The sequence below is a fragment of the Uloborus diversus genome, chromosome 8 (assembly GCF_026930045.1).
Source record: "Uloborus diversus isolate 005 chromosome 8, Udiv.v.3.1, whole genome shotgun sequence".
In the NCBI taxonomy this organism is placed as follows: Eukaryota; Metazoa; Arthropoda; class Arachnida; order Araneae; family Uloboridae; genus Uloborus; species Uloborus diversus.
Window position 1 is genome coordinate 135800289 of NC_072738.1, and position 72089 is coordinate 135872377.

Genomic DNA, 72089 nt, shown 5'->3' on the forward strand with positions numbered 1-72089 from the left:
TAACGCTTTATCATCAGTTAAGCTTTCAAATGACAGAAATGTTGCGATCTAGCAAATTTTTGTTACAATGTGCTATCGAAAAATGAAGAGACGGCCTTAATAGTCTTCATGGCCTTATTTAACGTACACACCTTATTCATATTTGTTGTTAATTAAACATTTATTTTCGAATTACTCACTTGAACGATCCCATTTTTCCTCACTATAGGATAAACTGGTGAGGTTACAAACACGCTCCTTTAAATATAACACCGAGATTAAACATTCCAACAAATTTAAATAGATCAAATTAATATCTAATCTATATGAAGCCAAAGTGAAAAAAAGCATCAAATGCTTCATCATCATACGATTTTACAGTCTGATTTTTGAATCTTCTCTAAAAACAGTTTTGAATTCACTAATTTATCCCTATCCAACCCTGCTAAAAAAGAAATAGTTTAACGAAACTAAATCCTTTAAATGTCTTAAGGTTTTTTATAGAACAGCTGTAGTTGAAATAACTGAAACAAACAGGATTTAAATCAATGAAAAGAAACGCAGTTGAAAACAAAGGATTTATTTAAATATTTTTTTTTAATGCAATTGTTTTTTAATCATAATGGTTTAAATACTACTACGATTTTATGGTTTTCATATTTTGTTCGAAATTCTGACTAAAATTACCCTTTCCTTTACGCAAGCGGAAACTAAATTGCTATTGGTGTCAATAAATCTTTGAATAAAGTGCAGGAAGCAACGTTCCTAAACTTCTTGAACCTTGATTTTAATTGACAGCAATACTGATACATCACTCTTTTAGAAAAGATAAAAAGTATCAAGTTGTCAATTAAAAACTTTAAAACACTTCTTCATTTGTTTTTGACTTATTCAATTCTTAGTAAATTGACAGAAGTGAATCCAACGGGGTTTTTTTTTAATTTTTGTTTGCATCAAAGATTTCCTTATTACTGTGACGCTGAACAGGGAAATTGAAAAATGCTGTCTTGTTCATCCAAAAAAGAGCAGGGTATTCTGAAAGAAATAAGTAGTTTACAGATGATTTATGAAATAATTATAGAGCGATATAGCGTGGTATTCTTGTGGTTGTCATGTCACTCATGTCAAAGTGACGCTTTGAATAGAACTTGCCAAAGCGGGAACCCCTGAAAGAATAAACATTCAATCAAGTGTCAAAAAAAAAAAAAAAAAAAAAAAAAACCCCTTATTGAATCAATATTAAAGGTGAAAAAAAGAATTCGGACAGATACAGTAGGAAGAAAGATTTTTTGAACATAACGTTCATACTACTGATAAGCTACAAGTTACCTATAACTTGTATAACCTGGGTCGCTTGCTACAAGCAGGGTCGTCGAGAGGCCCTGTCAGCCAAGTCGGAAACTCAGGGATGCTCACCCCTTCTAAGAGCAAGGTCACTCTTCCCCCTAAATAACGAAATGACACCTCAAAAGCAGGAGCCCCTCCAAATGAGAAAAATAGCCCTCAAAACAACCCTCCTAAAAATATCAATGGCGCAGTCTGCGCCATGACCCCCCCCCCCCCAGCTGGACACCCCTGGAAAACTAGGGGGCCGGCTCTTGAAACGGAACGGTTCGGAATCGAGTAGTTTAAATTTTATAAGTTTTATGGGAAGAGAGGGGCCCGGTGACCGATCTGACAAGGGGTCTCTTTTGGTCACTCTCGGCGGCCCTGGCCACATGTAATGTTCTAAATAAATTTAACAACTAATGTGAAAGTATCCTCAGCTTCAATGAGAGATTCCCTGATTTCAAATATGTTACGGCTTTTTTAGATTGAACAGCAACTCAGCTTATCATCAGGAAGTTCCTTCTGAAAACTTGAAAAGACATTTTTTCAAAGCATTTTTTGTCTTCTTTTCCCATTTGCTTTTGTAAAATAAAGATAAAACTACCAGTTGTTGACACCCTCCCTAGTACGAGATACCCACTCCAGTAGTTGACGCTGCACTAGTAGTTAGCACTTGTGAAGAAAAAATAAATTAGCAAGAGAAACACAGTTACCAAGAGATAAACTAAGAAAGTGTTGAAAATTAATCATTGTAAATTAACACACCATTTCATAAATTTGCATTTATTGTTCAATTTTATAAATTTTCTTGTCATTTTTTTTCTTTTCAAGTGTAAACAAGTTTTCTAGTGAAAGTAGTGCAGTGTGAACTACTAAGGTGGGTCTCAACTGCTTTCGGTTTTACGATATACAATTTTATGGATTTTTTGGGGGGGTTTTTTGGTGCAATTTTTAATGTTCATAAACTTGAAATAAGCACAATTTTTTAAACATAAACGCGAAAATTATTTTTTAAGTATATATATTTGAGAAAATTAATTTTAAATGTGCTATTCAGGGCTTAAACTTCGTAGTTTCCTGTTTCTTTTTACTTTAGTTTATGATCATACAACTAACATACATTCTTTTCTTATCGATAGGATGTCCGTCCTTGGTAACGAAAAACGTTTTTAGAGGTCATAAGTTTTGGTTACTTTATTGGCTATTTGAAACAAAGCGTACGGTGAAAAACGATCAAAGTGAACAAAAACTTAAAATATCGGTGCTTTGTATTTTCTGTTTAAAAAGTTCACATATCATACACTATAAAAACGATTCAGAAACGTTCCTGGAAAATAATAGGCAGCTGATGTGCCCAATTTCTCCCAGTAACATATCTTGGAAAAACCAGGAACGCTTTCCGCTAAAAGTCAGTAACCTTTCTGAAATTAACCTTGAACTTTATGAAGTTCAAGGTTAACTTTATGAAGTTAACTTTATGAAGACGTGCGAAATCCGCCCTGTTAAAGCCAGCCATGTCTCTGGACCCTTCCAGAAAAATTAGGTAGGTTTAGTGTAATTGATTAGAACCTTCCTAATTTACCAAGAAGGCTCCATGAAAATCACAGCGACCAGGGCCAAAGCTATGCCTGCAATTCCAAACTTGCAAAGCTGTAGCTTTCCCTTGACATTTTCGCTATCATTGGGAGCTTAGTCAATCTGGACAAGCCGTAAGCAACCTTAGGCCGATACACTTAATAAACACGCTCATTCAATCTTTAAACTGGTTGCTAAAAATGTTTTTATCTACTTCCTGGAAAAATCAAGTACCTGTCGAAAAGTTTCCTGAATTTGCTACAAATTGCACGAATGGAGACTTCTCACTGTAGTGAAAATTATTTTTAGCTCCCTGTTTAAAGATTAACTGAGCGTATTTAAAAAGTGTATCGGTTGCAGTTCGATTAAGGCTCGTCCATACTGATTAAAATTCCAAGGGAAGCGTATAATTCCATGGACTACGCAGGTTTGCAAGAATTGCAGGAGAGTAAAATTCTTGATACTTTCTTGCTATTCTGTCTTAACTTTGGTTATTTTTCCAATACTGATTTAGGAAATTTAATGATGAAACAGGAAGATGCCAAGCTGTTATATTATACCTACCTGAGTTACACTAAAGTTCCATTGACTCGACTGGCCTTAAACGGGGAGATTTTTGAATTTTTCAGGAAAAATCTAGGATAATTTCAGGAAGATTACTGGATTTTAGCGGAAATTATTCCTGGGTTTTTCAAGATATGTTACTGGCAGAAATTAGGTTCATCAGCTGCCCATTATTTTACAGGAGCGCTTCTGAATCGTTTTTACAGTGTAAGGTACATTGCTGAATAAAAAATGCCGTAAGGAAAAACTTCTCATTTACTGAAGTACTAAACCAAGTTTTCTCTTATTTATGTTGTTTGTCAGATCTTGCGTTACATTTTCTGAAGACCGTTTAAATGAAAAATTATAGATTAAAAAATAAATAAAAAATCATTATTTAGTAAACGAATAATGCAGTAAAATTTATTTAGTAACGTGAACTGCTTTTAAATTATGTTTTAATTTCTTATCTATTGTATTAATGTAAGATTTGGTGATATCTGCGTAAGACAAGATTAAAAATCAGGGGAAAAAACTGCGAAACATAATCCATACATTTGCATGTTTTTATACTTCCGCCCCACCCCTCGCCACTTAATTTTAAATTATGAGTCATTTTAGAGCGGTTCTTTTTTCTTTCTGGCACTTAAAAAAGCCACGAAAACATCGATTATGTAAAAAACTAACTGTGCGAAGTTCAAACAAGATTAAAAAAATAGTACGCTTCAATATTAAACATAACTAAATTTCAGCCAATAGGCAGTCAGAATTTAACTAATTATTATTGGACAAATAAGAAAGAGCGCTCAGAATAACTCTGTAACTTCTGAAAAAATGACTGTCAAGTAGACTGGGGTTAAAGTTTAAAACTTAATGTTAAAAATCTGTCTTCAGACATAGCACTTGTATCGACTTCGACCACTTCTGTGATCCACTGAAACAATGTTTTTTTTTTAAATAAATTTTTATGATAAACAAAAGACTTCAGAGACAAACGAATTAATCTTAACTTTCTGAGTTCGGTTTTCAAAATATAACATACAAAGGAATCACTTATGGTAAATAAGCTTAAATTTGTCATCTTTATAACAATGCATATGTAAACATTTCGTAATTCACGATGTGAACAAAATAAAAATAATGAAGCTTGTTGTGAAAAGCAAACAGCAAATACTCTTTTTGTCAAAGCTTAGGTATGTTTACTTACCTGATAAATTTTTCATTATTATTGTCTCGACACCTTTTAGTTAACAATATAATAAGTACAAAGTTGATACGTATTTAATTGTAATTACAACAGCTTGAGGGTAAGGTTTTGTATAGAAGCAAGTAAATATTTAGAATGTTAATCAAAGTTTTAAGCATCAGACTTGTATACGAAAATTCAGGTTACAGAGTCGTGGCGCATTTTAACCATAGAATGCGCACAAAGCAGTAAGATAACATTCACTATATTACTTGCCGCTACAACCACTTGACCTGTAGTATTTTGATTTTTTGAGAATTATGCACCCTCTATTTCATTTGCAATCGTTTTAGAATGTGAATAGAGAAAATATTTTTACTGCTTGGCATTTGTTTCTAAAGAAATCTTTGTAAAGGAGTCGTGGCACACTGTCAAAACGATTCAGAAACGTTCCTGGAAAATAATAGGCAGCTGATGTGCCCAATCTATGGCATTAACATGCCTTGCAAAACCCAGGAACGTTTTCCGTTAAAACTCAGTAACTTTCCTGAAAAACCCAGAATCTTCCCGTTTAAAGCCAGTCGTGCCATTGGAACTTTAGAGTAATCTTAAGTAGGAATAATATAAAAGCTTGGAACCTTCCTGATTTACTTAGAAATGGCCAAAGCTAAGCCAGAATTGCTTATAAGTATCAAGCATCTCACCTGATTGCAATTCTTGCAAAGCAACGTAATCCATACTTATTAGCTCCCTTTGGGAGTTTAGTCAGTATAGACGAGCCGTATTCGCAGTGAAGCCGGTACACCTTATAAATACTCTCAGTGATTCTTTAAACTGGGAGCTAAAAATATTTTTTACAACAGAGAAAAGTCTGCATTCGGACAACTTGTAGCAATTCAGGAAACTTTTTGACAATGATACTTGATATTTCCAGGAAGTGGGTAAAAACCGTTGAAATCCCGAAACGTAACACGGAAATAGTCAGTAATGTCTCGGAATTTTTTTTCAGTGCATTACAGTTTTACAACCGAGCTCTTTGTTTGAAATTTAGAAACACAGTTGGGTATCCGTTTCAAGTAAATATTTTTTTAATCAAAAGGTTGTTTTGCTTCAGATATTTTTTAAATTCCTTGACAATAAGCAGCAGTTACAATGAAATCCTCATCGTCTACTTCTTAGCTTCTGGAAGCTGAAAACCTGTTTTTCATAAAAAAAATGGTTTCTTTGTAACTCAACACAAATACATGCAATATATTTTCAAAATGTATGCTCTAATATGTAGATTTCTCTTATTAATTGAGGAACTTGGTAAGTCTCAATACAAAATCTTAGGCCCTAATAGAAAGTTTTCCTGCGTATTTGAAATCGATGGAAATGCTCGGATAGAACAGTTGCGTTTTCCCTAGAGTAATCACAAATAAACAGCATGTGTTGCATCGATACCTAATAGTGGACTGTATTATTCGAAAGAAGAAATGAAGTCGTTTGATTTGCGCATGAAATTTTTATGCCATATTTATAAAATTTACTCGCAGGATGATTCCAAAATACATCACAAGTTAACCTATGTAGTCGAAGTACTAAACCAGGAACCAATGACTAAAGGGAATTAAAACTAAAAACTTATTATTAATATTAAAAGCGTGATGCCCCTGTTGGAAGCTCAACTACTGAAAATACACAGGAAATTTTCAGTCACACATTAGAAACATTTTTATCCAGAAAAAGTTTATTAAGTTGAGTAAATGAGGACTAAAATGTGTTTCGAACTTGCAACCAGTGAATGTTATAAAATATTTATAAACACTAGAAACAAGGTTGGCTCCAAAGCTTGCTTGGAACCAAAATGTCAGATAGGTCGGTCTGTCTTTTTCAAGGAATTCTAACTAGCCGAAACTCGGCAAATGCTCAGCGGTTGTTACTATTTTCTCCACTAGACTACTCATATAAATAGAAGGGTCTGTAAAAAAGGTCCCAGAAAAGTACATCGTTAAGTGTTCTAAGAGAAGGGATATGTGTCAGTGTTAAAAACAGTTCTTAAAAGTGTTAAAAAAGTTTGCTGAACCAAATAAGTGTGCAAAAGGTGTGCTATTGAAGCCTCCAACTTGCGATGCGGTTAGTTGTATCGGCATGTCGGAAAACCTGCCTGCCAACTAGTTGACTGAGGAATTTTTCGTTGTGTATTCCCGAGGCAATTAAGTTGAATCAACTGTTCTTCTGAGGATCCGTATTTATTCTAGCAGCTACTCCACAACGCTGTAAAAACTGAACTGAGGTGACTCAACTAGTTTACTAGCGTGTAGAGCGAACGCTTGGCAATACCACGGTGAGTTGAATCAACTAAAAACAACTCATATGGAGAAGAATAGTAGCTGCGCATGGGTCCTGGCGTGCCTGAAGAGTTGATTGTCGTGAGAAGGATGCCGGGCGATTCCTTCACTTTTCTACTAGGTTACGCGTTACCTTTCCTGATAACCGTTCCTTCGAAAGTTGATTCAACCTAGTTGCCTCGCGTGAAAGAGGTCTTAATATCTTCGAAATGTTGCCTGGTGTTACTGAGGAATAGTTTAAGTTCACAAATTACCACAAGGGGTAATGCTGTTTCTATTTTTCCTGTTATCCCATCAGAGACTGCATCCGGTAAAAAATTTGGCAATGAAATTTAAATAAGAGAACACTGTTCTTTTTCTAGGAATTGGGTGGTAAGCAATACTGTCTGGCACATGATTATCTGATCATTTAGAACTAGCGGTACCCGTACGGCTTTGCCCGTAACAGGAAATTTAAAGGTTATTTGGTTCGCCTGCACAAATAATGCATGATGAATTTCTTGCCAATTTACTATGTACATTTGCTCGCCCATGTTATGGAAGTTTGCTCGTCCACGTTATGATATTTATCTCGTTCAATTTATAGGTAATTTGCACGTCTATGTTATGATAATTTGCTCGGTAAAATGTTCTTAAAATTGGAATAGAAAAAGAACTAACTTGAATTTTCGAAAAATCGTTTCGAGGTGCTACAAAGTAATTTTGCACCAAATTCCATGAAAATCCGTCGAACGATTTAGGCGCTATGCGCGTCACAGAGATCCAGACAGAGATCCGGACAGATATCCCGACAAAGATCCAGACATCCAGACAAACTTTGAGCTTTATTATTAGTAAAGAATATATTCATTCTATTTATTCATTTCAATTGATAAGCGTTAATTTTAAGCCTTTTTTAAATTCGTATAAATTTTTCACACTAGAGTAAGCGATAACAGGATAAAATTGGAAAAGGTCAGTTTTAGGGGTGCAAGGACGTAGCCAAGGGGTGGGTCCATGGGGTCCGGACCCCCCCCCCCTTTCCCGAAAGACCCCTCTCCTTTTTTCTCAGTTGTTGCATCTCGCATCAACAAAATTTTTCCGAAAGATAATGATTTTATAAAACTCAGCATTCTCTCCCCTTAAATATTCCCACTAATCGGCAATTTTCTCAGCGCTTGAGTCAATTCAGAACACGAGAACCTCGTGCAACAACTGCAGCTTCCAATTTTCGTCTGCTTTTTGCTGTGTCACCTACTCCGTCCGAAACGGGGGAAATGTCCCTTTCGACTTTCAAACTAGCTGGGTCCTGTGACCTTGAAATTCAGCCCCTCTCCTTGGTCCATCAAATTGCCATTGGCCAATTAAAAACAAGCATTTATTGCCACTTCCGCCGTATCCCACAGTATCGTTGGCGTGGTTTTCTTTATTTCTATCTCTTTTCTTTTTGGATTTTCGTGGATTTCGTAGACGCATGTTGTACGAAAGACAGCCAGAGTGAGGTTCCTGGTGAATCAGTAATTGAATTCCGATTCTTTTCCGTTTTAACACGCAGTTTTTATCTATGTTATACTTATAGGAAACATATCTTGAACAAAATTGTATGCAAAAGAAAATTAAGTTTACCCAAACTAGGTAAGTCGCAGTGCTCCCTTTTAAAGTTTTCTTGATAATACGAGCAATTTTACGTGTTAATGTGTTTTTCCATTTAAAAACTAATTTTAGAATCTAAGCCAGCAGCGAAAAAAGAAATTCAACACATTTCGTGTGTTTGAGGATGAGAAAAATAATTATTGATTTTTTTTTTCATTTTAACTCTATATTTTTGGCATGGTTCATTTCAGATTCATTTTATATTTTGATAAAAATTTTATTTGAACTTTTAGATTACTTTTAACATCTCTCTCCTTTCTGAGTAACAAATTACGTAGATTTTTTACTGATGTTTTCCCCCCAATATTTAAGCTTGATCATGGAACATATTAAATGCCCATAAATAAATTCGTGTTTGAAGGTAAAATAAATAAAATAAATGAATAAATAAAACTTGAAGTTGATGTAACAAACTTTTTACGGTATCAAAATTTTATAGAAAAGCTAAATTGAAAATTACTTGAATATTTTACTGTGATCAGTTTATGAAATTACAAGTTCGGCCATATTAACGCATGTAATAAGGAATTTATTAGAAATTATTACTTTTAAATCTTACTGAATTGTGATTCTATGATCCCAACAGTTAGTTTTTAATTGACGAAAAAAAAAATCTTATTCGATGTTGTTCCATAAAACATATTTGTATTTGCATCATTGGAATACATTTTCTGGTTGTTATTCACTGGCTTTGTACTAAGGAGTTATTTAATTAGCATCTATGCATCCATCTTTAGTAAATTGTGAAGGTAGCATTAAACGTAACAAAAAACAGGCATGTACATTTAACTATAGATTACTAGGTGAAAATTACGGCTATTTACTGCGTTACAAGCAAAGAAACAAAAAAGGTGAATACGAGGTAAATGTTTTTGAGATTTTCTTTTATATATTGCCTTTTTTTTAAACATTTATTTTCTCCAAGCTAAAGATATTTACTATTTTTGCAATAGAGTGTTTTGCAAACATCGTATTGAAGAAAAAAAATCATTACCTGCGTCGTAAAATATGATATGTATTATTGTTAAAATTAACAACATGTTGTTAAAATAAAATTACGCAGATGCTTAATTTATTTCATTAGGTATACATTCCATTAATTGGCATGTAAAATATCCCTTAGGTCGTTTGACTGTAAATACTCTTGACAAAATTAAATTCATTTTGCAGTTTCACATCGAAAAGTGTTTAGGTGTCTCTATCTGGTGGAAACTGGGCATCAATTTTTCCTCTGACATTCACATCCACGCCTTAATGGTGGCATATGAAGGACTGGATGCCATATCGTTGGTTCACACTTGTTTCGCAAAAGGCTAAAGCTTCTAACACAGCCCCATTAGAAAGAAAAAAAATAATGATAAAAAACAGCATTACGCCTTTTCCAATATTTAAAATTTTTTTTGAACAGCTTTCACCCTTTGAGGAAAAGTGACTTCACTTGAGAACTCCATTCATTTCTTGCTTCTCTTTTTTTTCAGCTAACTGAAATCACTGTCAGTTGGCTGAAGAAAGAAAAAATATATATATATAAAAAATGGTTGCATCAAAGGAAGCCTCCGTCCCTCAAAGAGTTAATAGTTTGTTCAAGCTTTTAATTGATGATTAGGAATGATAATTAGAAAACGGATAAGATTGGAAATATCATTCTATTTCGTATTATCAAAAGAATATTGTAAATGTAAATAAATAAAACTAATTCAAGCTTTTTAAATGAAACCTTGTTAATATTTTCGTTGAGAGAGTTGTGGGATTTTGCCTGAAATGTTGTTCAAATCGGACAGGGTTACGTTATATAACATTCATATAGTTATACATTCGACTCCATAGATATAGATTTATTTATCCTCATAATAAATAATGCCGATGATCGAGTAACCCGCGTGTTTCAACAATGAATTCGCGCCACGGCATAATATGTATTTTGATAATATGTTTTGGTAATGTTTAACATGCAGGGAACGGCTTTATTGTGACAAGGCTGAACTCGATCCGGTAACTTAACAGTTTTATTGGTAAGACTGTGTCATCTCAGAGGAATGAAGAAACAAAAACAATGAGAGCTATCTACTGGAGTTTAAGGTTAATCCACTGGTGTTAGAGTTAAAAAATTTCAACTATCAAAATATCACCAAACAGGGAATTGCTTCGTTCAAATGTAGAAGAGTTGAAGCAATTTACACCCGTCATACCTTGACGGGTGACTTTCTATAGTTTTCAAATAAAATGGCATAAGTACTAATGTACGTGTTTTGTTGAAATATATTACAAAGCTTTAATATTTGATTAAATTATCGCATGCATTTTCCAAGTAATTCCTAGAACAGTTTTAGTTTTCCGTTTTTCTTTTATTGTGCCCTTTTTATTAATAGAAAATATATCACTCATTTTCAGGAGGACAGAGGTTCATCCATATTTGGAAACTTTGTATTTGATAACTTTCAGTTTAATGTTAATTTACAAACTTTCAATAATTTACCACTTAATTTAAAATTTTTGTTAACTAATTTTAACTAATGGCTCTATTAATTTCAATTATTTAATTAATTTTAGATAATTATCATATTTTAGTAATCAGTTTTAATTGGATTTATCTCATCTTGTGTAACTATCACCTACTAATTCTGCTTTAGCATGCCTCCTCTTCTGAAGTTCGTGCAACCTTGGACCCCCCCCCCCCCTTACCAAAGTTCTAGCTACGTGCCTGAGGGGTGTTACGAAAAGTTGAAATGATTCTTTAAGTAACCTCAATGCATTTGTGCCGTCTTTCTTTATTTGTAACACATTGACTTTGTCTTATCTTACTGTAAGTGCTAAGTACATTAAGGGCATAATGATTTGTACGTGACGATTTTCAATGCTTTTACAAGCTATCATACAACTTAATTACTTTGTTTTTAATTCATTAAACGAGTTGTTATATGTAACAGAGTAATTATTGTCTTTCGCCTTAACGATCTCGAGGTGCAGTACAATGCAAATAATGTTCTGGAAAACACACGTTGCATTAAGATATATCTAAGTAAAGAAAATTAGCTCCGTTCTAGGATTAAACTGCTTCATTCTTAATAGTACTGTAGTAGTATTTTAGAAGTTGATGACAAGATTGAGACTTGCGTTGTATTCTAAAATGCGTAGATAAATTTTAAATGGCTTCTGTTATTATCAGATATATTTTAATGTTTTTATGAAAAGAAAACAAACGTAAAACCATAAAGAATCTTTTATTTATTTATTCTTTAACACTGAAGGTAAGCGTTGGGATATTCTGCATATATTTTTTTACAATTATTTTCTTCTTTCAAAAATGTTATTTCTCTACTAGCACTAACAATTTAAATGTAGAAAACATGTTCTTTAACAACATTATTAATATTGCATTATCAGTGTAGTTAACTAAAAAGTGTTATAAAGTGTTAATATCTCAGTAAAAATGCTATAATTAATTCCTGACAGTTTTAAATTTGCATGACTGGGTAATTTTAATTTTTAGACACATTAATTGTTGCAAAAAAAAAAAAAAAAAAAAAAAAAAAAAAAAAACCCTACAGAGACTCCAAGTATGTTACATCCTTAATTTCAGTAAGGATGTAACATACCCTGCCTTGCCTTCAATCTTCGAGTTGAACCGAACCATTGCTTCAGTCACTCGTCTGGGGCTGTGCTGATTCTGTATTAGCTACCAGTTTGTTTGGCACTCTTGGCTTCCTTTAGAGGTTTTCCACCTCCGACTTAGACATTCCTCTAGCAGGCTTATGAGTGCTAATAAGCACGAAACTGCTGTCCTCGGTGGAATGATTGAGCTGGCGGTGTATTTCATGTATGTTACATCCTTGTTTTCCGCCGTAAATTTGAGAACAAGATGGACTATCCTTCTTTATAATACAGTAAGATTTTGAAAATTTCCAGAAAAAAATATTATTTTTAAAAATCTTCAAAATTTTAACGTCCTTCCGAAAATATATGCAAAGAAACAAAAGTCTAACATATTTGGAGTCTTTGTAGTGTGTTGTGTTAAAGAATTGATACGTCTGTGACTGTAGAATCGCCCTCGTATCAAATTCTATATGGTTAGCATTTCTAAGCTTGATCTAGGGAGCGTTTAGATAAAAATAATTTTGATTCGATCCTTTTCTGAAAGAAAATCTCCTACTTTTATGTGTATAAGTTTAAAACAGTGCCTGTGCGATAATGAAACAATTCTGATCAAAATTTATTTCTTTCGGTAGCTGATATTAAAATCTGGCTTGCATTGCTAGAATTATTTTAGCTGGATAGTTAATTATTCATTGAACAGGAATAACTTTTTATGCTTCCAGTTCCTATCATTTTTAAGGGGGTATTCTAGTCTAGAGGATTAATTTTAAGGTGATTTTACAGGCGTAATAGAAAAACAAAGCAGCTAATTTCTCTATCCATTTTCATCAGTTTTTTTATTAATACTTTAAAAGTATAAAAATGCATAATAGTTGAAAACAAATTCAAAATTGTAGTTGGAGGAGGCTTGCAAAGTGAGAAAAAAAGGGGGGGGGGTCTCCTGGTTGACTTGATTCCAATCCTCCAGGTGATCTGAAACATGAAGTTAAGGTTAATTCTTATCAAACAAGGATGTAGAATTGTCTGGACGTAGCCGATTTGAAAAAAAAATCACAAAATAGCGTCTTTTTTTTAAAAAAAAAGTTCATTTTTTGGCTTTTTTTAAAATTTTGGTATTTTTCAAAAAATAATAAAAATCAAAAATTTCAAAAACTCTTAAGTGGGGACAATTTTGATAGTGCTAAGAAAGTCTGTACCAAATTTCAAGTAAATCGGTGAATTTAGAACTTAAGATAGCTTGTCAACCGTTTCGAAAAAAACTATTTTCAAGAAAAACGCTTTTCAAGTTTGCAGTTTCATTTCAGCAAAAGAGTTTTTTTTCAACAAAATTAATTGTAACTCCAAAAATAATTTGAATTTCTATAAATCCTCTTAGAAACTTATTTTTAAAGGTCTAAACTCTTAGAATATGAAGGGGGAAAAAATCGATTTTTTTTGAATTTCTGGACTAGAATACACTCCTAAATGCACGCATTTAGACCTAATATACTTTTAATATTTTAGTTGAACATTGGAAATCTATGGAAAAACAAATTGATGTCAAAAGGGAAATCCATTTCTTTCACGTACGTCTATAAGATTGAGAGCAGAATAAACATAGCTAAATTTTAATGAAATGCTGTGCAAGCATGCTAATTTTGCGTAATCAAATCATTAAAAAAAAAAGCCCAAATTACGTCTTAACTCTGGAACTAAAATCAAATTATGAATAACATGTTATATGAGTTGCTTGGTTTGAAAGTGGCTCAAGTTTATTTTTGGGAAAAAGTAAAGATGATGGAAATCTCTGTATTGTATAAAATGAAGTTTCCAAAAAGCGTCTGTTTGTTTAAACTCTCAGAACATGAAAGCTATCCATCCGCGTTCACTGAAAATTTCAAATATTGTTTGTTTTAGACCTGCATAGGTTTGTAAACCAGTTCAAAGAAAAAAAAAAACGATAAACTGTTTTTTAATTCCAATTTAAGACACAATTTTCACTTAAATTCCCAAATTTGGGGGTGAATAATTGCAAGCACATATTAATATTGTATGTCATCAAAAGAGCAGATTTTCCTGCGTTTGATGCAATTTGTCTGTTTTTCACGCTATTTTTGTATGGCTTCGCTCGATTCCATTCATTAGTTTCTTCCTTAAAACCATCAATAAAAAGTGAACAAACTTTTTTTGTACACAATTGGAAATATTTTTTTTACCCCAAATCTATCCTGACCTACGGTCGAAAATCCAAACTTTGGTCTTAATTAGAAAAAAAAAGTAAGAAGCGTTTGAACAAGAGTTTAAAAATCTCTTCGAAGTTTAAGTTTTTAACGTTTTATTTTGGTGCTATAGTTACTAGGGTATGTCTTTTTTTTTAAATTGGCTTACGCATTTTGGGTATAATGTAGTTGCGCCCGTGGAATTTTTTTCTGGTATTATTTTTGAAAAATATTTAGGTTTACCTGCAGAGAAAATAGCTTCAAAGCTTGGAAAAACGTAAAAAATGGGCAATTTCCAAAAAAAAAAAAAAAAAAAAAATGAAAATACAAATGTATAAAATTATTGTTCCGATACCATTCAAATGCTCCCTTTCAACACTCTTTTCGATTAACCACATTCCTTTACAGTTTTTAGTTTGCAAATAAAACGTAAATTTTGTGAAATTAACCAGAAATTGATTTCTTTTACCACTTTTTCTACATTGCAATTATTCCTTTCTATATTTCAGTAATATTATTTTCGCAGTAAATATGCACTATACAACTCTCTTTGTTGGATATGAAAATATATTTTATTGCATTAAAACAACCGAGTATCCACCACAAGGAGGTGGCTGCTTTTCATGCTCCACTCTGCCTTTCCCATCTACCCAACCAAGAAGGATATTCATTATAGGACTTATATTTACCTTTACTATACGAATTTGAACGAATTTCAATGTTTGTACCAGGGTTTGAAGTTGGACTTATGACTCAGTTTTGGTATTATGACCGTAAGTATGAAGTTGTTCTTATAAATCCATCTCTTGCGTCATCCCGATTTTTTGCCTCGTATGCCTTTCTGTAATTCAACTCCTTTTCATTTTGACTGTCGTTGACGGCCATGACATTACCAATAGAGTAAATCATAAAAATGCATGTTTTATTTTCGATTCGTAACGTCCATTTTCCTATATATTTACCAATTTTGAGCATGTTTTTTTATTATGATCCTTTTATTTGTTTAATTTAGGACTAACTAAGAAAAAAACCCATCAGAATCCTCATCTTTACTAATAATAAAGCTCAAAGTTTGTCTAGATATCTGTCGGGATGTCTTTCTGTGACGCGCATAGCGCCTAAACCGTTCGGCCAATTTTTACGAAATTCGGCACAGAATTAGTTTGTAGAGTCACCTCGAAGCAATTTTTCGAAAATTCATTTTTTTTTTCTATTCCAATCTTAAGAAAATTTTACCGAGCACATTATCATAACGTGGACGAGTAAATTACCAAATTATCATAACGTGGAACAATAACATGGGTTAGCAAGAGAACATAGCAAAGTGGCGAGAAATTCATCATCCATTATTTGTAAATATACAGGCGAACCAAATGACCTTTTAATTTTCTACTACGGGCAAAGTCGTGCGGGTACCACTAGTGATTAATAAAGTTCATTATTGAAACGACTTACCTTAAATATTTCGCAGTAACAAGGAAAAAAAAGGACTTGCCCCATTTTTAAAATAAACGGCTCTTACAATCTTTTACAACTTGTGAAATTAATCAACGATACTTCTTAGTACAAGAACTTGAAGAAAATAAGTAAGCAGCATGATTAATAAACGATTACCGAATTATAACAAAATAATCAGCACCATGTTGCTGAAACTAAAAAAGGATGACAGATAACCCATTTTTAAAAGCTTAAGTGCTATTTTTGCTTAGAATAACAAGTGGGGAAGAATATGTGTCATGGACCAAATTTTTCAACGAAAATGACAAGCGGCTGTTCAGAGGCCTTCAAAAGGCTCCAGAAAAGTAGAAAGGACCACGGCTTCAAAGCAAATATTTGTAGTTAATTGAGAAATAATTCTATTAGCGCATCTTCTGTTTGTCCTAATCATGGAACTCTTTTGCAAACATGATCTCTCATTTCATTTTTCAAATAAACTTGTACAGACTTTTTTTTATTTAGGTCGTTTTGGTATTTAATTTTTAGCTAGAGTATGATTTAGAAACCAAGAAGTTCTGAAGCTTTCAAATTGAAATAAGAATGCATGCATTATGTGTTAAATACACTCAGATGCTTATATGATAGATGGGGCATTTAAAAATTAAAATTTTACTTTAAAAATCGAAATAAATCAATTGAAGGTTCAAAATAAATGGATTATTTAGAACGGATCACTACCCGTCCTTTGTTGGCAATAGAACTGGAAGAAGCTCTTGATTGATCTTCTGCAGTGTTTCTCAAAGTAGGGCACTCGTTCTAATGGGGGTAATTTAGACTTGTAAGGGGACGCTCCAAGAATGACTTATTATCTGATTTGAGGTTGAATGAATTTCTTTTTACATTACTAAGGGTCTCTGTGGTTCCGCCCCTGCTCTTTGGTGCTCGCCAACACCAAAAACTATTTCTGAAATCTTATTCGGTCCGCAAAGCTATATTCCGTCTGTAAAAAAGAATTTGATTAAAATAAACGTTATGCTAAAACAAAATGAAAATCGTGATCTCTCTCTCTCGTACAAAAAATACTTTAACTAAAATACGCTTTATTATTAGAAAAACACGAAAATGTCTCTTTCACTCGAAAAAAAAAGCAGTTGATTAAAACACCCATTTTCAATGATAATAAAATAAAAATTATCTATTTCTCTCTCCAAGCTGAAACAATATATACATAAATATATTTTAAATTCGTATTACTGTTCGAGCGAAATAAAAGCCCCTCTTCAACCCCGCAGAAAAAAATAGTTAAATTTAAATTCTCATAAATATTACAGTCAATGAAAATATACGTTACTGTTCGAACAAAATAAAGCTTTAAAATTTGCTTTTGTTTTTTAATAGAAAACAGCCCGTCAAGGTATGATGGGTGAAAACTGCTTTTACATTTGAACGGAGCAATTGCCTGTTTGGTGATATTTTGATAGTTGAAATTGTAACCCTAACTCCAGTGGATTAACCCTAAACTCCTGTAGATAACGTTAATTTTTTTCGTTTCTTTATTCCCCTGAAATGACACAGTCTTGCGAGTAAAACAGTTAAGTTAACGGATCGACGGAATAACGGATTAACAATTATAAAGTAACTAGAAAATCGCCCGTCAAGGTATGACGCGTGAAAATTGCTTCAGTATTTGAACGAAGCAATTGCTTGTTTATTGATCTTTTGAAAGTTGAAATTGCAACCCTAACACCAGTGGATTAACCCTAAACTCCAGTAGATGATGTTCATTGTTGACCACTTTTTCGTTTTTTATCCTCCGAAAATTACAGTACGACCAGTAAAGCAGTTATAATACCGGATTCAGTTTAGCCTTGTTAAAATAAAACATTTCCCTGCATGTCAAAAATTTCCAGAAAATATTATCAAATTTCCACGCTATGTCACGAGTTTCATCGTTGGTGACGTCAGCGTTACTTGTTCAGTGAATTGGCTATTATATATACATGAGGATTATCATCGATTTTATTCTGAAAACGAAAACAATATCGATGTAGATTAGGGGAAGGTCGGGTAGTATCGAACACCTAAGCCATTTCAATCATAACACTTTTTGTTTTATTTGTAAATAATTTGTTTTTACACTAAATTATGCTGTACTAAGTTACCTAACATAAATTTTAACGTTGGTTAAAAAAACATGAAGTAGTATTTTTTAAACAAATTTTTGTCAAACTCTATTTTTGGTCAATTTTAAATTTTGGAGGGTTGTATCGGACAAAACATTAAAATGTTGAAATAAAAACAAGTAGCTCAGAAATAACATTTTAATGTGCAAAAAAATGAAACGAACAAAGTAGTTGGTTGCTTAGAATAGTACACAAGTCTAAAAATGAAAATAAGTAATATTTTTTTATAAAAGTTGAAAAATATAGCCTATGGTTGGTTTACCTTTCACTAGCTTCTCTAACTGTCATTTTTTTAAGTCCAACATTTTTAATGGCTTCATTCATATTTGTTTCATCCCATTTATGTCGTGATTTTTCCATTTCAACCTGTTGGACAAAGAAAAACACCGTCAGTATTTTATTTTGGTGCCAGTAACTTTGTCCGATACAACCCGAAGTTGGTATGTCCGATACAACCCGACTGTAAAGCTACAGTTGTTTAACCACCACTAGGTTATTACTTAAGCTAGACACTTTTATAGCTCATAATACTTAGATTGATATACTATCAGTCTAAAGGTATAAAAATAAATTAATACAACTTACTCTATGTGTAAATATATGCCCCAGTAGTTAAGTTCTTGCACTGCAATTCTCTCAACAAACAAACAACTAGCTTTGCACACCAGAACGAACGTTTTATTTGAACTAATATGGCGTGTGTGGCTTTCTTCCCTAATACGGCACACTATGTTGACCAGTACGTGCTGCCGCTGGCGGCGGAATTAAGAAGCAGCCCTTGTCCGATACTACCCGCTGTCCGATACTAAACGACCTTCCCCTATAGTTTAAATTAAGACCTAGATGAAAGTTTTAACTTCTAAATCGTATAATTGTACTTGTTTGAGTCAGTGTCGGATCATGCAGGAAGCTTTGCTCTAGTCGGCAACTTCTGGGGGCGGTAAATTCACCCTATTTCTGATTTCTTTTCGTTGACACTCTATATCAAAACGAAATTAATATCGATAAGTGCTGCAGCTCCAAGTTTTTGCCCAGACCTCGGAAAATCGAAGATCTGGCACTGTTTGAGTACACTTTGTGTTCAGTGAGTAAAGATAAGATTCAAACCAAAATGTCAAATTCTTTGTTAAGCTCTACACTACTGCTGTTTTGAGTTACTCGTTCACATTAGGTCGCTTTTCCTAGTTTATTAATTCACATGTGCTCATCACATGTGTGAGTGTGTGTCATCAAAGCTAATAGAAATTTAAGGAAAAAAAACCCCTTGAAGTATGATTAACGAGTAAATTTTAAAGCTATATTTCCGAACAGCAAGTATATGTTTATCTTTACTAATAATAAAGCTGACAGTATCTCTGTCCAGATCTCTCTCTACCTGTCAGGATCTCTGTGACGCGCATAGCGCCTAGACCGTTCGGCCGATTTTCATGAAATTTGGCACAGAATTAGTTTGTATCATGGCGGTGTGCACCTCGAAGCGATTTTTCAAAAATTTGATTTTGTTCTTTTTCTATTCCAATTTTAAGAAATTTTCACCAAGCAAAATTATCATCAGATGGACTAGTAAACTACCAAGTTATCCTAACGTGGAACCGTAACATGGAAAAGCCAATTAGCGAGAAATTCATCATCTATTATTTGTAAATTTACAGGCGAACCAAAAGACCTCTTAATTTTCTACTACGGGCAAAGCCGTGCGGGTGCCACTAGTGTGTTATAAGTTAGTGTGTGATTGGAGGACGAGAGGAGGCGGTGGGATGAAGTATAACATATTGAGATAAAAAAGGGGATAGGGTATACATATTTAAAGAAAGTGTGACATTATTTAAGGGTAGCTCGCTAACTATTTTGCGAAGAAAATCCTAGAAAGCAAAGATATTATTTCCCATGAATAGACCAACTTTCAAAATAAATGTATATATATATGTCTTACATGAAAGTTTCATCGAGCATAGATGTATGACTGTCATTTCTAACCATGCCTAATGTTTCCCACAACCTTAACTAAATGCCATTCTTAGTTTCAATTGAAAAGAATTCGGCTTTGGGAAAAAATACTCTTCCTTTTGGACATTGGCCAAAAATAGTTTGAGAGGAAATTCTTCTCTTGATTAGATTTGTCGGTAAAAATAAGAGATATTCCTTCACAATAATGTGGCTTTAATGTGGACTATATCCGTAGACATAATTTATTTCTAGAACTTCGTTAGTTCTTGATGATTTTGATATGAAATCGTCGGATGAACATTCTTTTTTTCGTTCTGTATTTGAATAGACACATGTCATTGAAATGATGCAATGAGGAATCTTAAAACATTTATTTTACTCTATTGTGAGTATCACTAGTCTCCAGCCTTTTTTTAAAAAACTCAATGACTACTTTGTAAGTTTTGGAGGCGAGGGGCTCAAAAATCCAATTTGTGAGTTAGTCCAACCTGACTGACGTTACAATTTGACTCAATTTTTAACTTATAAATTCAGCAGTCTTGAAATTAAACTGTGTTTCTTCTGAAATTTATCTAAAATATCATGATACGGTACATCACTGCCCCATCACTTGTTTTCATACATGAGGAATTTTTTTGTATGAAATTAAGGGGAATAAAAAAAGTGACTGATGTTACGCAGAAGAGACATTGAAAAATGTGACTTAGATATAATTTGAAATTATCTTCAAACTAATAACGTGAAATCTAAACAGATTTCTTCCTCTTAAAATTGATATTTTAAACTTGATGAAAACCCTTTCTTTTACTGAAAAAGCTTAAAAACTGAAAGCATAATCATCATTTAACACCCGTGCCTGATGATACAAAGATTTTGTGACTCTTGTTACATTCACAATAAATTCCTGCAATTAGAAATTATTTCTTCTTGAAAATAAAATTAGCATATGTATTGTTTAAAATTGTAAAATTGTATTTAAATTACAAGAAAGTACATTTATAAAGCTTTAAAAGTTATATTTTTGATGTAGTTCATAAAAACAGTCCTCTTGCATTTACTACATCATTGCGCTAAATATTTCATTCCTTTCTCATGTGAATAATAAATTTCATCCGCATTTACAGGCTATTTCCAATGTTTTACTGCTTGAATCTTGACAGTTACTAAATACTCCTAGTTTTCAATTTCATTGCATCTAACTTCTCGTGATACAATTGTTTGTCATATTCATCAAGAACCCATTCTCCAGTTGCAGTCAACAATTTTGGAACATGTTCTGCTGGAAATGATTCCCTCCTTTATACTGTAGAAAAAAAAAGGGTTGTTGCTAAACACCTGCTACAGCTTCTGAATTTAAGAAAAAGAAGAATTACGCGAATATAGCTTTTTATAACATGACTGCAATTCGGATGATGATAGCTTTGAAATTTGCATGAAACTATGTCATTTAGAAATATTTCTGTACCGATGATGAAGCACTTTTATTCAAATGTAATGCATAAAGAACTAGTAGTATCTGTTTGTCAAATTTCATGCTAGAATTTTTTTTTACAGCTGCAGTTTTCTTTTGTGAAGATATAACAAAGAGCGCTTTGAATGTATAACATATTTTATTAAGGTTTCATTCACTTTAAAGAGGGATAATGCAGCTGCTAATTATAATTTAAACCTGGGACTTCAATACCTTAAAATTGCTCTACTCTTGTTCTATTGCTTCAGCTAATTTCTTTTTTTAATTTTATTCTGAAATAGCTTTCTTTATTACTAGTCGACCCGTGCGGAACTCCGCACTGTGCTTCAAATCGTTTCATAAGGCATTTCGCTCTTTAAGAATTTCAAAGGAATAACATTATGAAGAAGAACCGAAAAAAAAGTAAGCGCAGAAGAGAAGGCACGTAATTTAAAGACATCAGTAACAAAACTTCGTTAAATACAACGTTGTGATAATTTGATCATAGCTCCCCTTTTAATCGTACATATTTTCAATGCAAACATAAATGTCATTAAAAGTGTGGCTGAGTGGTGACTCGTGAAAAAGCAATTGTGCATGTGAAAAAACAGGTTGTGGCAAATACAGTCCTGCACATGTCAGCATATGACGGGAAAAAAAAGAAACACTAAAGAGATATTTATTGGCACGTATTCGAATTGGCGCCATTCTGACTAACAGCCCGACATTCCAACAAACCTAGCAATTGCGCCTTCCTTTTCGAAAGCTATTCATTGAAGGAATGCGTAGTAAAAAACAGCAAAAAAGCTTTTTGCCAAAAAAAAAAAAAATAATAATAATAATAAGATTATGCAATTGTGTTTTGTCATTAACCAGCATAATACGATTTAAAATTATTCGCAAAGCATGGAATTTGATTAAAGAATGACGAAGATCTCACGTAGCGATTGAAACAAACATTCTAGAGAAGTAACAAATTTGATTGAAAATAAGTCTTTTTATCTTTGAATATTGAACTATTTCACAGAGAAGGTTGCTTTAACCGTTACGGCTTAAATGCCCTGACATGTTTCTCTTTTAATCGAACACTTAAAATTCAAAACCAAAACCAGTTGAACTGAGTCCGCTCTTAAGTGTAATTTTTCGAACGTAGACAAAATGTATTTTTTTTTTTTCAGCAGAAAGCAGAGGAGTAGAAAATAATTTCTTGCTAATGAAGTTGATAATACTTTTAATGCTTTATATCATATTCGCGCGAATAAAAAATTAAAGGTTTACTGAGTGAAACTCGTAGTTTTAATCGGGCGTAGTATTTTTTCATTTGTACAAAAGGTCGAACACTGCTATTAGAAACATCTACATTTTAGCATACAATAAAAATGTTTTTCTGCACAAAAAGGATTTCCTTTTGGTAAATCTAATACTTTTTTATGCTTACATTATGCTGAGAGATCTGGATGTAGTCAAAGCTTAAAAAAAGGAAGAACACTCTTCGATTAACAGTCAACTTATCGGAATGATAACTGTAGCCTGCATAAAGGAGTCGAAACACCAAGTAGCAATCCCACTGCATTTATTTTATTACGTTTGTATGTTATGAGCACATGTAATGCGTAATACTAATATAAATTCGATATTCTTTCGGACAGCCCAAACTTGCCCGAAGTTCGAATAGTTTATAGCCGAACGCTCTACCGAAAAAAACTTATCAATTTACCCGAACAACTAAGTCCAGTGCTTTTAAGCTTTATCAAAATATGAACACACACACAGGCTATTTTTTTTTGCAGAAAGCGACGTAAAAAATGGAAAACTGCATTAGAACTTTTGAAACGGCAAGAGGCGATTTCGAAAACTTGAATTTTTCGACCGTAAGTCTTTTTTTCGTCATTGGCCAGCCTGATAAGTTTTAAAATGAGAGGGGATTAATATATAAGATAAGATATTGAAGAAAAATGTTTTTATTTTTGAAAATTTTTACAATTTGTTATCGCAGGCTGCTTAAACCGTTATAACTTAGATGGCAGCACGTGTTCATCATTTAACAGCACGGTTAAAATACAAAATAAATTGAACTATGCTCTTTTTTAAGCGTAGCTTTTCGAATGTAGTAAAAATGTGATAAGCTATTTGTTTTTTAGCAAAAAGAAGAAAAAATATATATTTTACCCTTGAAATTGAGGTAGTATTTTTTTTATTTGTACAAAGAGTCAAAAACTCATTAGAAGAATTCATATTTCAATATACGATTTTTTTTTTTTTCTGAACAAAAAACAATTCTATTGTAGTCTGAAATCTTTAACCTGTTACTTATATTTTCGCTTACATTATGCTTTAATTTTCTTTCCAGAGCCAAAGCTTCAAAAAAAAAAAAAAAACAAAACAAAACAAAACACGTGCAATTTCGAAGTAATTTAGCACAGAATCACTGAATGTTTTCATATCAGCAAGGAGCATTTCCTTCTCATTTATTCTATTCCCTCATAGTAGTTATTCATTTAATTCAGTGTAATGCGCGATATTTCTCTAATTTTTTTGGTGCAGATTGTCGGACGTGGGTCCGAACACGTAATCTCCTGGTTACGAAGAGAACGCTCTGCCGATCAAGCTACTCAGCTCTGTCGGTCATGGCGCAAATTAAAGTTATAAGTTTGACCGAAAACCTTATTCTGGTTCTTTAAAACAGGTTTTTCGGTTAAAAGAAACAATTTTTAGACCTTGGGTCTATTTTTCGTCAGTAGCCAGCACCATAAGCTATAAAATTAGCCGTAAATCAAAGAAATCGATCAAGAATTGAGGGAAATTTGGCGTAGAAACCAAAAACAGGCTACAGAAATAATATATAAGGATGCTAGGTGTTTTAAAATTATTTTATTTAATTTTTTTCATCCGCTCTTTTTAGCTTCTACTTTGTTTTACTTTTTCTAATTTCCGTGCTTTCCTTTATTTTTAAATTTATCTTACCTCCTGTTTTGCCTTTCTGCAGCAATCAATACAATTTGTGCAATTTGTTTGAGGTTTATTAACGAAAAGAGAAATGTGACCGATGTTACATACTTTAAATAAGTTTTAAATAACTAAATTCAACTATTTATAAATATTTAAGTTATTAATATTAAAGATATCATCATAAATGAAGAGAATGTGACTTTTTATAAACTTGAATTTGTTTTCGTTTAAGCAATGCATACTTTTATGCAATTTTGTGACTGATGTTACATTAGAGAGAGTATGAGGCCTAGTTTAAAAACAATTTTTTTTACTGTGATGTCCCTAGTTTCATGGACATGCCCTGGTCTAGTTAGTGCTAGTTCCACCTTACACTCACGAACTGCTTTCTTAATTAAGCACTCAGTGGAAATACTATTTGAGATTTTCTGAGCTTATTTTTTTTTTTTTTAAATGCTTGCACAGAAAATATCATTTTTCTTTAAAAGTCCTTTGGTTAGCTTCCCATGGGTTGAACATAACATTTCGCTGGCCATATCTGGCCCACTGGCCGTACGTAGGATACCCCCTGATGCATAATATTTTATCTTTTCTCCCACTCCACACGAAACCAAATAGACATTCACAGAGGGTACTTAACTGACGGTTTTGAATGAGCTACGAGTACCATGTTCTTCAGAACGAATTTAAAGTGGCTATGAATATAAAATAGCGTTTACAATCATTTGACTTTGTTATTGAGAAATACGATGCAACATGAAAGAAAATAACATTGTATTCATAATCGTTTGAATGTTCTAATGGAAAATGAGACGTTACATAAATGGTGCTTTCGTTGATAATTGTTTGAATTTGATACCGGTAAATGATGATCTACACCAATGGTCTGAACGTAACAATAATAATTGCTTTAATTTGATTCCTGAAAGTAACAAACTTCACGAATGATCATTATGTAAGATTCATATCGATTGAATTTAGCACTTTAAAATTGAGAAACAACACAAGTGATCATAATAAAATATTCATAACTGTGTGACTTAGATGCCGGAAAAGGACAAACTACATGAATCATCGTAATATAACATTCATAATTGTTTGAATTTTACACAAGAAAATGAGTAGTTACACGAATGTGTGATCATCATATAATTGAAAATAATTGAATTTGATGGCAAATAATAAGAACCTGCAAGAATTACCATACCATGATATTTCGAATAGGTTGAATTATGCACATACTCCATATATTATTAAGAACATAAATTCGCCCCCTTCCCTCACTCCTAAATGTTCACTCAGAGGGAAAATATTACACAAATTTTCTTTTTTACAAAATATATGCCCACTTTCTATTAAGTATTGAGACATTTTCATGTAAGTTTTAAATTGACTAGAGAAGTCAAACGTCTTTAGAAATTTACGTGTTCAGAAACTGTATTCAACAAAGCGTAGTTATTTTTACAACAAAATAACAAGAAAATGTCTGCTAAAATATGGTAATAGAGTTTTGTGAAAGCGTTGGTTTAGATTATTTCTTTCTTAAAAGTTTTTAAAAGATCACTGGAATAAAAGCCTAACATAAATGTTTAAATTGTTTCAAGTACCGTGGAGGACAATTACTTTCGTACGGATCAATAGTTCTTTAAACGGATGAAATCGCACAGCAGTATATAAACAAGACACATCGTTACTCTTTTGAAGCCGAAAGAACTTTTTAAGAAGGTAAAACTGTTCGAGTTGTTGACAAGTGTATCGTCAACTTAACTGCAGACGAAAGCTAATGACAGAAGTTGTTAAAAAGTACTAGAAAAGCAAAAAAAGAAAAAAAAAACAGTGGTAGAAGAAAAATGAAAGTTATAAAAATGGAAGAAAAATTATCTAACCGGCAATCTAGTTACACTTGCATGTATCTTTCAAAATACTTACACGACTCGTAACTTTTAAACTTCTCATGGAAATTTCTCGCTGTTGAAATGATATTATACTGTGACGTCAAGCATTTTGGATGAAAATTAAGATTAAGATTAAATAATATAAAAATTCTCTTTTAAGATGAACCAAATCTTCTACTCATACAACAACGCTTACGTTAATTGTGCAATGTTGGGTAAAATATATTTAAAAAATACACATTTCACTAAATTAAGAATTGTTGCATTTATAATATAGTAACGTTTCAAGTTTTGTCTTCGTACGTATTAAATTACACATTTTTAATTTCTCGTGTTTTTTGCATAGACTGACTTGCAGTTTATTCTAAGGGGCATCCCAGACTAATTTTTGGGAGAGAGGAAATTCCCAATTTGCCGAATGGAACTTTAAATTCTGCCGAAGGATAATAACTTTGCCGAATGAAGTTCCGAATTTCACGAATGAAGATAATTTTGCCGAATGGTACTCCAATTTTTCTGAATGAAACTCCAAATTTCGCCGAATGAAGATAATTTTGCCAAATAGAATTCCAAATTTTGCCAAATGATGATTATTTTGCCGAATCGTCAAGCAAAAATTGCCGAATAAGAGATTTTTTTGAGGTCACAAAGCCCTCTGACCTCCCATCGGAACGGCCATACTCAACCTGAATGAAATGTACATTTTAAATAATGTGGTTTTGATTTTTATATTTTTAAGCGATTTTTTTTTAAAGTTATCATTACTTTATCTTTTCAAAATAATTTTCTAAATAAATGCATTTTGTCAAAAAAAAAAAAAAAAAAAAAAAATATAGCAATAAACTCAAAATTCTTTCATAAAAAAACCTCACTTTCTTCTGTTTTAAGAGCTGGCAGTTTTATTCGAGAGATTTAATCACTAAACGGTAAAAAATATCTTAACTCTTGGAGAATACTTTAGTTCTTCTTCTTCAATCCATCTTTCTTTATGTTCTTAACCATTAGTACATGTACGAGTTGCAAAATATTAATGATTTCTCATATACAGCCAGAATTTCTTCCGTTTCTCCTTTTATCACAGAAAAATGAATGCTCCAGCCCCACTGCAATAACATTTCGGTCACAATAAATCAAAATTTTTGCATTGTACCCTGGATGGTTTATCTCGATAAAGTCTAAATGTACTTCATTTATTACATCTCTGCAAACTGACATTCTAACAACGATAAGCTTTGTATAAAGGGTAATGATAAGTCATATATGATTTGAAAACTGACACTAAGAATAAATGTATTTGCTCATTGTGTAATTCAAATAAAACAGATTTGTTTTTAAAATTTGTTTTGCACAATTTGTAATTGTTGAAGTAAAATGCTTCTCTTAGACAAAAATACGTTTTGTAAAAGACTTACGGGTAAAGTTTCAAATAACACAAGAATTTATTGATTGAGGTTAACAATCTTAGTTTCATAATAAACTTTCTTGTTTTGCAAATTTCAGAAAGTATTTCGATATTGAGAGCTTAATGCAGACGAAAAGAATATTAGTACATATTCTTTTCGTCTGCATTAATGCAACACGGGAAAACCTCAGCGACAATTGGAAAAATTGCTAATAGTCTCATTAACTTAAACCTTCTCGAAAGTGTTTCAAAATTTAGGGTTCGCCGAGCAATATGTAAGGCCCAAAAAGTAAAAGGTGTTAATATACGTATATGTGTATACATGTATTATTTTTAAGTTTTAAGTTACTTAGCATCTCCCCTTCTTTAAAATGCTGAAACGACAGGTCTGTTCTGGTCTAAAAGAGAAATTCCAGTCTGTTATTAATCTGGTGCAAGACAAACCTGTGCAGCTTTTTTTTTTTTTTGACGATTTATAGTTTACACAATGATTGCTATTCAATTTTAAATTATATTGCTTTTATTGCCTGCAAGGCAGTGAAATAATTGTTTTTGATTTATAAAGTGCAAAACAATTTGCACCAGACTCATGAATCTCTCTATAAAATATTATACATGCATTTTTTTCAGCAAAACATCTTTTTTAGCAACAAAATAGCTACATGTCTTGGCGAAAACACGTCGCAATATGTCTTCAAAAGTCAAGATAAGCCTCATTTTAGAATATTCAAATATTACTTCCTGTTTAGACTAAAACACGTCACAATATACTGCCGTGGACAGGTAAAGGGACAGTAACTGAAAATTTTTCATTTTTCATTTGTTCGCATTTTTCTTATCGATGTAAGTTATCTTTATGGTACAAGCTTGCTGAATTGGTTTCCGGTGAAACAAAAACGCGTAAAAAACGTCAAATTTCAACCTTTCCCTATTGTAAGTATTGAATGGAAAACACGTTTATTCAACTTTTCCGAAAACTCATTTCTGCAGATACTGCCGTTTACCTGGAAACGGCAGTACAGGTCTTTATAAATCCAGTTAATCCCAGTTTTGAAGAAAGAAAATAACTTAAAATGAAGAATTGGGTAACTATCTCTTCAACTTCGGGCGAAGTTCACCTTGTGCAGTTTTTTTTTAAGTAATTGAACATGCTTCTAAAATCGAACAAATATCACCATTTTGCGATAAAATGCTCTTACATTTATGATTTAAAAAATAGTTAAAATATCCTCGTAATACTTTTTTCTTGAGAAATGGTACATTTTGTTCTATTCAGTAGCCCTAAAAAAGTTCATACAAAATTTCATGATGATCAGTTGAGTAGTTAAGGCGTGAAAACGTACCGAACAAACAAATACACTTTCAAATTTATAGTATCATCAGTAAGGATAGAGGGGGAAGAGTAGGGAAATAATATTTGTGTATAGGATCACCGTAATGTAAGGATCACCGTTCTGATAACAGAGAAAAGGGTTCTCAAAATAAAATTGTTATTGCCAAGAAACTGACAACCTTGCCAAAGTCCTAATTGTAGAAATGTGTCCAAACAGTGATATTTAAATTTTTTTACCCTTCTTTTGAGTTCGAAACTGTAGATACTTTTTTTCAGATTCCTCTATTAAGAAGTTGCCAAACCTAAGAACTAAATAACGTCTATTTTTGGAGAGCAGCGTAAGAGAACAACAGATATAAATTTATATGCCTTGGAATTTGAAAGTTAAGTGTAAACTTTCCGTAATGCGTCAACGTTTTCACATATTTTTCAAGATCTTAATTCTTAACAAAAGATAAAAGTTTTTGAAACATTTTATATTGCATGGTATATTTATGGAGGGTACAAACTATTTTATTACAAAAAATTAAACTGGATTTTTCTGACATAAACTGAAAATAACCGTATGACTTGCCTTTTGAAAAATGAAATACTTAAAAACTTTAGAGAAATTCGGACGCTGTTTCAAAGTTTATGATCCATGAATGCAAAATGACTTTTTGAAATATTTTGGACAGATTAGTTCATTGTCCTTCCTTCCAGTTTGAAACAGTGCCAAACGGGGCAAAGAAACATTGATAAAAAAAAAATAGATAATAACTGGAATCATATAAAACACATTTTCTGCTAGGGATTATTTTCCCCTAACGATAAGAAATCACGACCCAAATAATGATAAAACTTTCTTTAATTGTTTCTTTAGAATTACAGTCCACAGTTTCGGCGAAGTAGGTATAGTAGATTAACTCCTATAATAATTTTATTTTCATTTTTTTTTTCGATAAAATATTACTTCATCAGATTTGATTCTGCCATTCATAGAAATAAAGAAGAAAAATGAAAATAAAAAAGGGACCTTTTTTGTTTCATTAATTTCTCTTATATTGAAGATGATTACTTTTAATCATTTTTTTTTTTCATTTCTGTTCGTTCATTACATTCTTCGGAAGTTATTCTACGCGAAATTTGGAATCATTCCAAATGAAGTGACGTGGCAGGAAAAAACTGCCAACTCTTGCTAAACATTCAGACGATCTCTAAGATTCTAAGTACACCTGTTTCCTGTCGGCCGTTTAAGTTCCTCCTTTTTCCAAAAAGGTTTTATGAAATCAGGAACGGACTACCATGAATCGTGAAAATCGGTCATCGCTGCTAAGTGAAGTGAAGTCATACAGCCCATCAAGATTGAGGCAAGTAGAGACTAGAGTGACCAGATACGGGGGACATCAGGAATTGGAGAGGAAGACCGATTCCGGCGGATTTCGTATTCGATCTGAAGATAGTGACGTGCCAATTCGAAGACAGTGGTTTGCACCGGACTACAGACCAGACCTTCAGGTCGCACTAATTCTTCCAGGACTACTTTTAGGTAGGAAAGTAACAATTTGTTTTTAAGAATGAATTTGCGCAACGTTTCATTCAAATGAGTAAAGATTTAATTACTCTTCATAGTTTAATTGCATTAAAGTAATATGATGCTGAACTTGATACTTCAGGTAACACTAATATTTCCAGGACTGATTAGGAAAACTAATGCAAATTATTTTCAAAAGATAATATAATCAACTCTTCAATCAACTATTCATTGAACAATCATTCAGTTTTTCTCGTTTAATTTGGTTTCATTAAGAACAATGTAATGCTAAACTTATTCATCCGGTCACATTAACTCTTTCAGAACCATTTATCGTAAGAAAACCAAAATAAACGTTTTTCAGTAACGAACTGGGGTAAAACTTCAGCTAAATACTAAATAAAGTAGGGTCATTCTCCAGAAAACGTAACTTTTGAACACAAATATTTTTCAATTTCAAAATATTTTTTTTTCTTTCTTTTTTCGTTCTTACATGAAAGTGCTACCTACTAGAAGTAACCATAAACAATAGCAAAGCTAAGTTTCCATTATTTTACTCATAAATAAAAAAAATAAAAAACTACCTTGTTCATAGAAATAGAAAAACATTTAATGTTTAAAAATCAAGGCCAATTTAGTATTAAAGCAATAATTTTGTTAATTGTGCAAACAATCAGCTAGTTTAATGATTAGGGGAAATATAATATTAAGCTCTCTTAATTTAAGTACGGTCTCATTATTAGTTTCAAATGTATGTTAAAAAATAGTATTTGATAAATTTGAGGATATACTGGCAATTTATAATTTCGGTAGAATGCCTATTATTGATGTGTGTCTGTGTGTATGTACTTCTCTTTCATCATTTATTTTCACCATTTTCATTATACGGTCTGTCACGGAGGTGAGGAATTTTCCATTAATATAGGCCTAATAAATACATTTTTTAGGGATTTTTTTTCTTCGTTGCTACAATCTGCACATGTTAAGCATATGAAAACATGTTCACTTTTTTTTTACATTAATTTCCATCCCTGAAATTCAAGTTCACGGAGGTGAGAAGTCAGAATAACCTTACAAAGTTTTTGAAGCAACATCTATATTTTTGTTTTTCGACGAAAATCTTACAACTTCAACTGTGGCTGAAAATAAACAAGGGGGCTCCCTTGTATCACGGAAAATAAAATTTGATGTCATGACTGCCATGTGTTAATGAGGAAGGGCATTTTTTGTTTAGGTAACGGAGGTGAGAATTTATTGTGTGACAAGACTTCTCGTCCTACTAAAACGAACTAAAACACATTAAAAAGTTAAATATACTTAAAGAATTGTTATTTGAGACACTTGTGAAAGGAATAATCAGTAAATAAGTATATACTTTCAATCAAATAAGTTATTAAGCAACATAAACTGTCACACAAGGTGTGTGACATGCCACGGAGGTGAAAATTCACTTGCTGTAAACCAAAAATATACTAAAATAAAAAAAATTATAATAAAATTGTTGGCAGGTTTAAATTTATATATTTTTGATGAAATTAAAAATCATTGTTAAATGAATTGTTCCTAAAAGTTTTTACTGAAAAAGGCGTGTGACAGAAAAGTTACACTTCTTGAAGAATGACCCAATAAGGGATTAATTACAGTCGACTCCCACTACAACGCGATTCGACTTACGCGAAATGGCTATAACGTGATTTTTTCACCAGTAAATAATTTTAGATCTAACGCGAATTCCTCGCCTGCAACACGAACATTTTCAGAAGAGAATCGCGGTGTGAAAGTATCGGCTTTGTTTTGGGTGCTAAAAATATTTGTTTCGTGAATGGACCTTCATCCCTTTAGCATCACTGGCAGTGGAAGTTCCCACACCGTGCTAGTCTGAACATAGCTTTGTTACTGTATACAAATAACTTCTCCGCAAATACAGAATTTTTTTAATTCTAAATGCGAAAGTTGATGAAATATAATGACACCTAAGAGCACTGTTCCATCTAAAGTTTGTGAAGACAGAAAGAAAAAGAGAAAGTTTCTGACAATTAAAGAAAAATTAAAGGTTCTCGATATGCTTGAGAAACTAAAAAATGCGTCTAAGGAAGCTCGACAATACTAGGTGTGAGTGAATCTTCCATATGTACAATTAAAAGTCATGATAAGGAAATCCGTAAAAGTTCACCTAGTTCGTCTATGCAATACGCAAAAACTATGAAAATGGAAGCTCCTCTTTGAGAATTAAAGAAACCAGGAAGAGGGGTGTTGCCATAGATTGATACGTTATGAAAGAGCTGTAGAAGCATATGTATTTAAAAATATATTAGAATAACGATTTGTTCACGCAGCATAAATCATCAACATCTTCATGTATTAAAAGTACAAATATGATTACTGGATTTACGGCACAGTATTATAATAGAACATAATTTTATTATTATTACATACTGTACGTACCGTGCTGGTTTATTTTATGTCTCTCTTTCCCATTGATCACTGATTTTCTGCATCGGAAACAGCATTTTATGTTGATTAAGACAGCTTTTTTTAAAAATAGAAACAAAAATTCAGTTTTTTTTTTGTAAGAAATAATAATGTATTATTAAAGAAGGGTTTAAAGCAGTTTGAGGTGGTGTCAACAAGTGTCTAAAATAATTAGGTATGTTTATAAAAAAATTACGCCTGCCCTTTTCCACAACGCGAAATTTCGACTTACGCGAAGGCTCTTGGAACGCATCCCTCGCGTAAGTCGGGATTCGACTGTATTCGTATTTTGCTTAATCTCATTAAATATGATAAATATCTAAATGCGATACTTTTCAACTTACTAAATTTGTTTTAGGAATGATTTTGAGTAAACGTTCATTCAAATAGTTGATGAGTAGTAACCCAATTGTTCTTATTTACTTTGACCGTATTAAAATTATGTAATGCTAACATTAATTCCGTGAATTTTGCTTGTATTAAAAAAAATGTAATGCTAGACAGAATTAACCTTCTGGGAATGTGGGGGGAATAACAATTCTTATATGTATATGACGTTCCATACCTGGAATTGCAATATGGCTTAAACCGAAGGTTATGTCAAAGATTTTTGACCCCAAACTCCGTTTTGCGCCATAGTTGCTTTCGATAAGTTGCTCACGAGAAACTGTTTTATTGTGAAAAAATTTATATTTTGTTTATTTTTCTAATCGAACTGGCATTTTACAGCCATTATTTTGCATAATAAATAGAGTGATTTTTTTTTTCAAAATTCTCATATGTATATAATAGCCAATGATCGAATAACGCTAACGTCATCTACAATGAAACTCGCGAAACGGCATGATAATTTGATAGTATGTTTTGGTAATTTTCTACATGCAGAGAAATGCTTTATCTTGGCAAGGTTGAATGGTATACGGTAACGTAACTGTTTTGCTGGTAAGACTGTGTCGTTTCAGGGGAATGAAGAAACGCAAAAGTGGTCAACAATGAACGCTATCTACTGGAGTTTTGGGTTAATCCACTGGAGTAAGGGTAAAAATTTCAACTAGCAAACTATCACCAAACAGACAATTTCTTTGTTCAAATGTAGAAGCAGTTTTCACCCGTCATATCTTGAGGTTCGATTTTATAGTACAGTGAAACCTGTGTAAGTTGACCACTTGCGGTGCAGTACTTTGGTGGTCAACTTAGACAGGTGGTCAACTTATAGAGGGTAGTAATGAAAACTTTTTTTTTGTCATTTCTTGTCTATGCATTCATTTTTTAACTAATTGGAATATATTTTAAACCAACTTTCATTGTTTAACATTACTTTAAAACAATAAGAAAAAAGTTGTTTAAATATTTTTAGAGATTATTTACCAGAATGACGCGTATTGTATCGTACAAATTTAAAATTTCTGAAAATTGACCAAAAAAAAAAGCCCCATTGCTTATGAAAAACTACTTACTTGATATTAACAATTCCTAACGATTCATCACAAGTCAAAAGTGACTCAAATTCTTCATTTGATTTTTTCTTGTAGATTTGTGTCTATGGTAATCTACTTTTTAACAAAATAACTCCTTATTGAAGTTTGGTGCATTTTCTGGGACTTAACATTAGCTCAATGTTTACAACTGATGAAACTTTTAGTATAATCTAATGCTTTTGCCTAGTGGTCAACTTACAAAGGGTTTTTTACAATACTCCAAACCAAAGCTGGTGTATATTAGTGGTCAAGATAGAGAGGTGGTCAAGTTACAGAGGTTTTCCTTCATTATATAAGATAGGATTAATTCCGTTCCTGACAAAAGCGGTCAACTTAGACAGGTGGTCAACTTACAAAGGTGGTCAACTTTACAGCTTTTACTGTATATATAAAAAATACATAAATACAAATCTATGAATTACTGAAGAATTGAACATTTTCGCATTCGAGGCAGATGATTTTTCATTGCACTAGGCATGGGAAAAGGTGTTCGTTTTAATAGTCCTTTCATTCGATGATGGTTCATTTTTTTCGCCCGTGCATTGAGTTCGTCATTTAAACGACTTCTTTTATTTAAAAAAAAAAAAAAAAAAACTTTAGGTAATTTTTCTGCGGGAGTTGAACACGTGCATTGGAAACGTTTTATCGGATCAATTACATTTTAAAAGGACAAGCAACTAAAATTGCCTACACGCAAGAGAATATTTCAATAAAAATTTAATTATTTGCTTAAAAATTCAGATTTAGATGTATTAACATTACATTATTAGTACATGAACATTAGTATAATGTTCCAAATTCCATACCATTTGTTGTTTAAAAAACTACTGTTCATTTAGAAGAGTCTTTTAGACCCGTTCGTTCATCAACGACATTGCCCTATGTTGGCCTAAATTGCTGTATTATCTGTTATGTTTTGTTTTATGCGTAAGCGTAGACAGGGGCGTGCACAGAAATTTTGGGGGCCGTCACAAATGCGCCCCCCTTCCATATTGTTTATACCTACGTCTCTGCATATATCTGACCCTCTTTTTAAAACTCTCGGGTCATTTCAGATTTGGGCCCGGGCCAACTGGTGTCCCCTCTTCCCCACAACCTGTGCACGCCCATGAGAGTGGAGAAATTTTGAATAAATCTACAGGCGTGTTTCACGCATTGAAAATTCGAAATACGTGTCAAAAATGTAGTAAAGAGCAAAATAACGCATAACATTTCAAATGAAAATTTAGCAGCAATGAAAGTTGGAGGAAAAAGCAGATCGAATATTTATAATATTACATTTGAGTTTTTTTGTTTTTTTTTAAAGTTCAATACGTTAAAAACAAAATATAAAATATACATTTCTTCTTTCTCCGTAACTTCCATTTCATCGTTTGAAGGTTAATATTTTATAAAATTGAACTCTATTATATTTTTCAGTTTTCGTACGAGTATATTTCACTTCTCAAAACAACGTCAAGGAGTATCTTCGCACCTTGAAAAAAATGCGCACATTTCCATCAAAAGAAAATGCCTTAAAAGCACTTGTAGACAACATGCAAAAAACCATTGTATAGTTGCAGAAAAAATTTCTTAATAAAAGTAATATTAATATTTAACATAGAGAATAGGACAACTATATAAAACAACTATCTCTACTAATAAGCTGAAAGTCTGTCTGGATTTATGTCTGGATCTCTGTGACGCGCATAGCGCTTAGACCGTTCGGTCGATTTTCATGAAATTTGTTACAAAGTTAGTTTGTAGCATGGGGGTGTGCACCTCGAAGCGATTTTTCTAAAATTCGATTTTGTTCTTTTTATATTTCAATTTTTAAGAACAATTTCTGGAGCAAAATTATCATAAGATGGACGAGTAAATTACAAAATAATCATGACGTGGAACCGTAACATGGGAAGAGCGAATGAACATAGCCAATTGGCGAGAAATTCATCATCCATTATTTGTAAATATACAGGCCTACAAATGACCTTTTGATTTTCTACTACGGGCAAAGCTGTGCGGGTACCACTAGTATATAATATTACACCAAACGAACTGCACATAAACTAATGACTAAGTACACACTCAGTCAAATATGCAATGTTAAAAGTTTCAAACTACTGATGGATTTCACTTTAAAACACTTTGTACACCACTTGTAGTTTATTAAGCTACACCATATCTTCTTTACGTTTATATGAGGCTTATTTTAAACCCTTTTCCGTCTCAAAAAAATCCTGTATTTTCTTTTTTGCCACACTTTTAGGGGAACTTATTAAGCGGAGATATTGTTCTATGTTGCATCAATATTAATGTATAAATTATGCCGCTTATTTTTCTTCTTTTTTTGACAAAAAAATGGAACATTAAAACTAATTTTCCTTTTTTTAAGATTAAAGAATCGCGTGCTAATTTGAAACTACCAATACTAATGCAAATGTATATCCAAAAAGGAATAATTACAATATGATTGCTTAAGAAATAAAGTTTCTGCTCAAGTAATTTTTCCTTTTATTCATTTAATAAAAGTAATGCAAATGCATAACTGATTTAACCGTATAATCTATTCTGAAAAAGGTTTTTTATTTGTAAAGTGGTACGTAATGGGTCATTCCACTGTGACTGACGTTACATTTTGACTCTATTTTTAATTATCAATTCAGGATTGTGTTGAAAGTAAATTTAATTTCTTCTGAAATTGATCTAATATATCATGGTATAGTACATCATTGTCCCCACACTTTTTTTCAGACACGAGGAAATTTTTTTGTATGAAACTAGGGAGAAGAAAAACAATGTTACAGATGTTAAACTAGTTGAGAAAAGGGACTTAAGTACAGGGTGTTCTGTTTTAACCTCCAAGACCTCAAGACCGCAACCGTTTGTCTTAGCTGCATGCTTCCAACCAGTTCATGAAAACAGGCCCAGTGCTGCACTCTACTGTCAATGCTTTGAAACAGGTTTTCTGCCTTTTCATTGTCAAAAAATTAGAAACGTTACTAATTATCTCCGTGAAACTTTTCGGAAGTTTACAAGTTTTCATCCACGTACTGTGAGAATCAAGTATCTTTACCAACAAGTTTCCTGAATAGCTACAAGTTGTACGAATGCAAACTTCTCACTGTTGTGAAAAATATTTTTAGCTTCCAGTTTAAAGATTTACTATACGAGTACGTATTTATTTAGTGTATCGGCTTCAGCAGGATCCGGTCCGTCCAGATTGACTAAGCTCCCAATTATAGCGAATAAACCTGGATTCCACAGCTTTACAAAAATTGCAGTCAAGTTAGATTCCTGACCGTTATTTGCAATTCTGTCTCAGCTTTGGTCATGTTTGCCATCATGCTTTTGGCGCTTTCTTGGTAAATCGGGAACGTGCCAAGTTTTCTCTGAAATTTCCAGAGAGACATACTGGCTTTAACCGGGAAGAGTTTTAAATTCTTCAGAAGAATTAAAATATAATTCCAGGAAGGTTGCTGAATTTTGTAGGAAAAAAAATCTCGTGTTTTTCAAAATAGGTAACTTGCTGAAATGGGCACATTAGCTGCCCATTACTTTCCAGGAATGTTTCTGAATTAGTTTTACAGTGCTATTTTATCATGAAAAACAGAAAAAGAGATGACAATATTGTACACTTAGTTCATTGCATCATTCAGTAATTCTGCAGTTAGTGTTTGGAAGCTGTTTTTGAAGTTATAAAACGCGCTCTTCCTATATTGTGATATTCTACACAATATTATGTATTACAGACATTTTGCAATGATGTGAAGCACAAAGGGGCAGTTTTCGAATATTAAGTAATTTTATTTTTCTTCGTTAAAGTTGCAGTGCTATATTAAAATAATTCATTTGTTTCCCATTTCCGACGTAGCTCAGAGTTTCTTTCAAAGCTACACTGTAAAAACGATTCAGAAACGTTCCTGGAAAATAATCGGCAGCTGATGTGTGCCCAGATACTTCCAGTAACATATCTCGCAAAAACCAGGCACGTTTTCTGCTAAAATTCAGTAACCTTCCTGAAAAATCCAGAAATCTTCCAGTTCAAAGCCAGTCGTGTCTCTGACATTCAGAGTAATCTTAGGTAGGGATACTATAACAGCTTGGCACCTTCCTGATTAATCAAGGCAGTTGCAAAAGCAGTATTGCAAACATGGCCCAAGATAAGCCCGAACTGCAAGTATTAAATATCTCACTTGATTGCAATTCTTGCAAAGCTACGTAGTCCATAGACTTATTCGCTCCATTGGGGACTCAATCAGTCTAGACGAGCCATAGTCGAACTGAAGCTGATACACCTTATAAATACTCTCAGTTAAACTTTAAACTGGGAGCTAAAAATATGTTTTACTACAGAGAGACAGTCTGCATTCGCGCAACTTGTAACAATTCAGGAAACTTTTTGGCAGTGATACTTGATATTTCCCAGAAGTGGATAAAAACCACTGAAATCCCGAAACGCTACACGGAAATACTCAGTAACGTTTCGGAATTTTTTTACAGTGTAACATTAAACTAGGCAAATAATTCATTTTCAACGGATTTAATTGTTATTCTTTCTTAACTTAACTACACAACACTTTAGGAATGCTTCTAATGATTTATTTTGACAAATACAATAAAACTATTGACATATTGTACAGGAAGTTTGAAATGTAGGTTGAAAGTTAACTCTAAGTGAACGTATATTTCCATTTGAAGATGCCTATCATTAGTCAGTTATTTTAATTACTTATCTCCAGTAATTTCTTTTGCTCACTTGCGTCATAAACCTCGTCTCGTCTCGTCTCGTCTATAAAAAACTTTCCTGGCGTGAGTTTCAAAAGCCCCTAAACGTTACGAAAAGTAACGTATAAGCTGCTTTTTTCAGGTAGAGTAAAAGGCAAAAGAAAAAGAAAAGGAAAAAATTTAAAAAAAAATTAATTTGAATTTTGTCATCTTGAATTCAAACTATGTTTTTCGCAATCACGAGTGTGTGTGTATATGTAGGCTTGTGTGTTTGTGAGTAGGGGGTATGTGTATGTGTGTAGGCATGTGTGTTTGCGTCTGTGTGCAGGGTAATTGTGTGTATGTGTGTAGGTGTATGTGGGGGGAGGGTATATGTATGCGCGTGTAGGCATATGTGTTTGTGTCTGTGTGCACGCATGAGTGTGTGTGTGTGTTTGTGTGTGTATGTGTGTAGGTGTATGTATGTGCGTAAGTGTAGGATATTGACGAAACCTGGAGACGGTTTTCGCTAGAGGTGCAGCATCGTGAGGAGCCGGTCGACGGTGATGCTGCGCAGGGTGCCGGTGGGAAAATAAAATGATAGAAACGTCAAAAACAGTCAAGTGAGAGCAATAAGCAATTGCGATTGCTCAAAAAATGAAAAATCACGAATTTTATCACACTTTTTTTGTGGAGGATGAAACCAAATGTTAAAACAATAAAACAATTTTTATTTTTAAAATGTATTTTTTTTTTTTTTTTTGTATTTATTTGACGTGAGAACTTTTGAATTATGAAGCGTGGTAGTCGTATTTGACTTTTTGTTTTTTAACAGCGATAAGAAAATTTCGGGTAACTCCTCCCAATTTTACAATATTGTTTAAAGGCATGGATTTGATTCGTATAGAAGCGTTTTATCCGTTGTAAAGGAACATAAAAATATTAAAGAAAGTACTTTTGTTTTCTATAAATATTTGTAATTTCTTTATTTCTTCCTTTTTTGAATTTATTAAGTGTTTTTTTTTGAAATTGTTTTGGACATCAAAAGTTACTTGACGCATATCATTCTAAGCTACGTGGTGATGTTTAATGTTATGATGTATACTAGTATTCCGATTATTTTAATCAGAACTACGGATTAATTTTTCAACTATATTATTTAGAGACAAACGAACTTAAAAGCAGGGCTGTGGAGTCGAAGTCGAAGAGTCGGAGTCGGGCTGATTTTGGGGTAAAGGAGTCGGAGTCGGAGTCATTCAAAAGCATGCCAACTCTGACTCCGGATTCCATTTTTTTCTTTAATTTTTACTGAATCTCCTTGAATTTTTTTAAAAACTGACTACCAATTAATTTGATTACATGTATAAAGGCAAACTACAGTAAAACCTGTAAAGTTGACCACCCTTGTAAGTTGACCAGCTGTCTAAGTTGACCGCTATTTCCAGGCAATGAATTAGATATTATCTTATAATTTAACCTCTGTAAGTTGACCATCTGCTTAAGTTGACCATTAAAGTAGTGCACCGTCAGTGGTCAACTCACACTGGTTTTACTGTAATAAGAAAATAACTGTCATTGTGGCAACCAGCTGGCTTGACTGTTAATCGCACTTTCAGTAACAGCTACCTACGCCGTCTCATAGTTTGCTTATTTTTTAACTTTATTTAACTGATAGCAACTATGTATCAGCAAACAGTTTTGCTGCCTAACATTTTCTAAGTAATCACTTTCAAATACAAATAATAATATATTTTTTACCTCGATTCAGTTATAAAATAGTAAAAGGAATGTATGTATCGTTTGAACAAGTCGGGAAACTTCTGAGTGTGCTTGATAAATTCAAATAGGTATTGGCACGAAAGCGCAAATCCAAAAAATCCAATACAATAGAACTGTTTTTTTTTTTTAATTTTAAATTTTTTTTTAAGGGGTCACAGTACTTTTCAAACATTTTTTTTTTAATTTAAGTAAATTATATTTTTTTGAAACCACAACATGCATACTTATTTCGTAGTCAGTAATGTATTTTCAAAATTTAAAAATATTGCCTACTTTTTTAAAAATTCTAAAAATTGAGGAAAATTTCAATTTTTAAAAATTCCTAAGGCTTTTTTAATTTTCACTATATTAAAAAAAGTTTTTTGCTAAGCGATCACTATAATTATCTCTAAAAATCTGTGCATTTATTTGCTTATGAGTTTATTAGAAAATTTTCTGTGCTTAATTGTGTAAAAAATCAAAGTTTAAAAAAATGGTTTTTAAAGGTTTAACATGCTCTAAACATTTGAGTAATTTATAAAATGCTTATCCAATGCACAGTTTTGTCAAATATGTTATCCCTATTGCAAAAAGTGTTACTTTAAAGCTGTATCTTAAATAGAAAAAAATCCTTTGGGATTCTAATAATATGAAAACACACACACACAAAAAAAAGCAATTTAAAGTTTTTCTTTTGCATAAGAACACATAGCGAGCATGGCCTAAAACCACTCATAACTTTTTAAATATTTGAACTAAAGCAATAAAACTTTTCCCCTGTGTTCAGAATAGTTTTTAGTTTTGAAATAAGCAATAAAATGTTTTTGATCGTTTCATCACTTTTGAGGTACTGTAACCCCTTAAAATCTAAATACTTTATCTAAGAAAGCTTGGTTATCACTAAAAAATACAAAATAAAATCAGTACCTGATTTATTGGTTACAACACTCAATAGTTGTAGTAATCCTAAAACCTTCATGTTAAGGTTAATTCTAAAGCTGCCAATAAAATTTAAATTAAAAATTGAGCCATGAAATGTAGCTATAATAAAAAATATTTGTACAAAGCTGTATACCGCCGCATTTTGTGTAAAATTTGTTCCTGACGTTCATTTACCCGACCTCTCTCCGCAGTATAGTGCAATATTTCGTTGAAATCTTTAAGATGAAATTTAAAATTTATTATTGGGGAAACTTCAGAATTCAACTTTTACAAACTTCGAAATTCAGTTGAGCTGTTACCCACCAGATGTGTGTACTCCGGAAAGGAGGGGGGGGGGACTGCCCCCTCTCAAGAGAAATGTTTTGACTTAGCAAAAAAGTTTTTTTTCTCTCAAGTTATAGCTTTCAAAAATTGAAAGCACGTTATTTGATCAACGCCCATTTGTTAAACACTAAAAGGGTGCAAACTAATCCTTTTCAATATTTTAAAAAATGAGATTTTTAAGTAATCTTACTTTAGAAATCGCAACTATTGGATAATTTGATTTTCAAATTGAATTCCTAACGTTGTATGCATCTTAATTTTACAATAAAACGCAACTCGAAAATTTCATAAATAGAAATTATTATTTCAATCTCTGTTTAGGGTTTTTCCCTCTTTCCATGAACGGGTAGGATTTGAAAGAATAAATAAATAAATAAATAAAAAAAGCCGGAGTCTGAGTTAGCCAATTTTCTTCTGACTCCGCATCCCTGCTTAAAATTAAATGCCCTTATGATATTGCTTTTAGGTTTTTGACAGTCATAACAAATTGGCTGTGAATGTGTATTTGTTCATCTCAGCAATTTTGTATAATCTCATTTTTTAAATAATTTACATTTCAGAATGGGTATCAAATTTTACTTCTCTCATACCACAGTCAGGTTTTTGACAGTCATAACAAATTGGCTGTGAATGTGTATTTGTTCATCTCAGCAATTTTGTACAATCTCATTTTTTAAATAATTTACATTTCAGAATGGGTATCAAATTTTACTTCTCTCATACCACTTTAAGCTCTTGTAAAAAATTTTTAGTGTGATGCGTGCTAATATCCTATTTATTTGTAGGAATTATGCATTAAGTTCTTTTTATGTGATACTTATATGTAAAGACAAAATTGAATTATTTTGCGCACATTTTTTTAGTGTTTTACAGATCGTAATAAATGGGACTGTTCACTGTAAAAAAATTCCGAAACGTTACTGAGTATTTCCGTGTAACGTTTCGGGATTTCAATGGTTTTTATATACTTCTTGGAAAAATCAAGTATCACTGTCAAAAAGTTTTCTGAATTGCTACAAGTTGCACGAATGCCGACTTCTCACTGGTGTGAAAAATATTTTTAGCTCCCAGTTTTAAAAATTAACTGAGCGGATTTATAAAGCGTATCGGCATCAGCTTAATTACGGTCTGTCTATGCTGGTTAAGCTCCCAAAGGGAGCGAATAAGTATAGACTACACTGCCTTGCAAGAATTGCAGGCGAGTTAAATTCTCGTTACTTAAGCATTGGTTTCCTAGAAGCGAACACGCTTAGCGTCGGCGTCGTTCCTCGCCGAGGCGAAAACTTGATTCTTCTGCTCATGCGCGCCAGAGCCAATTCGGCGTTCTGAGTGGTCACGCCGGAATCCACTTGACTTTGATTTCAGCGTTACGTCGATGAGCGACGTCGAAGATCGGCGATTCGCTCCTAGGAAACCAAGGCTTTACTTGCAATTCTGGCTTAGCTATTCCCATGTTTGCGATAATGCTTATGGAACTTTCTTAATAAATCGGGAGGCGGTGCCAAACTATCATATTACATCTATGTTTACTCTAAAGTTCCGGAAACACGCCTAGCTATAAACGGGAAGATTTCTGAATTTTCAGAAGGCTTCCGGGATGATTTCAGGAAGGTTATTGAATATTAGCGGAACACGTTCCTGGTTTTTGCAAGATATGTTATTGGCAGAAATTGGGCACATCAGCTGCCCATTATTTTTCAGGAATGTTTCTGAATCGTTTTTACAGTGTTATGCTCAGAATTTCCCTTGTTTTCTTAGTAAGTTTGAACTTCCTCAATATATTTTCATAAACACATTTCAAATTGAACATCATTTTTTTTGTCATATCTATCTAAGATCAACTGCAAATATGTTTTGATGCGATGCGTACTAATAGTTTTATTATTTTACAAGATTTCCGAAGTAAAGTTCTCATGGACGTGATTTATTCATAGAAAACCATGGTATTGAAATTCTCTGGATTTCTATTATTTTCTCTGTTGTAACTTTGTACTTCATCATTTCTCTTTCATTCTTTTCTTTTTTTAAATAATTCACATTTCAACATGAACATCAAATTTTATTGTTCTTTTATCGCTCTAGTTTCCATCGTAAATAATTTTCAATGTGATACGTTCTACAAGATCTTTTATTTATTTATTTATTTTTTTTTGCATCACTTCAAATTTCATTTTAAATTATTTTCAACTAGAAAGCCGCCCGTCAAGGTATGACTTGTGAAAATTGCTTCTACATTTGAATGAAACAATTGCCTGTTTGGTGATATTTTGATAGTTGAAATTTCAACCCTAGCTCTTGTGGATTAACCCTAAACTCCAGTAGAAAACGATAACTGTTGAACACTTTTTCGTTTCTTCATCCTCCTGAAATTACATTGGTACCAGTAATACAGTTAAGTTACCGGATCCAGTTCAGCCTTGTCACAGTAAAACATTTCCCTACACGTCAAGCATTGCCAAAAAAGTTATCAAATTATAATTAACTTACTGAATTTTTGGTGCTTAAACAATGAAATAATGCCACCACGCATGCAATGGCGCGAGTTTTATTGTTGGTGACCTCAGAGCGTTACTCGATCAGTAATTTTCGCTATTATATGTATGAGGATGTAATATTGTCTGAAAACTCTGTGGTTTTTAATTTTCCCATATCATTAAGCTCTAACAATTTTCAATGTGATACGTTCTGCTGATATTGTAATTTTAAACTGTCGTATATTTCTCAAAAATCACTTGTAAAATATTTCAATGTTCAACGTTCTAATAATCTTGCCTTTTTTCATCTTCTTGTATCATTGTACGCTTTATTGTTTATAATGTTCAATGCGATATGTTATAATAATATTTTTTATTTTTTATTTTCTTTTTCACTTTAAACTCCATTAAAGAATTTTTAATGTGATTGGTTCAGATATTCTTATCATTTTTAGTTGTGCTACATCACCCTAAGCTTCATTGTAAATATTTTTTTAGCTGACACGTTCTAATAATCCTGGTACGTTTAACTTTCTTATATCTCTGTAAGTTCCATTGTAAATATTTTCCAATGTGATAACTTTTAGTACATTCTATTACTTTGTGCGAACTGTTCACAGTCTATATCCAAGATGAATCTTTAATTTAATCAGAAATGGGCTTTCAATTCAATCAGTTTGAAATTCCTTCTGCGTTGGTTGACCTGAATTTGCGACGTTTGTGACACAGTAGGATTTTCTTATTTTTTTTTTTCTTTTCCATCATGTCAGCATGACACCCACTTAAATCTTCTACGCTTCTCTTTTAGTTTCGCCAAAGCAACAGCTTCCTCTGTCTTGGAGTTCAGCCAAAGTCATTTCTTCTTTATGTGTTTCTTGCTTCAACTTGAAAGTCAATGCCAAGAACATGAACTTTTGTGAGCTTAAAATAAATTAGGAAAAGAAAATTTGTCACAGAATATTTTTCTATTGGTTGCTTTTCAGATTGTTCGTTAACCGAGGGAAAAAAATGATTTTTTTCCATTTGTTGTAAGAATCTCGTATAACAAATGGAAAATTTGATTAATGTCTCAAAAATACATTAATTTTATACTAGCTGAACCGCCCACAGAACATTTGCGCTCTAGTGTCTTATCTTTGGAATTAAAGAAATATATAACATATATATTATATGTGACACAGTATACAAAGACTAAACACAGTGCCAACTAGCTGGCGAGATTTAAAATATCGCCAAAAGCTTTCTGAATCTCTTGTGGAAAAATATATTCTGCATCAGTGTTGATCAACTTAGCTGAGTTTGTTCGATGAAGGGATAATTGACAGGAATTTCGAAGTGAAATGTGCATGTATCGGCAGGAGTTTTTTTTAATAATTTGAAACCCTTTTTTTTCTTTAATCAATGGGGTTGTTTCCTTCAGGCAAAAGTACTACTTTTAGTCACTGAAACTGATAGAATAAGCAAAATAAGAAACAAAAAATAGTAAGGACACTGTAAAAAAATTCCGAAACGGTTACTGGTTATTTCCGTGTAACGTCACGGGATTTCACACGTTTTCACCCATTTCCCCGTAAAAACAAGTATCTACACAAAAAAGTTTCCTGAATCGCTACAAGTTGCACACGTGCAGACTTTTCACTGTTGTGGAAAATATTTTTAGCAACCAGTTTAATGATTGAATGATCGTGTTTATTAAGTGTATCGGCCTAAGGTTGCTTACGGCTCTGTCCAGGTTGACTAAACTCCTAATGAGAGCGAAAGAAGTCAATGGATAGCTACAGCTTTGCAAAGTAGGAATTGCAGGCAAGAGATATGGTTGGTTCCTTAGCAAAGCTCTGGCCGTGATCGCTCTGATTTTTATAGAGCCTTCTTGGTAAATCAGGAAGGTTCTAATCAATAACACTGAACCTACTTAATTTTTCTGGAAGGTTCTATAGACACGGCTGGCTTTAACAGGGGAGATTTCGCACTTCTTCAGAAAGTTTCAAGGTTAATTTCAGAAAGGTTACTGACTTTTAGCGGAAAACGTGCCTGATTTTTCCAAGATAAGTTACTGGAAGAAATTAGGCACATCAGCTGCCTATTATTTTCCAGGAACGTTTCTGAATCGTTTTTACAGTGGAGCGGGAAAAAACTTTCATTTTCCCAACAGCTAGTTTTTATTTATTTTTTTTTTAAATATCCAATTTTCGAAATAAGACATGGTCTTTATAATGTTACAAGTGATGAACTTTGGCGCGCAACTCCATTGTCGCTCTAAATGTTTACGCTGTGCTGTCAACTACGTTGCCAGGTTTTTATAATTTGTGCTGTGAACTAATGGCATCTGTGAATGGCATTTCATCACTTGTGATGTCATGTGCAGAAGCGCAAAAAATGAATTTCATTCTACGAACCGATTAAAATAATTGTTGAAAAATAGTAAGCGTTGTCAAATGATTTAAAAAATGGTCAAATTATGTGTTTTTAATCATGATTTTTCAGAAAAAATACATTTAAAAATTCGGAAACGACCCCATTACTAATGCAAAGATCCTTAGCGGGTAAAGAAATGTACAAAAATAAATCAGAAATCAGCAGAAGAAAATTTTAAATACTAACGCCCTAAATTGCTGACATACAGGGAACACTGAATTCTGCTTGCTATTTTTTGTTCATATTTCTTCGTCAATTTGGCAATGTATCACCAAATTGACGACGAGCAAATGGCTGTGAAAAAAATCTTGGGTGCTGATAAATGGTCTTCTGCTTATGACGTTACATTAACATAAATTGAAAGTAACATTGATTTACCACAGGAAAAAAAAATACGAGTAAAGAGCCTTTTAAACCATTTGATTAATTTATTTTTGATCAAAACTGCACTGTTAGACTTTATAGAGACTCTGCATATAAAATTTTAGCCTTTTTTAGATTTCCTGTTTTGAGATATGATATACATATATTTACATACATGCATATATGCTTACGTACGCACGTACATAGATAACTAATACGTAAAAAACTGAAATTTAGGCTGAAATTCAAATATACTTTTATGAATATTTTATATATGTAATAATATGTTTTGGAAATGCAATACACCCAAACCTGTTTTTATGCGGTAGATAGGGACCGCATAAAAAATCGCATAAAAAATTGTTCGAAACTTCACGAGTAGATTTAAAAAGTTGTTTCGCAACGCAGTTAAAAAAAAAAATCGTGCGGTGTATAAAAAAAAGCCGCATAAAAAAGTCTCACATAGAAAATAATCCAAATGCTTACAAAATTGTAATCTTAAAACGAAATTAAAACAAATCAAGTGATGATAATTTTTCCCGAGTACTCGGACAAAATTTCCCGAATAAGGGAATTTTTGGGAGGTCACAGTGTCTTCCCATCGAGGTGCCTATGTCGTCACTTGAAGATACTACCTTGCACTCGTTTTAAACATATTTCGTCAATTGAATCCCAATGTGATTGAAATTTTAACGTAAACAAAAAAAAAATCTCACAAAGAAAAAAAAAATCACATAAAAAAAGATCGCATAAAAGCAGGTTTGGATGTACTTCCTTTATTTCGCACTAGAAAGAAACAAGACTTTTGTGTATTATTCTTCCTTTAAAGTTCAGGACAACTTCGCTAAGGAAAGCCAATAAATGTCTCTAAGGTGACAGCATTTTAATTTATCAAATTTTTTATAATTTCTTTAATTTAGGTTATTTTTCTAAAAATAGACTGACGACAATATAAATGCGTCTAGCGGAGCAGAGAGAAAGAGAAGCTCTTGTGAAAACGATTCAGAAACGTTTCAGGAAAATAATGGGCAGCTAATGCGCCACATTTCTGCCGGTAACATTCCTTGCAAACACCAGGAACGCCCGCTAAAAGACAGAAACATTCCGGGAATCATTCTTGAATCTTTCTGCATAATTTAGAAATCTCCCAGGTTAAAGCCAGTTTGCAACCTTCTAGGGAAATTTAGTATGTTTAACGAAATTGATTAGAGCCTTCCTGATTTACTAAGAAAGCTCCAGAAGAATTAGTGCAACCACGGCCACAGCAGAACAGCAAGTACAGTTGAACTTACTCAATGGTCAGTTGGGTCGTTCAATGGTCAGTTGAACTTACTCAATGGTCAGTTAAGCTTACTGGGTGTCAGTTGAACTTACTCAATGGTCAGTTGTGCCGTTCATTGGTCAGTTGAGCCAATGTTCAGTTCAGCTCATTGGGCGGTCAGTTCAGCTCACTGGGCGGTCAGTTGAACTTACCCAATGGTCAGTTCAGCTCACTGGGCAGTCAGTTGAACCCAATGGACTGCAATTCTTTCCTTGCGAAGCTGCAGCTATCCAGAGACTTATTCGAACTGATTGGGAGCTTAGTCGATCTTTGCGGGAATAGATAAAAATATTTTTCACTACATCTGTATTCGTGTACCTTGTAGCAATTCAGGAAACTTTTTCAAAAATCTTTGATTTTACGGCAAAATAGGTTAAAACCTGGAGATCCCGAAACGTTACACGGAACTAATCAATGACGTTTAGGGTTTAGGATTTTTTTACAGTGCTGAGACATTCAGATAGATCAATAGAAAAATTGACATAGACCTTCTTTTTGTTATCTTATCTTCATTTTCTGGAGTTAAATAGGTATGTTAACTGAAAGTAATACCTAAAATAATATTTCGTGATTTACAAATGGAAGATTGCAAGAAAATTAAAAATCAAAGTTAAATTGCATGCAAGTTATATAAATCAAATTATAAATCTACTACCAAAAGCAGAATTCATTTTCTTTAACAATTAATTGTTTTTCTGTATTTTTTTTATTTAGAATTGTTTTTGCGGTTTAAAATGAAAACCATATCTGAGACTACAATAAAATTCGATCTAGAGTTCAAAAATACTGTTATCTTCTGCAGACATAAAACTTTTCTCATTTTGAGATACACGTACTAGACGTGTCTTCGGAGAACGTTGTATTTTATGGATTTTTTCCAACTTCGTTTCCAGTGCGAGCTGGCCGAAAAGGCGTAATATTTCAATAAAATGAAATTTGATACGAGTACGAGATCCAAAATATTACAGATTTGCAGTTTACATGTGAGTTGCTTACGTGATGTTGTAAAAAGATTTGCATCTGAATTATTATTTTATTTATTTATTTATTATTGCTAGTATTATTTATTTATTTATTAATTTATTTATTTTATTTATTTATTTATTTATTTATTTTTTTTTTTTTTTGAAGATTAACAATTAATCATTTTTGAAGATTGACCAACTCTTCGTCTTTTGAAGATTTATAAATTATTTTATTTATTAACCAATAAATGTTTGGAAGGTAGACCAATCCTTTTTTAAAGATTGGCATATTCATCATTTTGGAAGACTGACCAAATAATCTTTTCGGAAGTTTGAGCAACTAATCTTTTTAGCAGATTGACCGACTAATCTTTTTTTTTAATTGACGAACTAATTTTTTTTTGTGAAATTTATTAATTCATCTTTTTTGAAGATTGACCTGTCACACTACTACCAAACATAGCATTTAAGCGTTTAAGGATTTTGTCTTTGCGCTGGCAAACCTTATTATTTATAGTACTAAACACTAACACAGTTTATAAAACTAGGTATTATTTTATTCTTCCAACAACAATGTTTTCTTAAGTTTTGAGAGTTCTTCATTTTTCAGTTTCCTAAATTAATTTATGTTTTTTAAGTTATATTTATTAAAAATATGTGTCTCACTGTTCTCACTGCCAGGGGAACAGTGAGAAACAGTTTTACCTTTCATTTTTATTTTTTTCTCGTTTCTGTGAATTCGTAGTTTTTTCTACATCGACTTTTATAACACCTATTAGGGAGACAAATATAGTATCATATGAAAGAACTTAATTTCTCAGTTTTTATTCACAAAAAATGTAATTGCATTTTCTTGCCCCACTGTACCCACACGTTAAAAAAAATTCCAAACGTTACTGATTATTTCTGTGGAACGTGTCACGGTTTTGACGGTTTTTATCCACTTCCTGGGGAAATCGAATATTTTTTTTTTCTCAAAGAGTTTCCAGAATTGCTACAATTTGCACGAATGCAGATTCTTCACTGCTGTAAAAAATAGTTTTAGCTCCTAGTTTAAAGATTAACTGAGCGTATTTAATAAGTGTTTCGGCTTCAGTTTGATAACGGCCGTCCAGAGTGGCTCAGCTCCCAATGATAGTAAATAAGTCTCTGAATTTCGCAAGAATTGCAGGCTTTGTAAGAACTGCAGGCAAATCAGCAGGGGTGCCCACAAGGGGGGATTATGGCGCAAGTTGCGCCATCAAAATTTTTTGGGGGGATTTTTTTCCCAGATGGTTTTTTATTTAGAAAATAAAAGTTTTGAATTTTGGAAAGAAAAAATATTTAAACTCATTCAACAAGAAATAGAAGCATTAATTATCCTTTTTCCGCGTACTTTTCAGGGCCTTCGCCTTACCAAGCCCCCGTTTTTCAGAAGTGTCGCCGCCAATTTCATTTTAGCGATGCAACTAACGAAGAAGTGCTGCCATCTATCGGTATATAAAATAATGGAGGCAAGGCACTAGTATGCAGACCTCGACATAAATACAGTTGTAGTCAGTTGTGACTCTTGAATAGAATAGAATAGAACTAACGAAGAAAAAGGAACTCTTCGTTGTTTTAAAAAATTAAAATAGTAATTATAAATGAACAAATGAAATAATAGTGATAAAAAGGATTTCTTTCTGTCAAATTTGAATAGAAAATGTAATCTTAAAATACAATTTAGGAACAACCATGATTCTCTTTTATCAAGAGTAAGTAAGGGCCGCGGAAATATACACTTCAAACATTTTTATTAACACACAAAAAAAGTATTCAGTACAGTACACTCTTCACTTCTCCGCAGAGTGCGTATATCTGCCAAGTCGGAAACTATGAGTTCGGCTTGAATTTAAAACATTGTGCACAGAGTAAAATGCAAATAATGGGAGGAAGGACAGGCGACCAAACTAACATGTTCCACGCCTTGTCTCTCGGCGGCCCTGGTTGTACAAAACCATGCTTCATGATTCTGCAGTTAAAAAAATTAAAATAAAAATACATAAATAAATAGGACAGCTCATAGGATAGGGGTCGCCGAAACATTCCCATATGTATATACTTTTTTTTTTTTTGATGAAAAATGTTGTCCTGAAAATCATTGCTAAGTGGAGAAAAATGTATTGGTCGCCGAAATAAATTTGAAATAGAGAGATGGAGAGGGGAAAAAAAAACAGTTAAATGCAAAAAGAGATTTAAAGTATTATAATGAATACTCACACCAAAAGTTCTAAATGTTTGAATGTAAAAATCGTAAGTAAATCAAAGTTTGACCAAGAGATGCAGGTGGCACATTTAAAATAAAATGAAGTGGAATAGAGACCAAAGGTATCGCAGAAAATTATTACATCCGTTCAAAATGTTAAAAGTCCTTTTTCTAAGGCCGCAAATGCTTGTATTGCAAGAAAACAAAAATATTGTGCGGGAAATTGAAAACTTTATTATGGAAAATCCAAGCAAATAATTGTGTTTGGTAAATGAAAATTGGGAAAAAAATATTACCACAATATGTTTATCAATTATTGAAATTTGCGATGGAGATGGAAGGGACGTAGCCAAACTGAAAGGAAGAGTGGGGAAACTCCAAACCCTTCTTTTTACGTCCCAAAAGCTGGCCTGGATATGAGTTTTTAAAACTTAGGTTTTGAAAAATCCCGGGAAAACGCTCTCAAACCCCATCCCTTACCATAACGTCATTAAAGATGGCCTACACCTAAGTATTTAGGACTGAAATTTCGAAAAGCTGTGAGAGTGCTCCCAACGTAACTTCCGAGAAACGCCCTCTCAATTAATCATTCTTCATCATTCATGGTCGAATAAATTTCGTCTTTTGGACATTAATTTTTAAATAAACTCCCTGGGGTGTCCCGAAACTGTAGTTCTCCAAATATTACCGACGATCCTCAAAAATTTCATTGTTAAGGCTTCAATTCAGAAATTTTTTCGGGGTGATCTCCAAAACCTTCTACTCCTCTAACAGTATTTAAAATCGTCTACGATTGCGTTAATTGAATTTAATTTTGAAAATTTGCCAGGGGAGGACTTCGAATCTCTCTACCCATTAACAATACCGAAAATCTTTTAAAATTGAGGTTTCAACAGACCGAAATTTTTTCGAGAGAATCCCCCCCCCCCACCTCTCTATCTCTCTCTCTCGCCAGTATCATCGAAAAATGTCTTAAATCTCGCTTTTAGTGCTTCAATTACGAAACATTTCTGGTCTCGAGCCCCTTCAAAACCCCCCCTTTCATCGAAGGTTGGCTTAAATTGCGTTTTCGGAGCTTTAATTTCAAGAAACTGGCGGTGCACTAAATTTTAACAAAAAAAAAAAAAAAAAAAGCCTACAATCGCGTTTTAAAGGCTTCAAAATTTCAAAAAAATTTCCCGGGGGGGGACACATCTTTCTCCTCCTTAATATCACCATAGATTATCTAAAACTGCATTTTTCAAACTACAATTTTCAGATTTTTCCCGGGGGAGAGCCCCCAGTATAACAATCACAAGTAATTCACAATTGGGAATGCGTGCTTGAAGTTAGCATTTTGAAAAATTATAGAACGATGACCCCGAATCTCTTCCTTCCTAACATCACCATAGGTCGTCTAAAACTGTGTTTTTCAAATAACAATCTTGAAAAATCCCGGGGTTGAGCCCCAAACTCCCTCTTCTGAACATAATTAAATATAACGCACGGTCGTGTTGAGAATTTAAATTTGGAAAAGTTATCGGGAGAGGCTATCCTGAACATCCTCTCCCCCTTCCTCCCAAACTTAAAATATAGTCTAAAGTTGCGTTTTTCTATCTTCAATTTCGAAAAAATGCAAGAAGGTAGCCCTCCGACACCTCCTAATTCTGACTGAATATTATCCTTACGATTAAATTTATATTGCTAGTACTAAGGTCAAGTAATATGACTATCCCTGCTAAACCAGAAGCCAAATCTTCTTTCTCTCTCTCTCTCTGCATATTGGAACATGCGTTTGAAACAATTAACGGGCCGCCAAAACCGTACTCCCCTCCCGTCCCCAGTTTTTTTTTTTTTTTTTTTGACCAAGCGACGGCCCTGGTACTCCTTTCCAAAATTTAATGACCGTGTCTCTTTTTTAATGAAGGGAACATCACAGACGGCATGGAGTTAGTGTCCGTTTCAAAGCTGGATCAGACGATTTGATTTCTTTTCAATTTTTTAAATAAATTTTCTGGAAGTAGCACAATTCTGCATGATGAATGCGTGTGTAAAAATGATGAGAGGTAGAGAGGTCAAAAATGTTTTATTGTTTAATAATTCTGATAAGTATGCTCTAGTCTTCCGTTGATTCATTTACACCTCGACAATCATTAAGAACTAGTTTTGAAGTTTGTGAATAACATATTTTTTATCCCTCCAATTGACAATTAATATATTTTCTTCATTAACGAGCTTAAGCTTGAGAAGAATTTTTCTCCTTTCACTTTACTCCCATCTTCTCTACCATTTTTAAACTAATTGTTTCAATTTATCATTAGATGATTTTTAGTACAACTTTCAGTGATGTTTGTTACAACAGTCTGTTCTTAAGGTGCTTAAACTATGTTTCGTAAATCATATTTACTTTCTTCTATATCTGATATGTATGGAAGGATATTTGATTCATTAAAATTCTCGAGTTCTGATTTTCGATGTGTGCTGAATAGCCGAATCCATTTTTGAGGATTTCCGAAACATATTTGTCACTGTGTCTGATCCATCTTTTTTGGATATGCAACTTCAATTTTGGAAAACTTCCACGAGAGTGCCCCAGCCCCCCTCCCCCACTGTAGCGCCAGAATAACACCTTCTTTATCATCAAGAGTCATCTAAAACTGCGTTTGTCGAACTGCAATTTTGAAAAATTTATGGGAGAGAGTCCCTAATTCCCCCCTCTTTCCTTAACATGATCAAATACAAGCCTAGAATTGCGTTTTTGGAGTATCAATTTCAAACAATTGTCGGGGGAATGGCACCGAAATTCACCTTCCACTAACATTATCCAAATCTTGCAAATGATTGCAGACACGTGTTTCGGTGTTACAAGGAACACCTTTTTCAATGCAAAGAAGTGTGAGCTTTTGGATGAAAAGTCATCCGAGAAAAAGATTAACGTTGGATTACTGACATTTTAATTTTTTAGCACAAAGGTATTTATTCTTTATTTATTCTTTATTATCCAAATCTATCAAAACTGCGTTTTTAAAGCTACAAATTCGAAAATTTAAGTGGAACGCCCCCCCCCCCCTTATTTTCATCAACATTATTCAAAAATCGTGTTAAATTTGATATTTTGGGCTTCAATTTCGAGAAAATTCCGGGAGAGCTTCCGAAAACTCGTTTTCTTAACGTCACAAAGGTCGGCTACAATTGCGGTTTTAGAGCTTCAATTTCAGAAAATTGCTTTTCCCCCAACCATAAATAGCGTTTTTAAGATTTTAATTTTGAAAATTTTCCTGGGGCAAGCCCTAGGATCTCTTCTTTCCCTAACATTACCACAGATAGTCTAAAACTACGTTTTTAGAACTACAATTTTGAAAACAAAGGAAAAGCTCTCTTTCACACAACGTTAAACTATCTACAATTGTGCTTTTAAAGTTTCAATGTTGAAAAATTACCAGCAAGGGCACACTAGACATCTTATCCCCCAAACATCACCGGAGATCGTCTAAAACTGGTTTTAAAACTACAATTTCGAAAATTTTCCGGAGAAGAAACCCCCGAACACCCTATCTAAGTTACAATAAAATAAGATTCATATTTTATAGATTCATATTGCAAACATCTAGTAATGACTCCATCCCAAGCCTGGGTACCCAAAACTTGTTTACTCAAGGTGCACGAAGGCAAGGCTGGTAAACAATCCAACAATATTTCAGTTCAGATGCTATTTGTTAGCGCTACCCCCCCCCCCCCCCCATGAATTTGATTAGAAATTAAACACTCTAAAAACTGTTATATTTAACCCGATTCGAAAGCGAGAAAATTTTTGGAGGGGAATTTACGCCATTGAGCTTGGGGGGGATGGGCACCCCTGCAAATCAGTCTTGATACTTACTTACAATTCTGTCTTAACTTTGGCCATGTTTGCAATAATGCTTTTGGAGCTTTCTTGGTAAATCATGAGGGTGCTAAGCTATCATATTAAATCTACTTAAGTTTTCACTGCAGATTCCAGAGACACGACTGTCTTTAACCGGGGAGATTTCTGAATTCTTTAGGAAAGATTGCAGGAAAATTTCAGGAAGGTTACTGAGTTTTAGTGAAAATTATTCCTGTTTTTTGAAAGATATGTTACTGGAAGAAATTGGGTACATCAGCTGCCCATTATTTTCCAGGAACGTTTCTGAATTGTTTTTACAGTGCCCTCTTCCCCATACATTTTGCATTTCCTGAAAAAAAAAAGAGACAGAGAGAGAATTTGGTTTTTGTGAACGCTTCTAAAAACTATTTCTGAATATTTTTACTTACACCCTTACTTAACGCAGAAAAATTAAAAATTGCTTTTGATTATTCTTAAGATTAAAAAAAAAATCCATATTGTCAACTGTGACTGACATCCGTTTGTTACATATTTTCACTACACAAAATCCGAAGCGTCACTTATTAAATCCAGGTAACGGTTCGTAATTCTAACGTTTTACATCAGCCTCCTGTGAAAAACAGAGCACCAAACAGAGGGGTAATCTTGAGCCCCCATCAAGCACTAAAAACGATTCAGAAACGTTCCTAGAAAATAATGGGCAACTGATGTGCCCAATTTCTGCCAATAACATATCTTGCAGAAACCAAGAACATTTTCCGCTAAAATTCAGTAACCTTCCTGAAATTATCTTGGAAGCCTTCTGAAAAATTCAGAAATCAAAATTATTGTAGCTTTGAAGGAATTGCTTGCAATTTCGTCTTAACTTCGGCCATATTTGCTGTAGGCACCTTTTTGGTAAATCAAGACGATGCTAAACATTTTTACTTAACACATAGGAAGTTTTCACTGAAGGTTACGGAGTTAGTCCAGAAGCATGATTGGCTTTTATTGGGAACGTTTCTGAATATTTCAGAAAGTTTCCAAGTTATTTTCAGGACGATTACTAACATTTCGCAAGATATGTTATTGGCAGAAATTAGGCGTATTAGCTGCCCATTATTTTCCAGGAACGCTTCGAATTTTTTTTACGGTTGAGAAAAGTTAATCATTGCAAATGAAAATAGATTAAATCAGGATAAATCTTAAAAATACAAATGTATTTTGCCAAATTGTATTTTCCTTATTGATTTCTTTTAGACGTAAAATTAAATCGATCATTGTAATGATTATTGTCGTCATATTTAGGGGTTATAGCACAAAAAATTGTTCCGCCGCCTTAATGACAAATAAAGAGAGGGAGAGAGAGAGAAAGAGAGACAGAAAGAGATATAAAGACAATAAAATAAAATCGCGGAAGAACATTAATGTACACCTGTTTAATGGGTACAGAATTAACGCACAGACTGTACAGTTGACAGTCTTATAAGTAAAAACTTCAGGAACTTGATCAAACTGAACATGAAAGAACTGCAAAATAACTGTAATTTAAGAGAAGAAAAATAGAAATAACTTCATTTTAAAATCTATTGAAGCTGATAATTTTGAAATAGATATTGTCATGAGATTTCATCATTTGAATGCCAGTGAAAAAAAAATCCAGCAATAAAATCAATATTACTTCTAGGCTGTCAGTTCGCAAAATGCTGCTGAGAGTGAAATCATGTGAAAACTTTCTTAAAAGAAACCATGAGATTTTAATTATCAAACTCGTGGGAACATTCCTTGAGTTGAAACATGGCCGCACTTGATTCGCTTATGCTTTACAGGCCTAGACAATTTATGACTTTTCTTTGTTAAACCGAAGCATCTAGTATCCTAAGATAATTTTCTCTTGAAATTCTCGAAAAATGCGGAACTTCATATGTTGCACAGTTTGACCGCAAGAGGCGCTGAACCCAATCCTGTGTATCCACCAATCAATGGCAACGTTTCAAAGTTAAGAACGAGAAACAGGGATTGCCTGTAGCGCTCTTTTTGTTGCCATGAATTTCAGTGATTGCCAAGGCCTATAAGCGTAAGCGAGAATCAAGTGAGGCCATGGTTGAAAACAACATGGCAGTATGACTATGAAAATACACTTTACTTTCCTTTCATTATAGGTTCTCACAAATCTCAATAATGATTGGTTATCTTATTCCGAAGTGGAGTAACTTCTTTCTGTGAATTTAGTTTATATTGAGATTAGACTAGTCAGTGAATGAACGGATCAACACCACTTCATTTTCAGACATTAATTATATCGTTATTCTTCTGCATTTGTCTGCATCTTCAGCATTTGGTAGAAGAAAATTAGCATAATTTTATTGATATTTGTAACGGTTAAAAACAAAATGGAGAAGTTTAATGTTTCTTTTTCACGTGTTTTGGAGATTTAAACGAAATGTAGTACATCAACTCAGTAAATGAGCACTTTTAACCATCAGGGGACAAATTAATTTCTCAAGCCCTTACTTTTTGCTGTTCCATAGAAGAAAGTTGCATTTTGTAAAAACGTTTTGAATGTTTATTTTTTAAAAATATTACAAGCTATTGAACCCCTGGGGGTGGGTTCATACGCTAGTCGGACTAAACAACGTGTCTTTATTCGCTTCTGCATTCTATTGTACTATAGCCCTTATTCCAGCAACCGCACGGAATCACTCAGCTTCGGACTGACGTCATAACTCTCTCCCCCTGAACAGAATTCCACAAACAGAGACGGTTTGAGGGAGGAGTTATGACGTCAATACGAAGCTTAATGAGTTTCATTTTTGAATTTGGTCTTTAATCTTATACGAATTCGTTATATACAGTCTAACCATCGATTAGATGGAAAGGCAAACATCCGGTTCACAGGCGGAAATGGACGCTTCTATTTGTTTTCGGGGACGTCAGCTTTTGTTTATGTATGCTAGCCTCTAAATTAAGCAGAGTCAATGAGCGGACCAATCCCATACATTCCGTGGACAGACTGTACGTTTATTTGTTTATTTTTTCCCTACTTAACTTTATTTTCTCTTTCTTTTAGGGTCCCAAGATGTAGCCAAAGACCTTGCCAGATTACGCAAACTAGGCATCACACACATCCTAAATGTTGCCACGGGCGTTCCAAACTGCTTTCCGGCGGAGATGTCCTACAAGCGGCTCAACATACGAGACCATCCCAGCATGGACATCAAGCACCATTTTGAGGACTGCTTCAGGTTCATCGACTCTGGTCGCAAGCAAGGTTGGGTATTTGTCCACTGCAATGCTGGAGTTTCCCGAGCTGCTACCATCTGCATCGGCTACCTCATGAGTCGTCAAGGCATGCGTTTCAAAGATGCCATCACCAAGGTGAAAGACGCTAGACCAATCATCTGCCCCAATGAAGGGTTTATCAGACAGTTGAAAGAGTATGAAGAAGAACTCTTCGGTGGTTAAACCACCTGTTAAATGTAGCATTATCATTACATGGAGCAAGGATCAAAATTTAATGTATTTTCGAACGAAAAGCACCAAAACTTGTTACAGTGATATCTGTGTAAGTTGTACACTTGCTGTGCACTACTTTAGTGGTCATTTTAAGCAGGTGATCAACTTATAGAGGTTGAATTATAAGATAATATCTAATTCTGTGCCTGAAAATTGTGGTCAACTTAGACAGGTGGTCAACTTACAAGGCTGGTCAACTTTACAGGTTTTACTGTATTCTCATATGACTTTAAAATGCAGGCATCTGAGGACTTTTATTTCCAGTTTTCCCGGAATTGTTTTCAGCATCAGGGAGCCAGCATTTTTCTACATTATTTGATTAGTGTAAGACTTGAAAAGTTGTATTAAGTATTTGGAATCGTATGATTAATTTGTGACGGGCGTTTAAAATTTGCTTTGAAACGAAAGGAAGTTTCCACCATTTTAGCTTGCTCGTGAAAATTGCGCTATATGCCATTTGGATAGGCAATTTCAAGGGTGGTTTACATTAGTTTAAGATCACCAGATATTTCAAAGCCTGCTGGTTCTTTAAAGTATGATTGGTATGATCTTTTTTTTTGTCGACCAAACTTTTTTTTTTTTGAACTTAATTCAAAAAACGAATGAAATATTCAATTGTTGGAAAAGTGATGTGTATAAATTTTACTGACTAAATTCATCTCTCTTTCAACTAATTTTGTAAAACAGAAAATTAACGTCTTAGCTCTATAGCAGCAACTAGTTTTTTGTTATAGTATACACGTGACTTGTGAACCCTCATTTTCATCATGTTCTCATGCATTTTTCCATACATGTAATATTTTCCGTGACACAAATACATTGCATTTATGATGTATATGAATGTTTTGTTTTTACTTTCGGAAATAAAAAGCATTAAATGTATATTTGTTACTTAGAGAAAATATCATTTTAAATGACTATTTATTTTGTTCTTCTTTTTTTTTCTTCTTGAAATACGAAAGATTTTTATGAAGATAAGCTTAGAAACTGCATAAAAAATAGCAGTTATATACAATATTTAGAATTATAAAACACATACACACACTGAAAATGTATGAATTAAGGTTAATCAGATTTTGAGTAGATAATTCAATAGATATTGGAAACATTTATGTAGAATTTGCTGCGCTATCTAGGGGAATTTTGAACGATAATGGTATTCTTCATCGTAAGATGTAGGATCCGTTCCACTGAACTACAACCAGATCACGACACATAATATTTATTATTTACAACACAAAGCAGAAGACAAAACACACGCGGGGAAAAAAGACGTCCGCCGTCCCCTGGACTACAAACAGACTTCTCTCTTTTTTGAACTTTCCCGTCCCCGAAAGAGGGAATTGCACACGGAAATGAACATGATTCAGTGTAAAGCCTATTTACTACAGATTCGGCCATCCTACTGGAACTGCTGGCCTCATTGACTGAACATAAAATTTCGATGTATGAAGACGAACACAGTTAAGCTTTATATAATCACAATGAAAGCAAATATAACAAAACAAAAAGAATGCAACGTAATATTAAATTCGTGAATAGGGTAATTTAGCATGTTAGCCGATGAAGTCGTTAAGTTTGGGTCCTCATGATTACCCACTTTTTTACGCTTCATATAGTTCATTTTCTTGATCTTATTATGTGTACACATACACACACACATATATATATACACGGTGTTTCGTTTTAACTTGCAAGACCTTTATCTTCGCAACCGTTAGTACTATGTGTATACTTCCAACTGCAAAAATGTTCAAAGTCAGATGCAAAGTTAAAATATTGAAAATTTGAAGCAAAAATAAAAGTCAAAAAATACAAACTTTAACTTTTTATACGGGCCCCATGTCCTCTAACTTATGTTTCGGGAAATAATCTCTTTTGAAAGGTATTACTAAAACAAAAAAACTTGACATTTGTGCGACCAAAACTCAGGGAGAGATTCCATTTTAAAGTTTTAAGGGACCATACAAATGGTGAGATTGGAACTTACTGCCCTTTCAGAAGAATGACAGGTCGTCGTCAATTAAGAAAAAAAAGGTATTTATATTTTTCATTGCTATTCAAAAATAAATGCAAATTTTATGCCATGATACGCAAAAACACACTACAAAACCTCAATCAATTTGGAGAACCACACTTTATGCACACGTATAAGTTTAAATACATGTTCACTGCTATACTTCTCCACAAAAAGCGTTATTGATGGCGAGTGAAAAGCGGCGTAAGCAGTGGCGGATCATGCGATTTTGAGGCCCCAGGCGCAACTTGATCCGGAGGCCCTCTAATTGACACGACAAAAATGCTAGTTTACTACTATTAACAATGCAGAAAATCAGAAAATCATAACTTTCTTTTATTTTTGAATCAAGCAGCAATGGGGGGGGGGGCTTACATCCTTATTTAATAGGAGAAAAACGACATTTCCGACAAAAAAACTTTACAGCGAAAAAATTTTGTTTTCTCTATTTTTTTGTAATTTAGTTAATGCAGGGGTGTATATCCGACCCCGATTTGTGGCATCTTCTGGCAAAATCCCAGAATTACCCAGTTTTTCCAACGGGAGGCGGGGGGGGGGGGGGGGTAGTTGGCAAAAAGACAAAAAGAGAGGGGGGATAATTTCTGATCGGATAAGGAAGGGGGGTCCGGGGGTTACCCCCGGGAAAATTTTGAAACTTGTAGTTTTAAAAAGCAATTTTAGACTTCGCTGATGTTAGGGGGCAAAAGGTGCAAGGGCCTCAGCGGAAAGCTGTTGAAATAGATGCCTTAAAAACGCGATTATAGGCCATATTTATTGACGTTAGGGTAAAGAATGGAGCTCAGGAAACTGCCTCCAATCGATTGTTTTTTTTTTTTTTTTTAAATAGCTCGAAATCAATTACTCCTAGCTCCTTCCCGATTTTAGAAACTGAAGTTTCAAAAACGCAATTGTAGACAACATTACGGGATAAACAATTTTACAGAAAAGAGGTTCTGGAGCCTCTCCCCCTGGACATTTGTTTCAAAATTATGGTCCTAAAAACTTAAGCATTTATATTCAGGGGCTATTCCACTTAAACTGTTTCTAAGTGTAATTTTAAAAACTTATTTTTTTATGATATTAGAGGAAGGTGGTTCAGCGATCATTGCTCGAATATTTTCCGAAATTCAAGTCTTAAAAACGCGATTGTTAAGACCATATTTTGCAACATTAGGGCCAGTAATTTTTTGAAATTAAAGTTCCAAAAACGCAATTTTAAGCGATTTTTGATCTTGTTTGGGGGCTTACCTCTGGAACTTTTGTGAAATTGAAGATCTTCAAAAATGGTATTTCAGAGTCTCGCTCTTCTCTCCATAATGCTTTCGGTGTGTGTGTGTGTGTGTGTGTGTGTGAAAGGGGGACTTTAGAGAAGTGTCAATTTTAAAACTTAAGAGGGAGAGATAAGAACGAAATAGGAATGGGGTGGCAATAAGAACAGTAAGCCATACTGTTGAATTTTTTTATTTCAGAGATTTCTTTTAAAGAGAAATTTAGATTTTTCCCATCATTATTATTTTTTTCTTTTAACAATCACTGTGTTTTCCCAAGACCTGTTCTTTTCTTCGCTTCAATAATAAAGAATAGTTCAAAAAAATTCAACTCAGCATTATGAGGGGGAGGCCGTGATCCCCCCTCCCCCCTCTGATTGCGCCACTAGTGTAATTATGTATAAATATCAAAAATTGGTATTTTAAAATTGACATACGCACTCCTTAATATTTTACGTCGTCGAAAAGAGCTTTTCTTCTGTAGAAGATGAAGTTTGTTACAATTTGCTCAGTTAATATTAGACAGATACAAGCGTTTCTAATTTTGCGCACATCATAGTCTAAATTAAAGCTCAGCTGGAGAACGAAATGTAACTGGAGACTACAAATTTGATAAATAATTTCTGAAACGTTACGTAACGGTCATTTTGATATGCCTAGGTGCCCCCTTAGTAATTACAGTCCTGATTTTTTTTTCAACGGGAGGGGGAATCTTAATTTATTTATACCTTTAGGACATCAAATATAAGATTTTAATGCGATCCTTAGTGATGATTATCAGTCATTATTCCAAGAATTTCCAAACTATATTAAATATTTTATACTACTTTAAAAAATGCACTGCTACTACTGGTTATCTTCTCGGCCGTTTTGAAGGCTTTTTTTTATTTTATAATTTTTTTTTCCCACTCTCCAAATAATTTGTTATTATTATAATATCACTTAATCAAAATTCGATAATGTACAAGTTTTGGTGGTACAAAAAATGATGTGTGGCGTCTTAAATGTCGCAATCGTGAAAAAGATACCAATGACATGAAGACCTTTAATTGGCTCACAAATTAGAACATGAAATAGTAATATGAACCACCAATCACTTTTCCTGAGCTTTGAAGGTCAGGAGCACCTAAATTATTGTTTATAAGAGAGGAGCAGATCCAGAAGTATTTTTAATAAAACTGACATTGGGTTTGATATCTCATTTTAGACGCAATTTCAAAAGACATTTTTTTAACTCAAATTCAGGCTATATTTGGTAAAAACACAAGGAAAAGGGTTTGTTTTGTGAAGGCTCCCCTGGAAATTTTTGAACCCTAAAAACGCATTTGGGGCTGACCCCGGGAAATTTTGTTATTGTAGTTTAAAAAAACGCAATTTTGGGATGCATGTGGACATGTTAGGGGGAGAGGTGGTTGCTTTAACTCGGAAAGTTTTTGAAATTATAAGATCTACGATTGATGATGCTGGTGGAGAAGAGAAGAGGTTTGAGAGGATTTCAAGTTATATACAATAAAACTTTAAAAACGCCATTACAAATCTTCTTTGGGAGAGTTTATGGGAAGGAGATTTAAATTTAGGAGTTTTCCCTTCTTAAAACACATTCTAAAGTTCTCTTTGGTAACCGCATAAGAGGTGGGTAAGTAGCTGCTGTCCTCTCGCAAATTTTCGAAATCAAAATTCTGAAAATGGACTTTTAAGTGACTTTTGGGAGGATAACAGGGATTGGGGACTCTGAGTCGAAAATTTTCCAAAATTACGATCGTAAAAACCTGTCTTTGATCTTGTCAAAAGGGTTAAAACCCTCTTTTGGATCAGTGGTAAGTGTCAGAAGTTGCTGTCGCGGCATGATCCGACTTTCAGGGCGATTCCGAAGTCAAATAAAAAATAATAGGAGGTGTATGAAAATGCAGGTCTCTTCTTTTATATCATAAGTGTTTTTAATGCAGTAGCTTCTGCCCCAGTAAGTTTAAGGATTTGTAGTCTTGAAAATTCGTTTTTGACGATGTTTTGTAATGTTAGAAGCAGAAGAGGTATGAAGATAATTGTAAAACCGCAGTATTGTTACATCTCTAAATTATGTTAATAAAAGGGCTTTTCGGGAGCTCGCCAACTAATTTTTTTTTCAATTATAGCTCTAAAAACGCGGTTTTAGAAGATATTTGGTAATGTTATGGGGAAGAGAGATTCCAGGGCGCGACCTCGCAAATTTTCTTTATTTGTAGTTTTAAAAATGCATTTTAGACAACTTTTGATAATGTAAATAGAGGTTCAGAGGCGCTCCCCCGGTCTTTTTTGAAATTGTATCCTTTAAAACTGTCGATTATCACCTATTATGCTATGAGAAAGGGGGTTCGGCGGCTCTCCCCCGAAAATTTCCGAAATTATAGTTGCAAAAACGGAGTTTTAAACGATATTTGGTAATGTTAGGGAGGAGAGAGATTTGGTGTCAATCTCCGGGATTTTTTTTTTTTTTGAAACTGAAATCTTTAGAATACGATTGAAAGATCATCTTCGGTAACGTAAAGTGGATTGGCCATCTTTCCCAATTGAAGCTCCGAAAACGTAATTTTGGTTGACTTTCAATACTGTTAGGGGAAAAAGGAGTTTTCGGATGCTCTCCTCTGAAAAATTTTTGAAATTTAAGCCATGAAAACTAAATTAAAGATAATCTTTAATGATTTTAATGAGGGGGGGGGGGGCAGAGAGTTATTCTTGCAAAAAATTTTGAAGTCAGCTTTAAAACGCATGTTTTAGAACATCTTCGGTAACGATAGTGGGAGGAGAGGTTTGTGGGCACTTTTTCGCTAATTTTCGGGGGCGCTTCAACGGAGATTTTTTTGGAATTGAAGCCTTTAAAACGGAAGTTTAGACGATCTTTGGTGATATTGGGGGGGGGGGGGAGATTTTTAATTTTTTCGAGTTGAAGTGCGAAACATTTTTGACAGCGTTTTTATAGCATGCAAGATTTTGAAAATTTCGAGAGGGGCCTGACACCCTGATCTCCCCCCCCCTCTGGCTACGGCCTTGGGGGGGGAGCTGCTTAAAACAATGTATTACGTAGAACATGCCCACGAGAATCAGTAATGTACAATAATTATATCATTTTCTCTAGAATAGTGGTCAAAGAATAGCAGTAATTAGTGTGGTACCGGGTACTCTGTCCACTTATCCCGTCATTTAAGACTGATAAGAAATTAAAATACATAACGTTATACACTGTAAATAATCTTCATGATAAGTATACTTACTGGTGGATATCGGCTATAAATTCTTCATTTGTATTACCGCAATCTAATCACTATTTCCTTTTTTGTGGAAATACCTCGTGTTACCAATTCTAGAAAACCCACCAGTCATAATATGACGGGTGCAAATTTCTTGATCATTCCATTTTATTTGTAAAAACAAGAAACCCAACGAGTAGGGTCTTATTGCAGTTCCTGACTTCTAAAAAATAATTTGAATTCAAGACGTCGAAATTCAAATGTGACTGATAGATACTTTTTTTTTTTGGGGGGGGGGGGGGCATTTCTAAGCATTTCTGGTAAAAGGAAATAACCCTTAAAATTTATAAGTCTTAAGTATTACTCGGTATCAACTTGGTCTGCGCACGTGCCTTATATTCAAGGAACAGAAATCTTGGTTTAATATGATATAATTACTTAACCCACCCTACGCGAGACCCGACAGTTGAAAGCAAATTATAAAAATTTACTTTTGTGAGCGAAAAAAAGAAAAGAAAAAGAAAAAAAAATTGATACTCATATTGTAATATTTTGCTGTAAGTCAAAAATTATTTTTGTTATTATTAGATGATAAGGTTCTTGGAATTAATGTTTTAAATATTAATTGAGATCTACTAATATTCGGCAAAGTATTTGTTTAATATTAAGCTTCTTATTTGTTGTTTTAAATTAATTTGTACAGTTATTCAAGTGAATGTGGGGCAAAGTAGATGGGGCAAAGTGAAACAGCTCCATTTCGTTTACTTCAATACTTTATAAAATCACTTGCGTATTTATTTATTAATTATTTCATTTACATTCTTTTATTTAATAGTTACCTTATTTATTCATTCATTCATTTTCTTATTCATTCACTATTGAGCAATCACGATTGCTTATTGCTCTCATTTGACTGTCCTTGACGTTACTGTGATTTTATTTTCCTCCCGGATTTCCTCTGCAGCACTACCGCCCACCGTCCTCTGCTGGTCCTGAGCATTGTCCCCCCGTCGATGTCCTGCACACACGCACGCTCATACACATACACACACGCCTACGTGCATACACATAGGTTTACACACACACAACTAAGCACACGTAACTTCCCAGGAGGAGGGGCAGGCTTGGGGGACAGGAGCCGTTTCTGTAAACAATAACTCCAATGAGTAGGGTCCTGTCGCAACTCGTTATTGCGAAACACAGAATTTGAATTCAAAATTTCAGAATTAAAATTATTTTTTTTTATTGACTCATTTAATTTTTCTCATATATTAACTAATTATTTTTTATTTGCTTATTTTTTCCCTTTCTTTTTATTTATTCATTCATTTATTCTTTTATTTACTCATTCATTTGATCAAAGATTTCTTAATCAAATAAAAAATATTTAATTCGAAAAAATTTCATTTTTCACTTTGCCCCATAGAAAAAAAAGTAAATGTTTCGACCTTTTTTTGGAGGTGCAAAGTTATAGCTAAAAATTAAAAATAATGTTTAAATGCAAGTTTTATTACAAAATATATTGTTCCTACTTTATGAGCCGAAAATTTTCGAACAAAATTCCAATTTGTTCATACTGAAATGAAGTGAGTGATCTTAACCATTTCACTTTGCCCCACATTTCCCTACTTTACCGATTCTATTGAAACAATTTCGTTTTTAAACTTACGACTAAAAAGTAAGTTCAGGCATTAGAGAAAAAAAAAGTTTGATTGCTCACCTAAATTCCAGTGCTGTTTTTTTTGGGGGGGGAGAAGGCTTTTTTTCTTTCATTAAACTAGCAAGATTCTGACCACTGTTGCAAGACAAGATAACACTGCACTGCTGAATTGGATTGAAATGTACAGGGAAGAAGAACGGTGCTCGCGGTCATTTTCCCAAGGTCAACCGCCCTGTTTTGGCTTCCATTTGACGTGGAACTTGAGCCATATAATGCCTTTCCTTTTGTTACTTCTTATCTAACACCCCACTTTCTTTAGGGGACACACGACCTTGAAAAAAAAAGCGGGAACTCTCCGATCTCAGAAAAAGTGATGGCTACGGTGGAACACGAAATATGCTGTTTGTTTTGATGAAGCATTACAGAGGAAAGAAACAAATATATTTTGAAATTCATGACTAATTGACAATTCTATGAGTTTTGAGCATTTTTTACAAAAAAATATGACTTTACCCATTGCAAATCCTCTAAATAAATAATTTTTCCTCCTGAAAAAATTCAAACAAAGGCACCTGAAACCTGGGGCCCCCTTAGACGAAGCCCTATTGGGATCAATCCTATTGGGAGCAATCAGTCCACGCCTAAAATTCATGACTAACTCTCAATTTCCATGAGTTTAGAGCATTTTTTACAAAAAAATATGACTTTACCCATTGCAAATCCTCTAAATAAATAATTTTTCCTCCTGAAAAAATTCAAACAAAGGCACCTGAAACCTGGGGCCCCCTTAGACGAAGCCCTATTGGGATCAATCCTATTGGGAGCAATCAGTCCACGCCTAAAATTCATGACTAACTCTCAATTTCCATGAGTTTAGAGCATTTTTCACTCAAAATTATTACTTTCCATGGCAAATCCTCAAAACAAGCATTTTTTTATCCTGGAAAAATCCAAACAAACGCACTTGAAGCTTGGGGCCCCTTTAGAAGCGGTGTACCCTATTGGGAGCAGCAAACCCGCGCCTAAAATCCATGACTAACTGTCGATTCCATGAGTTTTGAGTATTCTCCACTCAAAATTATGACATTCCATTGCAAATCCTCTAAACGAACAATTTTTTCTCCAGGAAAAATCCAAACAAAGGCACCTGAAGCCTGGGGCCCTCTTAGATGTGGTCCTATTTAGAGCAATCAGCTCGCGCCAAAAATCCATCACCAACTCAATTTCCATTAGTTTTGAGCATTTTCCACTCAAAATGATTACTTTCCATGGCAAATCCTCAGAATAAGCAATTTTTTCTCCTGGAAAAATCCAAACAAACGCACTCCAAGCCTGGGGCTCCTTTAGACGCTGGGGGCCCCATTGTGAGCAGCAAACCCGCGCCTAAAATCCATGACTACTTGTCGATTCCATGAGTTTCGAGCATTTTCCACTCAAAATTATGACTTTCCATTGCAAATCCTCTAAACGAACAATTTTTTCTCCTGGAAAAATTCAAACAAAGGCACCTGAAGCCTGGGGTCCTCTTAGATGTGGCTTTATTGGGAGCAATCCCATTAGGGGGCCCTATTGGCAGCAATCAGCTCGCGCCAAAAATCCATCACTAACTGTCAATTTCCATTAGTTTTGAGTATTTTCCACTCAAAATGATTACTTTCCATGGCAAATCCTCAAAATAAACAATTTTTTCTCCTGGAAAAATCCAAACAAACGCACTCCAAGCCTGGGGCTCCTTTAGACGCTGGGGGCTCCATTGGGAGCAGCAAACCCGCGCCTAAAATCCATGACTAATTGTCGATTCCATGAGTTTCGAGCATTTTCCACTCAAAATTATGACGTTACCCATTGCAATTCCTCTAAACGAACAATTTTTTCCCCTGGAAAGATCCAAACAAAGGCATCTGAAGCCTGGGGCCCCCTTAGACGCGGCCCTATGGGGAGCAATCAGTCAGCGCTTAAAATCCATTACTGTCAATTTCCATGAGTTTTGATCATTTTGCACTCAAAATTATGACTTTCCATGGCAAATCCTAAAGCAAAATATTTTGGTTTTGAGTATGTAACACTTCGCGGCCCGGAGGCCCCCTGCTTTGCTGGAGGCCCCAGCTATCGCCTCATGCGCCTATGCGGTGATCCGCCACTGATTGTTTTACAAAACTTTTCTCTATGGAAAATTTGCTTAAAACTTGAATTGGAATGACATATTTTTCTAGAGTGTTTTTTTTTTTTTTTGAAATGTTTCAATTATTTCATTATATTTAAGTTATAATTTGTGCATACAAACGGATGGCCTGTAATATATTTTTTATTTTTTTATTCATGTCTTAAAGTATTTCCTTTTTTCTTTGTGTGCTGGCGTCCCAAGAAGGGAATATGCAAGCGAATATTTTGTTCCTGGCCCCTTAGCGCACGGAGGAAAACAAAATTGTAATTGATTTTATTTTTAATTTGTGCCCAGTGATATGGTTGCATTATGTTTTTTGGAAAAAATTAAACTATAAATTTCATTCTAGCTGCCTGAATTCACTTCTTTAAATTTATTCACTAATGCAATATTATTTCTTTGAGTTTAGTGGTATGTAAATGCAAAGAACTACGTAACTTGTGACCAGAATTGAATGGAATAATGGGTTCTTGGCAATTCGCGGTTGTGTTCCGCTTGGAAAAGAAGTCTCTTGTCTGAACGATGTTGCGATTATTCAGTTAGTGACATGAATGACGGTAACGGAAGTTTATAAGTATCTCTTTTTATTTATATTTTTGTATTTTCCGATGTAATTTGTAATCACAAATACTTTTGAGTTTTAGAGCGTTCTTTGCCACTGAACCCTCTCCTACGGCCTGCGTGCCATATTGGGTCCCTGAAGCTGATTTTTGTGGCCCGTTGTCAAGTTCTATGTATCATTACAATCAAGAACTTACAATCAAGAACTATGTATTGGAACAAGATAAACTAAATTTTGTTTTGTTTTGATTGAAATGTGATCATTCATACATTCCATTTAAGTCTTCAGTTTTTTAAATTTGTTATTCAATATTAATTTTTACGGGTAGTTGAATATTAACACTTCAAGAATCACCGGAAAAAAGAAATTTCTGTTGCTAGAGCTAAATTAGACGTACATTTCTTTCAGTATTATTATTACTTTTTAAAATTTCCAGTAAATTTTGAAATATTGATTCTTTGTTTTTACATGTTATTAAAATCGAATGAACCGAAACAGAATGATAAGTACTTTAATTTTTACAAAAATACGTACAATCTATACATATAATAAAATAAGATGTTTGTGTGTGTGTGTGTGTGTGTGGCGCGCTTCCCGGGAAAACGGTAAGGCCTAGAAAGATGAAATTTGGTATAGGTGCTGTTTTTCCCGAAGATGTGCACCTCGGGCTTCGATCTTTGATATTTTAATTAGAAAAAAAGTTATTTAATGTTTTATGTGTTTTTTTTTGCACTTTTTAGTACGTTTTACCTCACAGACCCCGAACCAATCGCACCACACAAATATTTTTTGTACTATAGTGTAGGGAATTTAATTTTAAATATGATGAATGAAAGAATTTCGAAGATAGAGCAGTTTTTGTATTTTTTATGAAGTTTTGAAAAAAACCTTTAATTTGCATTTTTCTAGGGTTTTATTTTTTTCTAATATCATCCTGCGAGAAGTATCAAAGCCTCATTTCTAAAATTTAAGTTGGTAATAGTAAAAACATTTCGCCCTCTTCAGAAGAAAAAAATTCTTAAAAATACGCAATAGTTTTTTTTAAACAATTCTTTTAATGCTGAACACATAATGTCTTTTCGAGCATCGGTCGAAGAAAGCGTTCTTCAATCTTTTATGCCTGTGACGTCACTACTTGAATTTCGATTCGATATTTACCATAGAATCTTAATCGCAAGCAATGTTAATCTTTTTTTACTATATAGCTTACTTCTACATTTTATGACGTGATGGCCACGTGTTTTTCTGGCAGCGCTTGATTTTTTTCTTTCCTTTTTTTGTTTTATTTAGGGATTGCATTTATTTCTCCCCCCCCCCTCCCCAAGCTGGACCTTTTGCTGTATCTATATTACGTTACATTTCATAGTTGTGCGCATTTAATTCAATAAAAACAGCGAGATTTTTTTTATTTTTGTCAAACGCTACTTTTTGCACACTACGGGGAATTTGAGCTTTTTTTTTTTTTTTTGCTCTACTTAAATAAAAAAAGTGTTTTTTTGAGTGATCTTTGTTTTTATTAGGAAATGAACGGGGAGGTTAAAATAAATAGACATGCATAAGAAAATTTAGAGATAGATTGTAAAGGTAGATAGCCGCCGTAAAAATGTGAATTGCTCAAAAAAAAAGATAGAGATGGATTGATTAAAACTGCTGCCAAAATTATTTAAACAGCCGCCGAAGGCGGCAAAGGTGAAGTAAAAAGGTAAATGACAAGTTAGCCTAACAGCCGCCGTAGGTGGTTGCTTGCACAGAAAGGCGAATGGCGTAAGAAGGCTAACCAGCTGGTCGCCGAAGGCGGCTAGTAAATAATAAAGGAACAAAATTTAAGGCCAACTTCATAATGAGAACAACAATAAAGTTTAAAGTACGATGTATTAAAGCGTATGAAACTTTCTTCTCATATTCAGACTTGACTTATCAAACAAAATTATAGATTATTTTATTGTAATGTGAAT

At 33.5% G+C, this 72089-nt stretch overlaps 1 protein-coding gene across 1 annotated transcript; it reads left to right on the top strand.

Annotated features, from left to right (window-relative positions):
• The first annotated feature begins 30147 nt into the window (after nt 1–30147).
• LOC129227661 (dual specificity protein phosphatase 19-like) lies at nt 30148–60159 on the top strand. The gene is made up of 2 exons (XM_054862253.1): nt 30148–30490; nt 58794–60159. The coding sequence occupies exons 1-2, from the start codon at nt 30247–30249 to the stop codon at nt 59186–59188; spliced, it is 639 nt and encodes a 212-aa protein (XP_054718228.1). The 5' UTR covers nt 30148–30246; the 3' UTR covers nt 59189–60159.
• Nucleotides 60160–72089: the final 11930 nt, after the last annotated feature.

Coding starts and splice junctions, on each gene's coding strand:
- LOC129227661 (XM_054862253.1), top strand. CDS start 30,247: ATGAATCGTGAAAATCGGTCATCGCTGCTAAGTGAAGTGAAGTCATAC. Junction 30,491..58,793: donor TCTTCCAGGACTACTTTTAG/GTAGGAAAGTAA, acceptor TCTTTCTTTTAG/GGTCCCAAGATGTAGCCAAA.